Source organism: Myotis myotis, unplaced genomic scaffold (genome assembly GCF_014108235.1).
Source record: "Myotis myotis isolate mMyoMyo1 unplaced genomic scaffold, mMyoMyo1.p scaffold_m19_p_1, whole genome shotgun sequence".
Lineage (NCBI taxonomy): Eukaryota > Metazoa > Chordata > Mammalia > Chiroptera > Vespertilionidae > Myotis > Myotis myotis.
The window spans coordinates 144,795,823-144,867,911 of NW_023416313.1; the positions used below are offsets into that span (position 1 = coordinate 144,795,823).

Below are 72,089 nucleotides of genomic sequence, written 5' to 3' on the forward strand. Positions count from 1 at the left end.
ACTATATTATTCAGTATTAAAAGAAATGGGCTATCAAGCCATGGAAATACATGGATGAAACTTAAATGCACATAACTAAGTGAAAACATCCAACTGAAAGGCTGTATACTGTATGATTCCAACTATATGACATTCTGGAAAAGGCAAAAACATGGAGGCGGTAAAAGAATAAACAGTTGTTGAAGATTAGGGGAGAGGGAGGATTGAATAGACAGAACAAAGAGGATTTTTAGGGCAATGAATTTACTCTGTATGATATTATAATGGTGAATACATGTCATTATACATTGATCCAAACCTATAGACTATACAACACGAAGACTGAACCCTAATGTAAACCATGGGCCTTGGTGATAGTGATATGTTAGTGTAGTTTTGTCATTTCTAACAAATATACCAACTTGGGATGGGATTGTGATAGTTACTGGGAGAGGCTGGGTACATATGATGATATATGGGAAATCCCTGTACCTAAAGCTCAATTAATATACACACACACACACACATATATATACACACACATATATATACACACACACATATGTATATATATGTGCACACACACATATATATATGCACACACATACATATGTTTTCAAAAGCACATTTAAGTAATAAAAATTTGAATTGAGGTGCAACATAGGGTAGACAGTTTGGATTTTTAGGATAGATAGTTTTTTTTACAATAACACTGTATTCAAAATCATAAACATATACAGTTTTTAATTTATTCTTTGCAATGTTCAGTGCTAAAACAAATCCTTAAAAGAATTTTTGAGACCATAGACATCATTAAAATGGAGATAATTGATTTCATGTATTTAGATGGGTTCATTTCTAAAACTTTCATAATAAAGACCTTAAAGGAGTCAAAGTTGGAATATTACTATCCATTTAAATTAATTTCTGAAAAGCACAGGCCTTAAAGTTAAGCCAACCAGTTCACTTAGGAGTATTTCAACTAAATGCCAAAAACTTGAAAAGTTGGCATACTTCATATCAGGGGGAAAAAAACTATTTGAAACAGTATATTAGTTGGGATACTTTTGATTTCAAATGACAGAACAGAAAATCAAATTAATTCAAGGAAAATAAAAGAGATCAGGAGACTTGTACTGTTTCCTGCAAAGAACTGGGGTAAATCCAGATACTGAATTATGTCTCCCTGTTTGCTGGGGTCCAACCCCAGCAGGTCCAGGGGTCCCCAAAGGTGTGGACAGAGTCGGTGAAGAAGGAATGACACGGAGACAGCGTTCAGTTGATCAGCAGCCTAGCCAGGATCTCCAGCCAAGTTCTGTTCAGGATCTCCAGCCAGGTTCAGTCACCAGGTTCTAGTCAGGTTCTCTTGCCATGTTCTATCCAGGTTCTATAGCCGGGTTCTGTCTCTAGGTTCTTCAGCCAGGTCCTCTCGCCATGTTCTATCCAGGTTCTGTAGCCGGGTTCTGTCTCTAGGTTCTTCAGCCAGGTTCTCTCGCTAGGTTCTGTCTCTAGGTTCTGTCTCTTGGTTCTATCCAGGATCTTTTGCCATGTTCTCTCCAGTGAAGTTCTTCTGTCTCTAGGTTCTGTGTAGGTTCTGTGTCTAGGTTCTGTGTCCTGTTGTCTTGTTACATCTGTATTTATACCAGTTGATTCCAATCCTATCAATCTCTATTCCAAAGGTTAGGGCGTTTCTTATCTCCATTCCAGGGAGTAAAGATTATGTAGTTTAAGCATGATTGTTCGTAGTTAAAGTGATTAATTACCCACCTGGCACTTAGTTAAGGGGTTTTATTCCCTCCCTAACTTCAGGGGAAAATCCCTACCTGGGGAAACAACCTTTCTCAGAGACCTTGGTTAAAACACATAGTGCCAAGAAGGTGAGCAAACATATTAAAAACAGTATGCCATATATGCCAGGTCCCTTGAAACAGCAAGGATAGACCGGCTCCTGGCACCTGTTCTTCCTTCCTGTGTCCCTCACCTTAATGACTTCTTTTTCCCTCCCTCTCTCTCCCACTCTTTCGTTTGCTCTCCTCATCTTTGCTCATTTAGCATTTTTTTTCCTCATTTTTTCCTATTGAAGATTTGATCCTTCCAAGTAGTGAGAGATGGGTATGGCCTACAGTTGACTCTAGACTCACAAATCCTGGATCAGCTACACCCGAGATGAATAATTTCCAATAATTTCTACATAAAATCCCAATGAATTAATATGATTGACTTTACTAGCAACAGGTATCCATCTCTAGGCCACAATCTGTGGGGCCTCTGTTATAACCTCATTTACATAGAAGGGAAAGTGCCCCCAAATGAAGAGAGCAGATATATTGGAAAAGAATAGGGAGGAAAATTGAGAAGACAACAGTTTGACTAATACATTTAATTTAGCTAATTTTGATTAATATATTTACCAAAGAATAATGTTGTTTTAAAAGCAGAAGTCCCAGCATTAAAATGACATATCTATTGGGAAATCCAGAAGTTATTTCTGGAATCTGAAAATGAAAATGTAGAGTAGGTTAGCCAATCAAATGACACTGAGTACTCCAGGAAGCATTTTCTTGAAAACTAAATATGGCTGGCATTTTCCTTTACTATTAACTATACTCTCCTGTCAAGATGAGGTTCATTCTGCACTTGCCTGTTTAGATTTAAAAAGAAATTCTTTCACTTTGAGGCTATAATTAATCTGTACAGCTTTGAACGATTGGTTTACATGACAAGTGACCATGAGTTAAAATTCAAAGTATTAACAGTAAATTGTATTGTAAAAAGTCTTCATGTAAATAAAATAAGACAAAATGGTTTTATCTTATTTTGAGATGTAACCTAAAATTAAACATAGTGACCATTCATCCATTCCTTAGATAATTTAAGTTTCTATTTTTTTATTTAAAAAAAATTTATTATTGATTTCAGAGTGGAAGGGAGAGGAATAGAGAGATAGAAACAATGATGAGAAAGAATCATTGATTGGCTGTCTCTTGCACGCTAATGGGGATCAAGCCAGCAACCCAGGCATGTGCGCTGACCAAGAATGGAACCATGACTTCCTGGTTTCTAGGTCAACACTCAACCACTGAAGCACACCAGCTAATTTAGATTTTTAATTTTTTTTTCCACAATTGGATGTACTAGAGCAGTGGTTCTCAACCTTCCTAATGCCGCGACCCTTTAATACAGTTCCTCATGTTGTGGTGGCCCCAACCATAAAATTATTTTTGTTGCTAGTTCATAACTGTAATTTTGCTACTGTAAACAATATGTAATTATATATGTGTTTTCTGATGGTCTTAGGCGACTCCTCTGAAAGGGTCGTTCGACTCCCAAAGGGGTCGCAACCCACAGGTTGAGAACCGCTGTTAGAGGTTTGGAAGTTTGCCCATATCAATTAACATTCTTCACCTGTGTCGACATTTAAAAACTCAATATTATGGAAAATATTTAGATTTAACAAAAACCTCAAATTCTTTAGAGTGGCCCTTTTCAGATTGAGTTCTCTGGAGTCTTTTCTTTCATAAAAATGTTGACTGCAACAGGCTTCTGTTAGTGTCTGCTCTGTTCAATTACTAGTAGATCCCAGTGAACAAGAGAAGTTGTAAAGTAAAATTCAACTCAAATTCAATGATTTCCCAAAGATTTGAGGAACAGTGCTTATCCTAAATGTCTCCTGAATCCTAATTCATAATTCAGGAAAACAAATTGATCTTGTTCAGTTTCATTTCCATATACTAACTCAGTATAAGTATAAACTCAAGACAGCTCAGTGGCATCTTGGGTTCTAACTATGCTACCTCTAGCCCAGCTCACAAATATCCACCAATCTCTTTCCCTCCTGATGCTCCTGCAATGCATTAACTATTCACTTATTTACACTGTAATTAGGTTTGATAAACAGTTTGGTGAGGGAAAACTGCAGGTTTTAGAAGGCTAATGCCCCTTATTGTGTACAGTCTTTTCAGGTGTTCTTAATCACAATGGAATAAGAGAAATAAGACCAACTGCAATCAACTGGAAGGAAGCACACACTGAGAGACTGACTTGACCATGCATACACTGATTTGAATTCAGCAGCTCTTGGGTCTGGGATTATAAATAACATCTGAAGCAGTTTCCCTTCCAATATGAAGGAATACTTTTTTTCCATAAGCCCTTGACCTTGACCTTATTCTCCTAGGCCCCCAGAGATTTGTTTAATTTTTGGACACCTAATTGCCACTCTAAATACATTCTGCTCTCATCTGTCCCCAGTTCAACTACTTTTTTTTATTGAATGATTTTGAGAGAGAGAGAGAAGAAGGCAGAGATAAAGGAAGAGAGGGAGGGAGGGAGAGAGAGGGAGAGGGGGAGAGGGGGGAAGAGAGAGAGAGAGAGAGAGAGAGAGAGAGAGAGAGAGAGAGAGAGAGAGAGAGATCAATTTGTTGTTCCACTTTTTTATACATACTTGTATGTACCCTTATCAGAAATCAAACCTGCAACTTTGGTGTTTTGGGACAATGATCCAACCAACTGAGCTACCTAGCCAGGGATGCTCAACTCCTTTGGTTATCTGGATACAACTCCTAGATTCTAGGCTGGGCCTGCATTTCTATATTTTGACTCACTCTCCTTTTGACCAGCTTTCAACCTGACAATTTTTCTCATATGTGTGTTTATAACTACTTTCATTAAGTACTTTTGGGTTTCTAGCTTTTGTTCCCAGACACATTCCTGCTCTGGTGGCCTCTTGACTAAAATATTTCTCATACATCCCTGTCCGGGCGGCTCAGTTGGTTGGAGCATCATCCCATATACCAGAAGGTTTGGTTTCAATTCCTAGTCAGGACATGTACCTAGGTTGTGGATTTGATCCACGGTTGGAGAATGTACAGGAGGCAACCAATCGAAGTTTCTCTCTCACATCGATGTTTCTTTTTCTCTCTCCCTTTCTCTCTAAAATCAATTTCTCTCTAAACACACACACACCACATAGCCTCAGCTGAGGATTAAAAAAATGGAAAAAAAATCTATCTCATACAACTAATAACATCAGGGAGAATACGGGGAAGAAGGTATTCTTCAATTTAACATTCTCTTTCTGTAGAGAGTCTACAAATGATAACATAGCTAGACAATCAAGGGTTGGTTGTATAGAGGGGTTGATTAATTACACCTAATTATTCAGTTTTTTTTAATTATCTAAGACATTTCCATTTCTTCTTTTTTTTTCCACTACATACCTCTTACCATTTCACTAAATCAAAATATTAACATTTCTTAAGTGTCTAAGATTTAGAATTTGTGAATTTCAGTAATTTGTGCATCATTGTCCAATCAAGAGTCAACACTCTGAAGTTGTTACAAAATATTTATCATTCTAATACTGAGGTTTTAAAGGGTGGAGCAAGGAGAAAATGTATTGTCAATATTTTTTGAAATGTAGTGGGGCAGAGGACAATTTATTGACACCAGTAGCTAAAACATTTCCTTTTGGATAATTTGTACATTATCCACTCACCCAACTTTACCCATTACATGTGTTGTTTCTGGATGCAGTGACTATCTAAAATTCTGTGCAATAATCAAAAACATTTTCATCCTTTGCCATTTTAACATTTCACTGAACTGACAAGAATATACAGCATTGCAAAAAAGCCAAAAACAAAGAGGATATCATTTATACCTATGTTTTAGTCTTCTATCTTAAATCCATTCTTGTATCTTGAATCAGTTCTTTCTTACAGTTTAAGCTGCTTTGTTAGGAAGCACTTTTTCCAAGCTTCCTTTTTCAGTTGCTTTCCAAAGGTGCAAAAATAATCCTGTCACAACAGAGAAGAAGAGCTTATAAAGATGCTTTAAAAACCTTATCACCGGGAAACAGTGCACAGGGTATTGTATAATACAGTGTCTTAAAATACTTCTGCTTACCTCCTCATTGATGCTGCTACAATATTTACATAACACTGCTAACTAATTCTTCATTATGTAGGTTATTTATCCTTTGTCTTGGAGACTGTCTTCCCAGCACATTTAATAGCATCGAGTTGAGGCAGTGTTTTTATTTCTACCTACTGTTTAGCTGCAGTGTATATCTTCTCAGTTCTGGGGTTGCATTGGTGGGTCAGAATTCATGTTTACTGCTCCTTGGGGTAAGAAATGAAAGAGTAGGAGGAGAGATCTGTGGCAGGACAGAGTCTTGGCTAGCCATCAAAGAAAGTTGTTTATGTCTTCAGGAAGGGTTATTTCAGAACCAAAAAAATAAAAAAGAGAAAAAAATAAAATAAAGGACCTGTTTAGGTTCTGAGGGATAGTTGCCCTGGGAGCAAAAAGCAAAAGTAGAAACTAATATTTCAGAAATTACTTCAGTAGAAAGACATTTTTAGTGCAAGGTATCTCAGAAGCTAGTGAAAATTATTTGAAGCATTAAATATTTTCAAGACTGTTAAATACATTTTAAAACTCTAGGCTGGATGTTTTTGCTAACATTTCACGTGGAAGAGTTGATTCAAATCAGGAAAACAACCACCACCGCCATGTTTCCCTGTGGCCAGGGAACACTCCAAGGCAAACCGCACGTAGCACCCTTGGCTCTGCCTAGTACCGACCTGAAGGTCGATCCAGACGGACAAGGTCCTTGAGTTCCCTCTTCAACACTTCAACACTCTGTTAAGCCCGTTTTTCCCGTTAATCGTGCGCATGTGTCTACCATTATAGCAGTGCCTCGGGCCGAGATCACCTAGCTTCCAACACAGTTGTTGGTCCCATTCCACAAATAAGTCACTTCATCAAGCAGCAACCACCAATGTCTTGGCTCATACCCACACCCTAATCTCCTGGAGCTTAAACACACTGCTTCTCAGATACAATCCTCTTCTAGCAGCTAAGAAAGTAAAACCTAGAGGTCACTTCTAAGCTAGATTTTTTCCACATAATTTCTACCAAATCCCCCAAGCAGCCTAAAAGGTAGATATTTACAGTTACTGGGTTGCTGAACTGCCTTAGATTTGCTACAAAGTAAAAAAAAAAAAAATTCCAGCTTAACATTTTTTCTCCTCAGCTGAAATGATAAGCATCTAAAGTTTTAGAGGTTCTATAAACCTGTAGATTTTTCTTTTAAGTACTAAATCTGGCTGTGGATATGCACAGTAGCTATACACATTTCTCCCACCAAGTAAAATAATAAAATCAGTGTCATTCTGTCAAATAAATGCAGTTCTTCCGAAACTAAATCATACCATTGTGTAATGTGCAAATTACATCGAAATGGATCTAAATAGCTAAATATTAAAGTTGTGTGATAACTTAGGATATATGCTTACTAAAGCATAAAACCCTCCATTTCTTCTAAAAATAAAAAATATATTTATTGACTAATCAGTAGAAAGCAAAGTTGTTCTCAATGATTCTGTGAGTTGCATTTTTGAAGTATTTTTATTGATTTTTAGAGAGAGAGAGAGGAAGAGAGAGGGAGAGAGAGACAAAAACATCAATTATGAGAGAGAATCATTGATCGGGTGCTCCACACCCCCTACTGGGGATCGAGCCCTCAACCAGGGCATGCGCCCTTAACCCAGTGGTTCTCAACCTTACTAATGCCGCGACCCTTCCTCATGTTGTGGTGACCCCCAACCATAAAATTATTTTCTTTGCTACTTCATAACTGTAATTTTGCTACTGTTATGAATCGTAATGTAAATATCTGATATGCAGGATGTATTTTCATTGTTACAAATTGAACATAATTAAAGCATAGTGATTAATCACAAAAACAATATGTAATTACATGTGTTTTCCGATGGTCTTAGGCGACCCCTGTGAAAGGGTCATTCTACCCCCAAAGGGGTCGCGACCCACAGGTTGGGAACCGCTGCCTTAACCAAATCTAACCCAGGACCTTTCAGTCCGCAGGCTGACCCTCTCTCCACTGAGCCAAACCAGCTAGGGCTGTGAGTTGCATTTTATCATCCTCTTAGACTGAGGAGAACAACAGCCTGAAACAGTGCAAGTGACTTCCCAAGGTTACTTAATCCATGAATGAGCTCGTATTTAAGTCTCCTAACTGGCCCTGTGTTATTTCCACTCCATGATGCTGCAGCTCTTCATCTGAAAATGTAATCATAAAGACTACTACATTATTAAACTACAAGCATGTTTTCATTCTACTCTGTAAAGCTTACTAGTGCAAAATGCTGTCATCTGTTAAACTGTATAACCTTGGGCAGCGGTAGGGTAAGTTTTGATCTATTGAAATAGATCTGATTCAAAACCTAAATCAAAATATAGATCTAAGGATTTGAAAAGCAGAAGTACATTTTCAAGCTCATTGTAAGTTCTGTTTTCAGCAAGAGTGTTTTGAGATGATTTATAATGGAATTTTTAAAATTACTTATTATAATAAAAATACTTGATTATACTTAGTAACTGTACATAAGCATATTTTAAACTACTTTGAGTGAATGAACATGATTTAAAGCACTTTATGCCAATTTCTGCCTAATCTAGAAGACTTGTAACAGATGAATTAAGGAGATTTAATGAACTTCACAAGGACAAAACTTACAACAGAACACTTTCTTTAATGCTAAATTTTAACTCTTATATAACACTAGTTTGAAGTGTACATTAATAAGCTTTAAAATCTAAGTAGATTGACTATGTTTGGGGCTTTATGTTTTTGTCTATCCATAATGTAGAAGAGTATGACATTTTGTTGAACTATATATGTCATTTTTATGAACCTGTAAATAGCAGTTCTATTACACTATGTTTAGCAGATGTTAAATAATAATTTTGACTTAGTTCCACAATATACATGTAATACATACATGTGATACTAAGTTTAACTTCTGGACCAAAGAATGGTATACCAAATGTACTATTTGAATTGGGACATAACTGAATAACAACTAGTCTCTTTAAAATCAAATTAATGGCAGCTAATATTTCAGAGGTGCAGCCCTTTCAAGTATAGCATATTTATCTCTGAAGCTTTAGATTCTTATGTGATTTAAGTCATCCTATCTAATAAAAGAGAAACATGGTAATTGGTGTACGACCGAAACCCTTCCCATTGGCTAATCAGGGCAATATGCAAATTAACTGCCAGCCAAGATGGCGGCCAGCAGCCAGGAAGCTTGAAACTAACATGAGGCTTCCTTGCTTCAGTGACGGAGGACTCCAACGTTCCCCGCCTGCCGCTGCAGGCCTCTGAGCTGCAACTCTAAGCAACTATGTAACAAATATAGAAGCTAAACAAAACCCCAGAAAGCTGCTTTAGTCCACCGGGCTTCAGCCAGCAGGATTGCAACATTGTTAGCAAAGGCCAGAAACCTACTTTCAGCAGGGGAGGCCTAAGAGCTGGAGCCAAGCCTCAAAGCTAAAGCTGGACCAGAATTAAAAAAAAAAAGAAAAAAAGGAGAGGTTGGGAGCTTCAGTCACCCCCAGACTGAAAACAGCCCTCAGCCCCTCACCCAGACTGGCCAGGCACCCCAGTGGGGAACCCTACCCTGAAGGGTGTGTGACCAGCTGCAAACAGCCATCATTCCCTCACCCAGGCTGGCCAGGCACCCCAGTGGGGACCCCCATCCTGATCCAGGACACCCTTCAGGGCAAACCAGCCGGCACCCACCTGTGCACCAGGCCTCTACCCTGTATAGTAAAAGGGTAATATGCCTCCCAGCACCGGGATCAGCGGAGCCATGAGGCCTCCTGGCACCAGGATCAGCGTGACAGGGGGCAGCACCCAAACCCCCTGATCACCCTGCGGCTCTGTGGGTGACAGGGGGCGGGGCCACAACCTCCCTATCCACCCTGCTCTGTTCGTGACAGGGGAAGGTGCCCCAACCCCCTGATCAGCTCTGCTCTGTGCCTGATAGGGGGGAGCTCCCCAACCACCTGATCGACCCTGCTCTGTGTGTGACAGGGTGCGGTGCCCAACCCCGCCCCCCCCCCCCCACGGGCCCTGCTCTGTGTGTGATGGGGTAGAGCCATAACCTCCCCATTAGCCCTGCCCTGAGTGTGAGAGTGGCGGCGCCCCAACCCCCTGATCGGCCCTGCTCTGCGGATGATAGAGGGCGGTGCCCCAACCCTCTGATTGGCCCTGCTCTGTGCGTGACAGGGTACAGAGCCCCAACCCCCCTGATGGGCCCTGATCTGTGAGTGACAGGGGGCAGTGCCCCAACCCCCTGATTGGCCCTGCTCTGTGCATGACAGGGGGTGGCACCGCAACCTCCCCATCGACCCTGCCTTGAGTGTGACAGGGGGCGGTGCCCCAACCCCCCAATCGGCCCTACCCTGAGCGTGACTGAGGGTGGCATTGCAACCTCCCGAATTGCCCTGCTCTGTGCATGACAGGGGGCGGCGCCCCAACTCCCCAATAGGCCCTGCTCTGAGCCCAACCAGGGGCTGCACCTAGGGATTGGGCCTACCCTCTGCCACCCGGGAGCAGGCCTAAGCCAGCAGTTCGTTATCTCCCGAGGGGTCCCAGACTGCGAGAGGTCACAGGCCGGGCTGAGGGACCCCCTTCCCCCCCGAGTGCACAAATTTTTGTGCACCGGGCCTCTAGTAATATAAATAAAATACATTCTATCTTTTCTCTATTATTCTCCATGTGCATTTGCTGGTATTTTCTCTATCTTAAGCAACTTGCTATTGTTTACAAAAAAAAAAAGATTAAAGTAGGATAAAAAGAGAAAGAGGGAAAAGGCAAACTACCTGTAGATTTTTTTTAAACATAGGGTTATTCACTTCCCATATCTATCAATTACTCTAATTATCAGTATATTACTTAATCCTGGCGCCCCTCCATTTTATTTTCTTCATTCTCATAACTTTCATTTTGATTTCCTGAGCCAATCTAAGTTTCAGGCCCTCTGAAACTTATTTTAACCTTATTTAAAACTTATTTTTAGTTTAAAAATCCTCTTCAGCATTTTTGTATGCTAGCAACTTGGTTCAGACAGAGCCTATATTCCCTGCATAATCCAATAAAAACAGCTTATGTGTGTTTAAAGTGCTTTATATATCTTAATATTCTTACCAATACATTTGATCCTCTAAGTCAAGAAAATATTTGGAAAGTTTGTGCGTCTTACACAAGTGCCATTCCCTTAACTGCAGTCCTGACTCTAGAACTCTGTATCTTCTAACGGGAAGACCTGGAAGAAAAATATGTAGTGATATCTGGAGAAAAATCAATGTGTAGACTAAATTCTTGGGAAATGTGGGAAGACAAAAAGAAACAAATGTGAAAATGGCTTGGAATTAAAAACGTTCCTAAGGCTGGCTGCTGAATTTCAGAAGCAAATTCCTGAAGAGTTTAAAGACTTTCCTACTTCATGGACAAATCAGTCTCTAAATTTCTTGAGCCTTTACTTCTTATCTGTATAATGGAAATAATTGCTGATATATCTAAATACTCTTCAATGTGCCTCCATTTTTCTTAGTCTCCCAGGCCTTCTTAAGCTATATTACATCCTATGTAGTTATTCACTTTCATTGCCATCATATAAGTATTATTTCTTCACCATTTAGAATTTCCTAATTCCATTTCAATGGATAATGAGCCAAATCCAGTTGTACTTTAAACTGTAATCGAACTCTGCATTGTTGAAAAATTACATAAAATATGAAAAAACATGTGTTTATTTTTAAGGTGGCAAAAGACATGTGATGTGATTTCAATATAAAATGATTTTTTAATGAAGAAAGCTGAGGATGAAAATATTCAGAAATATATTGAAATTACACATTTGATAACAAAGATCTCACTCTGTCTTTGTCTCCTATTTTTCCATAATAACCCAGAAGTACAGAATTGATGACTATAATTCACATTTCATGACCACAGTAATCATTGGACTGTGAAAGGGACAAATGGTAGTTGAATTCATCTATAAAAAAGAACATGCACAAAAGAGAGGAGAAAGGGGTCTAACCAACGACAAATATTTAGGAGTGGCTAAGAAGTATGAGTGATTTTTTTAAAGACCAATAACCATAATATAGTGAGGTTTATAAAAAAAAATGCTAAAGACATGAAAAATAGAGTTTTGAAGATATTTCAGAGAAAATGAACATGTTGCTTCAGAGTAACATTTTTATAATACATGACAAAGAAACAGCTATACCACTCAACTTTATTTTATTTCCATTTTCTCTGTCAAGGGTAGCAAAAATAATATTGGTAAGAGGAAATTGAAGCTCAAGAAATGTGAGATTGTAAGAAAGCAATTCTCTCCCTAAATGACTTTACATATTTTGTCCCAGATGAATTATATCCCATGTTATCAAAGGAACTTTCAAATAAAATGTCTGTATCATTGAACTACTTCTTAAGGCATTTGAATAATCAGAAAGAAAACCAAAGTACTAGAGAAAGGAATAAATATTATAATTTCGTTTAAAATTAAAAATCAGAGGATTCTATAGATTCTGACTTTGAGAGTTTAATGCAATTCCAAGTTCTGTTCAGTGGGAAATAAAAAAAGTGCAATTTCCTCAGAATTGAAGTGCATCAGTAGATCCAAATGGGAAAGACCAAACCTAGGCAAATGAGGAATATTTCAACATCTTTGAAACTGTTAACCTAAAAGTAATTCATGTCTCTCCCAAAGGACACCAATTTATAAGTAAAATGGGATCACAGAAACAAAATAAAAAAGTTAGATACTGCTTTAAAGAAAACACACACACACACACACACACACACACACACCATTGAATTAAAGAAACAAGACTTCCTTTCTTCTATTAGAAAACTCTCCTTTTCCTTCCTCTCCTGCACTAAGTATAGTAGATAGCTCCTTCTATCGCAGGCTGCCCTTCTGGTGTGGGTTAATGTAGCTCACTACCTAGGCTATAGAGTTTTTTTATATTCTTTTTTTTTTTACCCAACCTCGTAGAATTTGATTTTCCATTTTTTATGTCTTTAGAAAAGACCAAAAGGTGCTTTATTTTCTCATTCACAGATATCTCTAGTGGGCTTAAGCTGCCAGCTCTCCATATGTATAAACATAGTGAGAGATATTCAAAGAAGCATGGCTCAGCAGACATTTGAAGATATTAGCTGGAATTCAAGATGCTATGCTTATGTATATAAATTTAAGAATCATCTGTATCAATAACTGAAGAATTAGAAGAGACACATTTAATTGAAAGGCAAAGACTGAATCTTAGAAAACTCCAGTGCGGCCCGAGTTTGTGGAGCTATTTGAGCCTTTCTATAGCTCAGCTCTTAGACCTTTCCAAAGGTCTCTACTGGCTCCATTTACATTTCCTTCTCTCTTTGCAGAAGCTACTACAGATTCAGCCTTCTCCACTTGGTAGTTTCCACCACCATCTCAGCTCTTAGGGTTCTGTTCATGTCAACTGTAGAGTACTTTCCAGAACTTTCTTTACTTATTTTGAACATAAGTTTATAGGCTCTTTATCTTTTCTCCTCAGGATCTGGTAATCACTATAGTAAACCACAAACATACACAGAAATACACACAACTGTACAAGGGCAGGCATACATATATGAGAACAAAAAATAAAAAGAAATACAAACTATTAAATATAATTTTTAATCTCTAATTCAACAGATAGGAGTAAATGGATGCTTGATTGTCTTCATTTAGCCCTATACTTTTATTTTTCCTGTAGATAAAGCCTATTATTCCTTTCTTCTTGCCTCATCCATTATCTTAATCTCTTTTTAGGAGATACATTTGAGAAGTCCTCTTATACTTAGCACAATATTTTTCAAACTCTTTTATCCACGACCCACAGTAAGAACTACATTTTATATCATTGTCTAGCAAACACATAGCTGAACATGTGTATATATGTTTGAAATAATTCCTATCTTTGCTGCAGCAAATATTTTCTATTCTACTTTTTTTATTTTCCTGTTGGTTTCTACCTACCAAACTAACCTCATGACTATCTGTTGAATCTAGAGTAGACCCATATTTTGAAAAATTCTGAGCCAAAGATTGCAATCATGCTTGGAAATAAAATACATGGAGAATGAAAGGCATTCCTTTTGTCTCAGGAGGGTCATCTGCATTTCCCTGGGCCTCCTGGCAGGCCTCATCCACAAGTCTGCTCTGCTGAGCATTTCCTCATATTTACTCATACTTTCAGCATTTCCCCATGTTTACTCATACTGAGTCTATGGGGAAAAGGTTGAATCTCTGGCAAGACCTATTCCTAATTACAAGGCTTCAGATGAAGCCACAGCGTAATAATATTTCCTTCATATCTTTTCTCAAATGCCACTTTTCTCTATGAGGTCTTCTGTGGCCATATCATGTAAAACCCAAACCGCTATAATCTTATTCTCCTTTGCTACTTGTTTTTCCTTAGCAATTGACTCTAATATCCTATACCAGGGGTCCTCAAACTTTTTAAAAAGGGGGCCAGTTCACTGTCCCTCAGACCGTTAGAGGGCCGGACTATAGTTTAAAAAAAAACTATGAACAAATTCCTTTGCACACTGCACATATCCTATTTTGAAGTAAAAAAACAAAACGGGAACAAATACAATATTTGTATTTGCATGTGGCCCACGGGCCGTAGTTTGAGGGCCCCTGTCCTATACATTTAAGATAACTATTTACTATCTCTCTCTCCACTGTAATGTTAACTCAAGAGAGAGATGCAAAGAAGAGTGCATTTTGGAGAAAAACTTACCAGAAGAGTAACAGCAAGGCAAACAGTTCTTCTGAGCTCTTATTATCCCAGAAGAAGTGTGGTTAGACCAAGTATGGCTGCACCGCATGCCCTTTCTCTTCAGGAGACAATTACTCCTTCCTATGAGGAGTAATTGAAGATTTCCAGGGAAGATTTTAAGGGAAAAGACATGATCAGACTTGCCTTTTAGAAAGTATGCTTTATTACTGTGTGGAGAAGTTGGTCAGACTAGCTAATATTAGCAGTTCCTCTTGTCACTCTCTCTATCTTCTGAGAAATTGGCTTAGGCCTTCTCTAGGTTAAGAAATTTGGCTGGTCAAGACCTCAATAAATCTTAGGCAGGTCAGGGAGACACTTGGCTCCATTAGCTGTAAGGAATGAGTGCTTGAGTGTTGCTTGATGCAGTTATTCTGTGCAAGGCAGAGAGAACAGAAATTACAATATGATTTTCCTACTTTATTCCAATTTTTTTAAATAGTAGTAGACAAATCAAGAAAAAACTCCTGTTCACCTTGTAATTCTAAGGAGCCTAACTGAAAATATTTGTTAGTTGGTATGATTTGCTGCTTATAAGATTGTAATAAAATATAATTCCTTTCTACAAGGATTCTAAAGAATGAAAACACAGTATAACATTTTCCTTTTCTTATATGGATTAGGAATTAGTAGAACCTTGAATTTCTTGAATCTTTTAATTTCTAGATCAGCACTATTCAATAGAGATATAATGTGAGACACAAGTATATATGTAATTAAAATATTTCATATAGTATATAAAAATAAAAAAGAAACAGGTGAAACAAATCAATAATATATTTTATGTACCCTAACATATCTAAAATGGTACAATTTCAACATGTAATCATTATAATTATTCATTGAGATATTTTACATCCTATTTCTTATAATAGTCTTCATAATGTGTATTTTGTACTTATAGCACACCTCAGTTCAGAGTAGCCACATCTCAAATGCTTAGTCTCATGTTCTTAGTAGTTATCATATTAGACAGCACAGTTCTAGATTGTTTTTGAGAAAAAACAATGAGAAACTGAGGTCAGAAAAGAATATTTACTGCTTAACTACTTGCAGCCCAACTGTACCAGTAATTTTACATTGATTTAAAATTTAATGCTTAGAAAAACATTTGAGGGCTCTGGCTGGTTTTTCTCAGTGGTTAGAGCATTGATCCATGGACCAAAGGGTTGTGAGTTTGATTCCTGGTCAAGAACATGTACCTTGGTTGCAGGTTCCCCAGCCCAGGTAGGGATGCATGCGGGAGGCAACCAATCAATGTGTCTCTCTCACATCTCTCTCCTTCTCTCTCTCTCTTTTTTTCTCTCTCTCTCTCCCTTCCCACTTCCTCCCTCCCCCCCCTTCCTTCCCTTCCACTCTCTCTAGAAATCAATGGGAAAAATATGTTTGAGTGAGGGTTAAAAAAAACAACAAAATATATACAAAAAACATCTGAGGTAGCTCTTAATATCCTCTATTTCAGATGAAAAAAATGCCACTCAGAGGTTTAACATACTTGTCAAAAGTCATCCAGGTAATGAGTCTATCTGGCTCAAGGTATTCTTTCTCCATCCCTCTTTTCTTCCTCAAGGCAGATGTCTTTACTAAATTTTTCATTATTTTTAAAAAATATATTTTTATTGATTTAAGAGAGAAAGGAAGAAGGAGAAATAGAAACATCAATAAAGAGAGAGAATCGTTGATCAGCTGCCTCCTGCATGCCCCCTACTGGGGACTGAGCCTGTAACCCAAACATGCGCCATTGACCAGAATCAAACCTGAGACCCTTCAGTCACAGGCCGACTCTCTGTCCACTGAGCCAAACTGGCTAAGGCCTAAATTTTTTCATTATTAATAAATGCATAAGCTATAGTAAATATCACTAAATGTCTTAATTATTAAAGGCATTAAAGTATGGAAAGAGGACTGTATTAATTTCCTTTATTTCAACGAAGATGCACATACTACCTTTTTTTTTTCACTAAAAATGTAATTTTGGACCCAGTGATTTGTATATTTCAAGACATGTTTTTCACATCGATCATAAATTTGGAATCTCTAAGATGATATCTAAAGCTGGTGCTTGTCAGCTTCTGTCATTTGTCAAATCAGTCTTTTCACAAACTGTGAATTTCTCGGTCTTGGTTGTGAAGGGCATGTGAATATGACAGTGTCGAGGTCTGACATGACTGAAGAAAATATGCTTGTTCTGATTTTCTGTGCATGAAAAAACTAATCCCACAATATGCAGGCCTATATTTACAAGCCATTGCAAATTGATGCTCTGCATAGTTTGGTCACAGCTAATTCTGACATAGTTGAATGTGAAATTGGCCGTGAAGTATTAGAAAGATTAAAAATAATAATTGTACTTATTTTGTTGTTTGAATTTGATACATACTACTAGTTGTATAACTGTTTTATTTTGATAACCTGCTACTGATTTAAAAGTTTTAAAGAGTTTATAAATTGTTTTTATGCTCTGATTGAAACAAAAAATTTTCTTTCAAAAAGATGAGTTCAGATACTATTGTTATAAAATAATATATTATAGAAACAAAGTTATTTTTGAAGTAGAGATTGATTTAGTCCTACAAAAAATAATGACATATGCATCATTATAGACAGGTAAAGATAATTTCATAAAAATATTCTATCAATATGAAAAAATTTATAAAGTTTTACTAAAATGCAGGACATATTTTAATTAGGGAATTAAAACAAATAAACACCAAAAAGAGAGATCTGTATTTTTGATAACGTAGTAAACCACTGACTAATGAATAATTCATACACTGATGCATATTGATGGACAGAAGTTTACTTTTTCTTAAAAACACTTCTGATTTTCCTTTGTTTTCTTTTTCAAATTTTGATAAATATTTTTGATGTATTGATATGAAGTTATCTGTCAATAGTGTCATTCATTTATAAGAATTCGGGACTCAATCGGAAGACCTGTAGCTGAGATGGTTTTTGGTTGTATACCAGTTTTTGTCATGAAATAAGACAACACAGAACTGGACATAAATATAAATGTTGGTTTTGTACAAAACCTGTGATTTTTCAAATCAAATCTTAACTAAACTCCAGTGTAGAAAAGAATTAAGAAATAATAGTGTTAACTTTAGTATAAACACACTTTGTAAATTTAAATTTAAAATAGGTTATAAAGTAAACATTCAACCTCAACATTTAATTTCTAAATACTGCTTTGCATTTAACTGAAAATCCTGATTCACATAGAAAATTCACTTCTAAATGTAATAGGTTTGAATAACATGACTTGCAATGACATGTTACACATGATCTTGATCCACAAAGTTGAAAAAAGCTTCATAGGAAATAATTTTAAAGTTGAATTATTACAAGTTAAAATATAATAGTGGTTAAGAAAGTATCATTTAAAGTTCTAAAGACCTAGAGCTAGAGTTCTTCCTCTCCCATTTAATTACTATTTGACCATGATTTCTTTAAATCTTCTCCCCCAGACATAAATTAGAAATACTAATCATACCTACCTCATCGGCTATTAAATGAGATAATATTTACAAATGACTTATCTTGAAGTATAACATATAATGAGAGCTGTGTTGATTTTGAAAGAGCCTGGATAAATGGGCTCTTAAACAAATTTAAATCTTCATAAGGAAATACTATGTTGTGCCATTTTTAAGAATTTAGGTAACATAATAATCTTGTTAAATTTTCCTTTAAAATCTCAAATTTTTTCTTTCAGTATCAACTGATTTACAAAGTAATAAGTGTTCTTATGTTCATGTGCATTACAACAACAAGCAAAAGGGAAACTCTAAAGTATTTCCTCGATTGTCCAGTTGAATTGTAAAGATGTTAGCTTGTAAACTAATTAGTCAAGTAAGTGGTATGTTCAACCTCATATTCGCCTTTTAGCTTTATTTTCAGACAATGTACTAATTGCATTTTCCTAGCTGCCTGATAATCTAATTGTTGCAACATAATAGAATGTCATTTAATAAGTACATTTTCAGCATCAGAATCAAATTGTGTTTGCATACATTTTTTATAACATTAAGCTGTTTCACTTATCCTACATTTGAATGCCTTATTTTTATGCTCACTTTGCTTCAAATGATTTTGTAACTTGGCAGAGATTGTAGAACACTTCAAAATCTCACCATATAAACACACTGAGGATTTCAGTAATTCTTATCGCCATGAAAATAATCTCCAACAAAAATAACTGCTCTTTAACTTTTCTTATTATTTTCTTGTCTATAAATTCTAGTGATTTTGTAGAAGAATTTCTGGCATAATGCTGTATTTTTCTATGTTTTTTGTTAATGTAGATGGCATTTGAATCATCTTATTAATATAATACATGTTATTTCATCTTAAACCAAATCAATCTCCTCACTAGATTATTTCCATTTTTTTATTACTTTTTACCAACAATTTTAGCTTTAAGAGTAATTTTAATATATTTGAAAAAAATAATGATTATAAATGTAAAAGTTATGCAAGAATAAATCCAAAATTTAAAATAAGTGCTAAAACTATTGTAATACTATGTGTATAGTCATAGTTCTCCAGAAATATGGAACCAATAAGATGATTTGATAGAAACAGAGATAGAGATAGATATAGAGATATAGAGATATAGATAGATAGATAGATATAGATTAGATAGATAGATATAGATAGATGATAGATAGATAGATAGATAGATAGATAGATAGATAGATAGATAGATAGATAGATAGATAGATTATAAAGAATTGGCTCACATGATTATGGAGAATGACAAATCCCACTATTTATGGGGTGAGTTGACAAGCTTGAGACCCAAGAGAACTAATATTATAGCTCTAGTCTAGTGGTGGGCAAACTTTTTGACTCGAGGGCCACAATGGGTTCTTAAACTGGACCAGAGGCCTGGAACAAAAGCATGGATGGAGTGTTTGTGTGAACTAATATAAATTCAAAGTAAACATCATTACATAAAAGGGTACGGTCTTTTTTTTTTTTAGTTTTATTCATTTCAAATGGGCCGGATCCGGCCCACAGGCCGTAGTTTGCCCACGGCTGCTCTAGTCTGAGGGCACACTAGCCTGTAGACACAGGAAGAGCCAATGTTTCCATTTGAGTCAGGCCTTCAACTGATTGAATGAAACCCACTCACATTATTGAGGGCAATCTGTTCTACTCACTCTGCCCATCTACATATATAAAAGGCTAATATGCTAAGTGTCCCTCTGCCCACCCAACTGGTTGCTATGACATGCACTGACCACCAGGGGGCAGACGCTCAATGCAGGAGCTGCCAAGCTGCAGTGACTTGGCAGCAGCAGTTCTCGGGTGACGAACCCAGAATCCAGAGAAGAAGGATCCCGATTCCTCGTGGGGCCTCGCGATTCCACCTTTGGCCATGGGTTATGTTGCTGGGGCACTGTGGGCCCCGAATCTGGTTTACTGCACACTTGCATTTGCATTCCATACCCTGTAGATCAGCAACTTTGAGGAGTGCCCTCTTGCACTCTGGGATCCCCCGGGGGATGTCAGAGAGCTGGTTTCACCCAATTCCCACAGGCCAAGCTGAGGGACCCCACCGGCTGGAGGGACCCTGCTCACTCAGGAGATGCCTGGGAGGGACCGCGGGAGGTTGGCTCCAGGGCATCCTACCCTGCCAGCCACTTTCTAATTAATTTCCTTTCAATGTGCACAAATCTGTGCACCGGGTCACTAATTTAAATATAATCTCATCCACAAACAGCCTTACAGAAAACCCAGGATGATTTTGATTAAATATCTGTGCACCCTTTGGCCCAGTTAAATTGACATAGATTAATAATCATACCATGTTTTATACAGAATTTGTTATATTGTTATTTGCCAGTCCACAACAAAATACTACCCGATTATTTGAGCCTGGATGAGTAGTTTTGACTGAGCCTCACCTGGCATTAAATTGAGTGCAAAAAAACATATGCACATGCTATATTCTCCCTTTCACAATGTACAACTCTTTGCATGCAGGGGTCTGAATCTTTTTTTGTAACAGTGCAACATTAAGTTATATTGCAATGATTCAATGAAAAGTTTCTAATATATGTGCAGACAACAGAACAAGCTTAATCTGATATATGCCAATAGAAGCAAGAAACAGACTATTGAATCTCAGAGGGAAGATGGGGGTGGGTGGGAAGAGATCAACCAAAAAACTTGTATGCATGTATGCATAACCCATGGACACAGACAATAGAGTGGTGGATGCCTGGGGTGGGGAGTAGGGGGCAGGGGTGGGCGAGAAGGGCTCAATGGGAGAAAAAAAGGGGACATATGTAATACTTTCAACAATGATTTTTTTAAAAAAAATGAGTTAACCTGGCAAAGCAAGTTAACTAATGGTCTCTGGTGTTTTAAATTCAGCAAATAATATCCTTGATATTTTGTGCTGCTTTTATTCATACTTATAGTTATTTTATACTAAATTTTTACTAACTTTTGCAGAATCTGAGTTCTCTTTGCACTAATCCTTAGCAGCGACACTTTGTTCATTTTTATGGGTCACAGATCATTACTTGAGAAAGCAGCATTCTGAACATTAATTCTTTTAAATTCACTGTAAAATATCCATGAAGCCATCTGGAATGAAGTTTTTTATATAATAAAAAGGAATAAAATAAATAAAAGACAACAGGAAATAAGCATATTCTAGATTCTGGAAGGACGTTCAACAATCCTCCATTGATAGCTCAGCATTAAAAATCAATGTCTGTCTGGATTCTTCTCCTTTATATGTATTTCCTGTTCTTCCTCCAGTAACAGGGTGTCTTAGTGTATTTGATAGAATCACTGTGCCAATTCAGCTGTCAGGCAAGAGGCCTCTCTGCCCACACCCTATACTGGCAAGCAAACTGCCTCAGGACATGGGTGCCTTTTGCAGCTTTAGTGTCCTTCCAAAGCACATCAACAAAAGCATTTTTTGGTCTCAGACCCTTTTAGAAACCTTAGAACACAAATCGTGTTCTTGTCTGCCTATCATATTGCTGGCCTTCGATTCCTAACCAGAGGAAATTCAACGAGACTTCCAACCTAGAAGGACTTAGTGCATTTTACTTAGAAACACATCAGTTTGACATCTAAACTCAGAGCAAGAGCCCTTAATCCCTGGGCACCTGGTATATGTATGCAAAATTTTACATGTACTAGAGGCCCAATGCACGAAGATTCATACAAGAATGGGCCTTTCTTCCCCTGGCTGCTGGCACCACCTTCGATCCAGCCAGAGCCGCCTTTCTGCCTTCCCACGCTGCCCAGAGGCCCAGAGCGGCTGAGGGTGTGCGGAATGCCTGCATCATCACCATGGCGATGACGCAAGCGCCCCGCCCCACCAGCAGTTGCTCAGTGCCTGCATATGCAAATTAACCTGCCATCTTTATTGGGTTAATTTGCATACTCACTCCTGATTGGCTGGTGGGTGTCACGAAGGTCAGTTTGCATCTTTCTCCTTTATTAGTGTAGATGTGCATGTTTACACATTTTCCTGGGTAGAGAATCAGTATGTACCATTCACGGAGTCTTAACTATATAGTATTCCTCATCCCAAATAAGTAAAGTCATTGAACCATTAGAGAGAACCAAAGTTAACCAATTTCCTTCTATATTAGGGTTCTCCAGAGAAATAGAATACACAACACACCAACACACACACACACACATACACACACACACACACACACACAATGAGGGAGAGATTTTAATATTGACTCATGCACATGTGGGAGTTAATAAGTCTGAAATTCACAGGGCAGGCTATCAGGCTTTAAATTCTGGCAAGAGCTGGTTTTACAATCTTGAGTCCAATGGTAGTCAGAAATCAGAGTCCTTTTTCTTTGAGGGAGCTCAGTCAGACTTGAAGTCTATTGATTTAAATGTTAATCACATCTAAAATAATATCTTCCCAATAACATGGAGACAGGTATTTGATCAAAAATTGGGTACCGTGCCTATCAGACATAAAATTAACTATCAGACCTCCTGTGCCTAAGGACAATTTTATGGTCACTCTTTTTTGATATTAGTGCCCTGACTCACAATAAATATTCAATAAATGTTAGCTTTGCATTTATACATTTCAGTCTGCGCTTTGACTTTATATCTGAGAGAGGCCACCTACCACACCTTGGCTAAAAGTACAATGGAGTGCAATCTCTTTATCCTATCCTCAAAAAACTTGCCCAAATATCTCTATCTCAAGAAGGATATCGTGTATACCAGGGGTCCTCAAACTTTTTAAACAGGGGGCCAGTTCACTGTCCCTCAGACTGTTGGAGGGCCGGACTATAGTTTAAAAAAAAAACTATGAACAAATTCCTATGCACACTGCACATATCTTATTTTGAAGTAAAAAAACAAAACGGGAACAAATACAATATTTGTATTTGCATGTGGCCCGCGGGTCATAGTTTGAGGACCCCTATTCTAAAGGATCACCTTACAGGCTGCAAATTAAAACTAACTTCATTCTACCTCACTTTAGCTCTTTCTTGACACTCATTTTTTTAATCTTCCCTTACTCCTCATGAAAAAGGTCACAGGTTTCCTTGTCAAAGACAACCCCAATAAATGGCCTTTTTCTTTCCCTCTCCTCTCCCCATCTAAGATCTGAGTTCTTAAACATGTGCTCTGAGGACATCAGCATCTGAAACGTCATTGACTTAAAGTTCTCTCTTCTGGTCTCCAGCTTGATACTACTGAATCAGAATTTCTGGGATGAGGCCTAGAATCTGAATTTTTAACCAAATTTTCTGGGTATGCATACCAAAGTTTGATGAAATACTATCCTTGACCTTCTCCATTAATAATTGCCTCTTTCACCAGCAGATTCAGAAATGTCCTCTTAACTTGCTCAAAAATTGGCTCTCATTCCCAAGTATCATCTACAAATTTCACTCAGAGGTTAGTTATAATCACCTAGATGGGCACTAAACTGGACTTTTCTCCACCCCTATTCTTCCTAACCTCTCTCTGCAGCATAATAGAATAGTCACATTAAAATGCATTAACTTCTGAAATTTAAGTTTATGAACACTTGGCCAAAGAGAAATGAAAGAAAATGATAACATAAGTAGGTGATTTATGTGCTGTTCCAGTCAATGAACCTCTGGCCCAAAACAGGCATTGGATGGGATTCTTGAACCCACCATCATCTCAGTAAGTCTCCATAGTATAAGCTATTTGCCCACTGAGTATGAATCCAGTATTGAAAACTCTGTCTTTTACATTCAACATGGTCTCTACATGAAATTAAACTGCCTTATGGTGCTGGAAAAGGAAGAAGGGAGGGAGAGAGGGAGGTAGGAGAGGAAGGAGGGAGAGGGGAGAGTAGAAGGTGTGGAGGGACTACTCCAATTTGGGGAAGAAAATAACTTGTGTTGAATTTTTATAAAAAAAATTGTGTGTTGATATCTCATATGGCACCTTATGATGGAATCTGTAAAATAGTTTTGACTTTACACCATTTTTCAACTTATGTCATGCATAAAGAATCTAACCCATGAATAAGATGAAAATTCATTGTATACTCTTTTGAATCATTTCCTTCCTTAGTTTGAACAATGTGTTCTCATCTGGTTTTTCTCTTATATCTTACTAGGGGCCCGGTGCACGAAGATTCGTGCACTGGGGGGGACGGTTGGGGGGAGGGTCCCTTAGCCCGACCTGCACCCTCTCCAATCGGGAGTTTCTGTCTCTCTTTGCAATCATATGAGCAAATTTTCTGAGACCCCCAACCCAGTTTGGTTTGTTGCTCACAGAATAATAGAGGCTTTTTTTTTTCTTTGCTTCATTGGTGGAGATTTCCTGGAAGTTTTAGGACATCTTCCCTTTAATTTTTCCTAGGCACTCTGTTTTACTTATGTCTATCACCTTTGCTTTCCCTCCATCCCCCACCGCAACAGTAACTTGCTCCAGGCTCACTTTGCTCTAGTGTTAGGAGATCCCTCTGCCACCAGAACTATGATTCCCAGCATTCCTGGTGCTCCCCGCGCTCTGGATTTCCACTTCCAGTCCTGGGGCTTCCATCAGAACTACTATTCTCAGAATTCCTGGTGTTCCCCGCACTGGGAGAGACCGAGGGAGCCATGGCCCCCCAAGGGAGCGACCGAGGGAGCGACTGAGGGAGCCACGTCCCCCAAAGCTGCCAGCTCTCCCACTTCTGCTCTCTGCCCAGTGCCTGTGTATGCAAATTAACCCGCCATCTTTGTTGGGTTAATTTGCATATTCACTCCTGATTGGCTGGTGAGTGTAGTGAAGGGATGGTCGATTTACATGTTTATCTTTTATTATATAGGATTGTTTCTTCTTGGATTTCCCTAACTGGTTCCTTTCCATAAAATTGAAGGCATTTTTAGGCCCTTTCTTTTTCCTACTGCCTTTACTTTCTCTGACTTTTTATACTAATGAGTCCCAGTTGTAGGACAGGAACATTGTTCAGTTTTTGAATTAAGTCTAGCCAAGAGCAAAAGTCTTCCAGTTGAACAAATCCTATGATTTATTAGATTTGAAATTGAGTCCTAGTTCCTAGTCATGGAACCTAGTGGCTTAGTCACAAATGTCAAGATCCAAAATCTGCTCCCCCAAGTTTCTTTGTTCCCTTTCAGATCCAATATTTTGGTACTTGGAGACAAACTGCCAGTGCCTACGTCACTTGGAAGTCACAGGAAGTCCCTATACCCTCCTTTACCAACTCTGTACACACAGTTAAGTTTCTGCCTTGACTTCCCATTCAGCAGGCTGACTGGTTGGTCTATGCTCGTAGACATTAGCAGCTTTCCTAATTTTAAGTTCTATCAAATAATGAAGCTGAAGAACTGACAAGTGGCTAATGAGATAAACCAAAGCCTAGAGATAAGAATTTCAGTGGATCCAGGTGTGGAGACTGTGGAGCTGAAAATAAAAGAAATTGAGAGGCAGGGAAATTCTTATCTTGCAGAAGTTTAGCCTTTCAGGCACTTTTCAATGCATAACTACCATCCACTATTAGACCAAGCTTTAACAGTAACTTTTATAATTTATGATATGCTCTGACTTTTATTCCAAAAAGCACACACATTTCTATGTTTGAAAATGTCAAGGAACCTCTATGAAACTAGTTCTAATCAGATCCTTGCCATTAGTGAAGTGTAAATTTAGCAGCATTCAAAGGATATGGCTTTAGGAACATGAAAGTTAATCTATCATGCTAAAAGATCATTGAAAACACTATTTTACAAGCCAAGTTTATGGCAGCTATATTAACTAAAATATATTTGCCAAGGAAATTTTTAAGAAGTATATCTTTATTTCTATTAGATGAAAGTGCATGCAAGTCTCTACTCAAACATAAGCAGGTAAAGTTACAGAATATTTCACAGTTGGAAAGGGCTTAATTATGAAGTTCAGCACTTTCATTTTATAGATGAAGGTACCTTGCAAAGACAGACTAAATAACATGTCTAACATCTGGTTATTGGTATTACCAACTCTAGAGCTCTTCTCCAGTGCTATGCTGTTTCGTTTATGCAACAGCTACTTACTGAGCACCTGCTCTGTGTACTGGAGCAGTGATAAATGGAGTGATGCTGTTCCCAAAGAGCTCACTGTAGAAAGGGAAACCCATACATGCAAATAATGTAATCCAAATCTCAACTACTTCAGCCTTAAGTTACCACACTTCCCTTAACATTTAAATGAATTCACTTAAGCTCCTATCATGTATATATTGGGAACTATACCCTTCTTTCGCATCTGTTGACTTTTCTGGAGGTTCATGTTTCTCCTAACTAACCTTTTGCTCCCATTTCTGCTTTTCATGAATTTCACTTGTGTTGCAGTGTTTGTGACCAAATCACTCTCATAGGGGAATACAGGTAATTTATCTCAGATTTTCAAAAGCACTCATAAATGGAAGACCCTCATGTTTAACGCAGCTTTCTAAGAAGTTGGCTGTAGTGAGGCATTAAATCAGAACTGTAGCTTTTGAGATCTTTTAGTTGCAATCAGAAAAGTACTCAAACTGTCCGAAAATATGCATTCAATCTATGCAAATAGACTGAACGGCAGAACAACCAAACAAGCAAGCAACCGGCCGCTATGACGTGCGCTGACCACTAATGGGCCCGTGTGGAACATGGTGGACATTGGCAGCAGGCGGCAGAGCATGAACATGGCAGGCGTCAGCTGTGGTGGGATGGTGGAGCAGGTGAGCCAGGGTGCCAGACCAAGGTGAGGTGCCAGTCGCTGTCATCAGGATGAGCCTCTGGTGGTTAATGAAAATTCTTTGCTCCCGTGCACCACGGTCCTGCCTGGCGCTCACATCTGCTGCTGGTGCCAGCCCTGGTTGCTCAGCACTGTCAGTGGGTGCGAGCAAGCGGTGGGTGCCGGCCCCAATCTCCCCTCAGGGCTCCTCTACCTCCCCCTGCTCTTGAGGGGCGATTGGGGCCAGCAGTTGCTTCTCGCACCCTCTGCCAGCAACAGCCACACTCACACCTGCTGCTGGCGCCAGCCCCAATTGCTCCACACCATCAGTGGGTGCGAGTGGGGGCCAGTGCCGTCAGCTCATGGGAGCAGCAGCAGCGGGAGCAGGGCTGCCAACAGAGAGGGGACGTGGGGCCGTGGCAGGAAAGACTCACAGGAGGGGCTGGCTGGGGGCACGGAGGATGGGCCTAGACCCACCTCTGTGCCCATTGCAGCCTCGCATCCCAGAGTTCCTTTCAAGGTGCACAAATGTGTGCACTGGGCCCCTAGTACACAGTTATTTGTCTAGGCATTGGTGAATTAGCAATCAAAAAGTCAAAAATCCCTGATTTCAGGGAGATAAATTGGAGGGAGGAGAGACATATAATAAGCAAGTAAATAAATAAATATGTATGTGCAGTGATCATACTAGAGATAAGATTATGGCAAGGAAGGGCACAAGGTATAGCACATCTTTTAGAGAGGGGAATCAATGAAAAACTCATTGAAATGTATCATTCAAAGAGAAACCTGAAGGAACTGAGGAAATGAGGCATGTGGGCATCTGAAAGAAGGGAGTTCTAGGCAGAAGGAACAGCAAATGTAGAGATGTTGAACGTGGCATGTTTGAAGAAAAGCAGGACGCTAGTGTCTGGGGAAGAGTGACATAGCAGAAAAGAAGTGTATATGAGGCTAGATGAGAACTGGGGTCCATATCATAGAGAGCTTTTTAGGCCAATGTAGGAACTTGAGCCTTTATTCATAGTGAACATTTATGACACTGGCATGGTCTGACATATTTACAGAAAAGCAGTGTTTACAGAACAGAGAAGAGGATGGCAAGAGTAGAAGTGAGGCATTTGGAAGGCTATAGTTATAATCCAGAAAAGAGGTAATTATGGTTCAGATCGGGGTGGTAGTAATGGAAATAATGAGAAGTGAGAATATCTACATACTTTGATGGAAAAGCTGACAAGATTTGTTAATGAATTTGATGGTGGTTGTAAGAGAAAGAACAACTGGGAGATATAGGTGTTATTTAATGAAATTAATAAGACTACAGGAGACATCTGCTTAGAAAGGGGGGAGGATTCAAGAACTTGGTTTTATTCAATTAATGAGATTTACTGGGTCACCTAACTAGAAAGACTTGAAGTTTGGCAGGCTTCAAGATCAGCTTACACGTCATTTGATCTTAGTGACTCAATCAAGTCTTCGAAGACTCCTCTTTGCTTTCCATTTTCCCATCACTGTTACTCACAGTCAAGTCTTTCCAAGGGTGGCTCCCTATACGGTCAAAGGATAACTGCCATCAGAAAGTGAAGTATATGTCTTCACATGCAGTAGGACAATCAGGATAATTCTCACAACCACAGACAAAAATGTCCTAAAAGTCTTGAGACTGCCAAAAGAATCTTTCCTAAGCCAACACTTGTGCCTCAGAAAATGTCAAGAAAAGCATTGAGTGGATTAAGCCAAGATTACTTTCAAACCAATCACTGTCTAAAACGGTATTGTGGGATTACCTGAGCGTTTAGCCCAATTTGCTGTTACAGGAGGAGGAAAGGTTATTCCAACCTAAACCAAATGGTTGCTACATAATCAGACAAGAGTGCAAGATGTTATAAAGACAGGCACAATGCCCACTACAAATGCACAGAAGACCAAATGACATAAAATTCAATACTAGATGCAACTATTTTTACAATTCCTATCCTGGGGAAATTTCACTGGTGGTTTCTATTGAGGTTCCCCAAGAGAAAAGGGATTTCATGTTGCATAAACCCCTTCCCCTCAAAATCTTTCTTATTATCTCCTCTTCATATTACTTCTCAGGCTCCCTTAATGCCTTTACCCAGTGAGTCCACCTGAATATTCAAAATTCATTTCACTTGTCAGTTCATTATGCAGAGAAATTAGCTTCAAGCCAGTTTTGTATATATAAAATTCATTGGCCTATAAAAGGAAGAAATGTTCACTCCAGATATGAACACCTTAGCAGAAGAGAACTTACAGACGTTTTGAAATTTTGTTTCTTTTCTTTAAACACATATAGTTTTTATTCTTTCCATATTAAGCTCTGTAAGTGAAGGGGAACGTACATGGATCTTTTTAAATATATTCAAATTGCCATTAGAAAACAGAAGCAACAAGACAGCTCAGATTATGTGTGTTTTTCTGATAATTTTTTTGTTTATTGTTTTAAAAAGACATTTTCCCATCTTTTACAATAATTATCCAGTGAGTCAGTAACTACAAATAAGCTATGTACAAAGTGCTTTAATAAAAGCTAAGTAGAATGAGCATCTAATTCTGCCCAGCATGGTGATAAGAACAGGTATTGAGTATCCTATAAAGAATTGAAGTTACAGTTTCTAAGAGACAAGCTGTATCCTATTGAAGTCAAAGTTTCTAAGAGACAAGCTGTATTCCAAAAAGTAGCTCTAACCATTATGGAGAAACACTTAACAGTGGTTCTCAACCTTCCTAATGCCGCGACCTTTTAATACAGTTCCTCATGTTGTGCTGACCCCCAACCATAAAATTATTTTCGTTGCTACTTCATAACTGTAATTTTGCTACTGTTATGAATCGTAATGTAAATATCTGATATGCAGGATATATTTTCATTGTTACAAATTGAACATAATTAAAGCATAGTGATTAATCACAAAAACAGTATGTAATTATATATGTGTTTTCCGATGGTCTTAGGCGACCCCTGTGAAAGGGTCGTTCGGCTCCCAAAGGGGTCGCGACCCACAGGTTGAGAACCACTGACTTAGGAGGAGGAAGAGTAAAACTAGATGCTATGCCATCAGTTAGGAAGCTACACTAGCCTGGTAAAGACAGGATGAGGGCCTGGCCCAAAGCAGTGACAGGTTGGAAAGAGGCCCCAGTTTACAGATAATTATGAAGTTGAATTATTATGTTGCCTCTCTAATATTTCATACAAAACTCACTGTAGCAATATGCGGGTGATAGCATAAAGACTGAACAACTAGTTAATTTTGCTACGTCCTTTGGGATTTTGTTAGTTTGGCAACATCTTTTTGTTCTTCCATTACCAACACCTGAGTTTTGCTTCCCATTAAATACAGTCTGGTTAAATCAATCAAGATGATTTGTTTCCCTCCATTTTCTTCCATTTAGACCAGTGGTTCTCAACCTTGGCTACACATTAGAATCACCTGGGAATCTTCAAAATCCTGATTTCTGGGCCTCATCCTCCGGAAATTCTGTTTCTTTGTTACTAATGTTGTGGCCCCACCCCATAACAAAGAAACAGAATTTCCGGAGGATGAGGCCCAGAAATCAGGATTTTAAAAAGATTCCCAGGTGATTCTAATGTGCAGCCAAGGTTGAGAACCACTGCTCTAGACCAATGAGATAGATCTTCTCTGGAATTTGTGATGGGGCTGGGGGTAGCATCTATTGGCCTGATGAGACTATGCTTCTCTTTTAGATTTTTCAGGTTTCCTTTTAAGTAAGCTAACCTTATATCTCCCTATATTCTTCTTAGAAATTATTCTCTGTCTCTGTTAGCTAGGGCAGACTTCTATTCCTTAAAAGGAAATTAAATAATATGAAAGTAAGATAAAAACAAATGAGTGAAGACATAACAGGGCCAAGATACAAATCCAGGTCTCTTAATACTCAGTCTAATGGCTTTTGTAACATGTCACGATCCCTACAAATATTGAACAAGAGAAAATGTTCTTCAAACATAAGAAATATATAGTATCTAATAGAAATGTGTTCTTCAACACTCAAATAAATTATAAAGTAAAAAAGGATATAGTAAGGCTTAGATCCCATGGGACAATGGCAAAGAACAAATTGGATATTGTGAATCCTAGGACATTATGATAATACAACTACCTTAGCCATGTCTGCGGATTATATGAAAATACTGAGCAAATCTAATTTAGTCCTGGGGGTCTAGCAGTGATGGATCACATGCCAAATTCTGGATCTTATCATCAAAATAATCTTGGAATTTCTGAACATTCATTGCTACTGCTGCTGCTGCTGCAAAATTTCATTTTATGGTTTGTGAGTGAAAAAACTTCCATCAAGACTTTAAATTGGTGCTTTTGCAAATAATAAAAAGCCTAGTTGGGTAAATTTAAAATCATCTTCTAGGTTCACTAAATGTGTAATAATAAAATTTAATGGAACCAGCAAGCTCTTTTCTGCTCAGTTTGCCCCCAAGTTTAGGTGATGGCCAGGCTCCTGTGACTGTACCTCAATCTTTCTAGATTATGGGGATGAAGGAACTGTCTAATTTATCCACTAAGGAATCAAGCTAAAATTTACAATACATGAACTAGGTTGGGGTGTGAGCAGATTTTAAGAGAAACAAACCAACATATTGAAAAATCCTGGAAACTGACACACATCAGTGCTGAAAACATTGGAAGATTGCCAGAAAGTATTTTGGCAGAAGATAGTCAAGTTTAGAAGAGCTAACTTTAGAATGAGGAAAGACAGTTAACTGGAGTAAAAGCAAAAACAAAGGTGAGTAAGGGGAGGGGGGGATGTAAAGGAATAATCAGAGTCTAATTCAAGAGGAAACATCGACAATCCCTTTGTTTTAATGAAAAAAAGAGCACCCCCCCCCAAAAAAAGTAAAAGTTTCCTTTTCTACTTACTGAAGAATTACTGAAAATGAAAATCCATTGTAACTAAGCAACAACACTGACAATTTATCTAATTTAGTATGTGGTCTAATCAACAGGACAAAATAAGAATTTTGGGAAATAAATGCATTTTCCTTGACCCTGACCAAATATATCTGAAAACTACCAGCCATATGTTCTCCAAGCCCCCTTGATGGAGGTGGCTTTTTTTCCTCATAAAGGCATTTTATTTAGATTCCAAATAATCCAAAGCAGAGAAAAGAAGCAACAAGTTATTCCGTCCTTTTACAAGCTGGGCCCCCAAGTCTCTGGCTCCAGCCAGAGGAGCAGGGGACCAGGCCAGGGTCCAGGAACCGGAGGCCACCATGCACCCCTCCCCACCTGGGGCCCTCCTCTCCGAAGCAGAGGAAAAACCCAGAACTAATACAGGAAAAGAAAGCGAGACATAAAAGGAAGCAATCCAAGGAGACAGGCAGCACAAACCTTGGGCGAGATAGTCTCCGGTCAGGAGGTGCCCCATTGGCGCACAGGGTCCGGCCTGGTGAGGTGAAACTTGCAAATCTGTGCCTCTGGGGACTTAGTGTCAGGCCTCCAAGTGGCCACCGTTTTCCTCTTAGTCCCCGAAGCAGTTGTCGTCCTGGGCCCCAGCATCGACTTCACCGTGTTCTCCTCGCAATGGACACGGGAGAGGTCTGAGCGCCCAAACGTGGTCTGCACGGCCGGCCAGCGCGGGCGGCTTCACGCCCATCAGGCTCTGTGTCCGCGTCCCAGCACCTGCTTCGGGTGAGGCCTGCGAACTCCCCGCGAGCCTTTGCTCTCTTTCCACTTTTCTGTGTATCAGGAAGGCAGGTGGGAAGGTGCTGGGTTCCTTCACGAGGGAGATGAAGCGCAGGCGGATAGTCCTGAGGTTCCGGGTGGCGTTCCTGCTCTGCGTGCAGCTCCGGGCTCTGGGGTGGAGGCTGGAGCATGGCCACGGGGTGTGGGATGGAGGCGCACACGTGCCCAAAACTGAGCGGTCGGTGGGAACTGCAGGCGTGCCTTGAAGTAGCCACCATCCTAGGAGGTTTTGGGGGACCGAAGATGGCCACCTCCCCATTGTACTCTGTCCACCAGAGTCACCTAGAAACTCTCCACTGATTCGTCCTGCAGCCCCTGGAGCTGGAGCAGCAGCGCCTGCTGCAAGCTGGGCACTAGCCGTCTGAGCAGGAAGCTGCTTATCTTCGCAATGCAGATGGCAGGAGGGCACAACAATATTTCTAGATGTATTCTTTAAGTATACAGTTAATTTATTTGAGACATTGTTTATGAATTGAGTTACAGAATAAATAATGTGAGAGGAGGTTGTGCATTAATTGTGAAAAGTATTTCACAGAAGATAGCATTTAATATAATGGAGTAACCTAAAAGTTTAAAAAGATGAAGATAAAGGAACTTCCTTGATAACCAACGGGAAAGTAATTTCAGTTCCTATATACTGAGTTTATTTCCCTCCTATAAAAGATTATTTTGTTTGTGTTTTTGCTTATCTGGATAACAATCCGTGGCAGAGGTGTAATATGTTATAAATATGGCTTCACGGTCTTTGCCTTTCATTTAAAAAAAAACAACACATTATTATTTTTATGTGCTATGGGAAGTTACTTTAATAATTAAACTATGTAAATGTGCTATATTATCTAGCTTGTATTATAGGTGCATTCAAGTACAAGTAAAAGTTTTAATTATCAAAATTGGAGAATAAAAGTAACTTCTACACCAGATATGTTTAAAAAATTGTTAGTTTACAAACCTAAATTAACATGTTTCTTTCTTTAAACATTTTTTAAATTAAATTTATTGGGGTGACACTGTTCGACATGACCATATAGGTTTCAGGTGTGGGTTTCTGTTACATGGTCTGTATATTGCACTGTGTGCCCACCACCCAAAGTCAATTCTCCTGTCACCATATTTTAGGACCCCCTTCCCTCTGGCAACCACCTCACTGCTGTTTGGGTTCACGAGTTTCAGTTTTATATTCCACATATAAGTGAAATCATATGGTTCTTAGCTTTAGCTGACTGACTTGTTTCACTTAGCACAATGTTCTCAAGGTCCATCCATGTTGTTGCAAATGGCAGTATTTCATCCTTTCTTATGGCTGAGTAGTATTCCATTCTTCTTCATCCAGTCCTCTATCACAGGGCACTTCGGTTGTCTCCATGTCTTGGGCACCATGAGTACTGCTGCAATGAACATAGGGGTGCATATATCTTCGTGAATACATGATTTTGAGTTTTTTGGCCATATACCCAGGAGCTGGATTACTGGGTCATATTTTTAATTTTTTGAGGTATTGCCAGATTGCTTTCCATAGAGATTGTACCAGATTACATTCCCACCAGCAATGAATGTAGGCTTCCCTTTTCCCATAGCCTCGCCAACACGTGTAATTGCTTGTCTTATTGATAATGGCCACTCTAACAGGTGTGAGGTGGTATCTCGTTGTAGTTTTGATTTGCGTTTTCCTAATACAAATTAGAGAAATCTGATTTACTCGTGAGATTGAACATCTTTTCATATATCCGTTGATTGTTCGGAAGTCTTCTTGGGAGAGGTGGATTTTCAGGTCCTCTGCCCAGTTTTCATTGGGTTGTTTGTTTGTTTTGGTGTTGAGTTTTATGAGTTCTGTATATAACTTGGAAATTAAACCTTTGTTGGAGCTACTGTTTGCAAATATCATCTCCCCTGGGTTGGCTACCTCTTTGTTTTGTTGTCAGCTTCTTTTGTTGTGCGGAAGCTTTTTCGTTTTACATAGTCCTTTACTTCCCTTGCCTTTGGGGTCAAGTTCATAAAATGTTCTCTACGGCCAAGGTCCATAAGTTTGGCATTTATATTTTCTACCATGTAACTTATTGTTTCGGGTCTTATACTTCGGTCTTTGATCCATTTTGGATTAATTTTTGTACAGGGGGACAAACTGTGATCCAGTTTTATTCGTTTGCATGTGGCTTTCTAGTTTTCCCAGCACCATTTATTGAAGAGACTATATTTACTCCATTGTGTGTTTCTCACTCCTTTGTTGAAAATTATCTGTCCATATACATGTGGTTTTATTTCTGGGCTCTCTATTCTGTTCCATTGATTTGTGTGTCCGTTTCCCTGCCAATACCATGCTATTATAATTATTGTAGCTTTGTAGTATAATTTGAAGTCAGGTAGCATGATACCTCCTGCTTCGTTCTTTTTTCTCACGATTGTTTTGCCTATTCAGGGTCTTTTATGGTTCCATATAAATATGCTGATTTCTCATTCTATTTCTTTAAAAAAATGACATTGGGCCAAATGTCTTTAAACATTTAGACTCCTTATGAACTATTTCTAAATGTATTTAAGCTTTGCTTCAACCATAAATATTTTGAAATGTTAATCTTTCTAAATCATTCCTCTGTTCTCAAATAACCTCCAGCACTGCTGTATTGTATACTAGTATATGAATCTCAACACAATATTTAATAATTGCCATCATCTGTGTACGCAGATGTCAACTATTAGAAAAATGGTGTAACTATAATTTACTATCTCTACCAACTATATTTTCTACAAGATATTGATGACCAATGCATTGGGTCTATTTGCATTGCATAAAAGGATCAAATTGGTTAGTTCCTCTGCAATTTTTATTTTTTTCATTGTTTGGAGAGTGACATCTACTTAATATAGCATTGTTTTAGCAGTTACACCAATTTCTAACCTGAATGGAAAATGTGAAATAATGAAACACACATTCCTAGACTTAATTGAGCCTTTCTTATTATAAAATATTATAATGATTACATTATTTCAATGACTCAAAACTAAATAAAGATGTTTAACACAAAATATTTAAATAAATATCAACACCTGAGTATAAGATACCTATAAGCTATATTAGAGCTTAGCTCATTGATGGCAAACCTTTTGAGCTCGGCGTGTCAGCATTTTGAAAACCCCTAACTTAACTCTGGTGCCGTGTCACATATAGAAATGTTTTGATATTTGCAACCATAGTAAAACAAAGATTTATATTTTTGATATTTATTTTATGTATTTAAATGCCATTTAACAAAGAAAAATCAACCAAAAAAATGAGTTCGTGTGTCACCTCTGACACACATGTCATAGGTTCGCCATCACTGCCCTTAGCTCAACAATGAATTTATTGGTGAGGACACTTGTGTTAGGGATTACTTTTGGTCTATTATCATTCCAATCATTGAATTTATAAAGTAAAAACCTTTCACTAACTATAGGCCCTTATCAGAAAAAAACTTTTGCTTTTTCCTCAATTTTTCTAATGAGCCCTATAATAACTCCACTGAATGACAGTTTTCCAAGAGCTAAACAGAATATAGCATTTTTATAAAATATGTTTTTAAATTGATTTTTGAGAGGAAGCGAGAGGGAGCAAGAGAAAGAAGCACTGATGTGAGACTGAAATTCAATTGGCTGCCTTCTGCACTCCCTCATCAGGGATCCAGCCCAGAACCCAGGGCCCAGGAATCAAACAGGCAACCTTTTGGTACATGGGACAATGCTCAACCAACTAAGGCACATTGGGCAGGCTTCCATCCCTTAAACTCCCTCAATTTCTAATTATTTAATGTCTAATTTACATTGAGAGGATCTTCTTTTCTAAAATCTATGGTTATACAACCAGATTATCTTAAAAGTCCTTAACTGAGGCTTCTAACTTTATCCCTTCATAACATTAGAATTATTCCAGTTAGGAAGGATAATTCATAATAAAGATATACAGATAAATACTCCAATAATTTGAGGTCTCAAGAGCTGAACAATTCTGTTTGGGAAAGGGACCTAGTTTTTAACAACTCTATGCAATTCACTTACCATCTCTTGTTTTTATTTTCCTTCTTTATACAAAAATTGAACAAGATGTTCCTTTGGGTTATTTTAAGCTGTTATATTTCATTCTATTCTCAAGAGTAAAATTCTTGAATTCATGAAGGTATGACTTTCCTAACTTTGCATGGATTATAAACTTATTATGTGTCAGACTTCATGATAGACATTCTTTTTCAAAGTAGAGTTTATTTTTTTAGGGTAGTTTTAGATTTTCAGAAAAAAAATTTAGGTGATAAAAGAGTTCATTTATGCCCTGCATTGCAGTATCTTCTTTGTTTATATCTGACATTAGTATGGATCATGAACTCACTTAAGTCCATACTTTATTTAAGTTTTCTTTAGTCACCTTACATAGCTAACCTTTGAACAAAACAGGTTTGAACTTCATGGGCACACTTATACATGCATTTTTTTCAATAATTACATGTGTGGGAAGCAGCTACAGTGTTTTGGACAGGCTCAAGCCTTGGACTGTTGAGAGGGTACAATCGTCGCATTGCCATGTGCAAGTCCCAGCTTGGAGGGCAGAGCCCTCCCAGCACAATTATAGCCAACAGCTGTAGTTGTAAGCTTGAACCTATGGTCCAAACACATGGCCCCATGTGCCTGAGTGATGTAGGCTTGATAGAGTTCAGGTGCATGTAGTTGAGTAGGATTGAAACCCATGAGAATGTTGTAAACATCTTGATCACGCCCTTATTCTGCCTGGTGGCATCTGCTATAAAATAAAGACATGGCTTGTGGGCGTTGTCATTGTCTCTCAGAGAAGCAGCCTCCCACCGAGACCCAGCTTTCATTCTCTTGTCTTTTCTAAGCCTTTCAGCCGCCCCCACTCAGGTTCACCCTTGGCAATGCTGGCGCGGCACATACATGCAGTTCTGTAAATGTATTTTCTCTTTGTTATTATGTTCTTTATTAATATTCACTTTTCTCTAGTCTCCTTTTATTTCAAGAACAGAGTATACAGCCCATGTAACATAAAATATGTGATAATTGACTGTTGATGTTATCATTAAGGCTTCCAGTCAACAGCAAGCTATTAGTAGTTAAGCTTTGGGAGAGTAGTTAAGATTGGGGTTATGGGTTTTAGGGAGGAAAACCATGAAGATAAAACTATTTCATCACATCATATTAAGGATACATCATCAACTTATTTCTAACCTAATATTAATGTTGACCTGGCTGAGGTAGTGCTTGTCAGGTTTTCTCATTGCTCATTTTCTCCCCTTTCCATGTTGTTTTTTTAAAAGGAAGAAAATCACTATACATACCTCACACTTAAGGAGTTGGAAATGTTCCCCTTCCAAAAAGACAGTGTACCTGGATAAATTATTTGTAATTCTTCTACAAGATTTGTCTTGTCTCCCCAAGTTATTTATTTATTCATTCATTCATTCATTCATTCAATTATTTATTTATATCAGCATGGACTCATGGGCATTTATTTTATACTTTGGATTATAACCCATCCTTTATTTTGTTGCTCAAAACTGTCCAGGTTTGGCCATTTCTAATTCTTTCATTTGGCTCTGTTAACCCTTCAACATACCTGGTCAGTGGAGAATTTTGTTTTATTTTGTTTTGAGCACTTCCTAACTTAGACATTTCAGGCTGCTATAACAAAATACCATAAATTAGGTAGTTTACAGATTTAAAAAAAATACTTTTTTATCTTTAAAATGGAAGTCCAAGATCAGGGTACCAGCATGGTTGGATTCTGGTGAAACCCTCTTCTGGGTTATTGACAATTGACTTATCATATTATCCTCTAATGGCAGAAATACCTAATACTGCTCAAAAGCCACAATTCCAAATACTATGACACTGAGGATTAGATTTCAATATATAAATTTAGGTGGTAGGTACAAAGTTTAATCCATAACATTCCCTTACTTTCTAGCACCACATAATGATCCAGACCCACCTTACATAATTCCTGACCCGGTCCTAGAATCAATGATTTATCCAAGAAGCCCTGGTTCCTTTTGTTGGAGAAGGGGATTAGAAACCAAAATCTGGGTGCTAGATATACTTGTTGCTACTGGAGTGTTATTGAATCTAGGATTTCTCAGTTGACAGTAAGAACTATATTTGGCTATACTTCCCTGTGTACAATATATTTCTATATGTAATCATCTATTTCTATAGTAAGCTAAACATGAATTCATAGTGATGTCTCCAGCTCTGATCCTTTACCATACAGATCATTGCAGCTCTTCCCCTTGCTTATCTCTAACCTCTACACTTTATTTAGTTGTTCAATTCAAACACACACATAAACACACACACACACACACACACACACACACACACATTTTAGTTGTTCAGTTCAATTCACTCCCCCCCCACACACACGCACACATATTTATATATAAACACTGTTAACTCTTACCCCTATAGGGAACAGCTTCGTCAACTAAAGTACAGTGTTCAGGCACAGTTCTTTTTGCCTTAAGCATCATAGGCTCCACTGTTTTCCAAATTTATTTATATAAGCAGCTGTCTCTCTAATTTCTTCATTGAGGATTTTTTCATACAGTTGTAATATTGACAGATTCTTTTGTCACAATTTGGATTCTCCAATATGCTAATATATTTTAATATTTGCATACATTCGGGTTTACTCTTTGTGCTAAAAGTTTATAGTTTTTTTTTATAAATGCACATTATTTATTCACTATTACAATATCACACAGGATAGTATCACCCCCTCAAATAAACTGTTTTTAACTTATTAGCGGCTTCTTCCCTCTTCCTGAACTCCTGGTAATAACTAGACTTTTTTTAAATGTCTCTATTAGTTTTAACTTTCCCGGAATGTCATATAATTTGAATTATATAACCTTTCCAGTCTGTCTTCTTTCACATAGAAGTATGCATTTAAGGATGCTTTGTGTCTTTTTGTGGGGTGATAACTTATTTATTTTACCACTGAATGATATTTCATTGTATGAATGTACCACAATTTGTTTATCCATTCACTGATGAAGGATATCTTTGTTGTTTCTAGTTTGGTAAGATGTCCAGATCCTTTGCTCATTTTTTAAATGGGTTATTTGTCTTTTTATTGTTGAGTTTTAGGAATTATTGGTATATTTTGGATACCAGTTCTTTACCTGATATTTAGGGCAAGAGAGAGTGGGTGGTGCAATTCACAGGGATAAGCCTCACAAAGCAAAGCAGACCAGAGGATGGGTCTGAGTGGGGGATATTGCTGGCAAACAGGCTCCAAAAGAGCGAACAACCATCATGGATTGTTGTCATGCCAGTGCATACGATCTCTTTTTAAATTACAAAGCAATGAAGCTAACAGAATAAAAAGGTTAAAATTTAATTTTGAAAACTTCTTGAGCACTAATTCTACTATTTTGCTATTTTTTCCTAAATTCAAACTTATCCTATAGGCACCAAAATTTACATGGAATATGTAAACTTAGAAACTGACGTAATGTAAACATTACCTAAATCTATAAACTTTATTTCAAAATCAATTTGCATAATATGTAAACAAACAGGCTTTCAGTCAAAGTTTAATCAAGTTATTAAATATTAATATAAAACTGACATGTCTTCTAATTTGTGTAACTGCTACTGATCAAAAAAACCTTTAATTACTTTGTGATTTCAAACCTCATTTGTCTTCTTCAAGTAACTGGAAAATATTCTATAGATAAAAATTATAAAAGTCAATTTATGAAATGTACACTTACTTTTAAGCTTATCTCAAATAGAGAAAATACATTTTCAACCAATTATCTCTAAAGTTATTTAAACTCTTTCAAAAATTTATGTTAATCTTATTTAAGATTTTAAATACACTTAAAGATACTTCAATATTATTTGGCAAAAAATACTAGTATTTAAAATATTTAAACATTTCTAATAATATTTTCTGATATAAGTATGTCATAGTTTTGCCTTAAGATAAGGTAACCATAAAATTGTCATCCAAAGAAGTATAGTTTTAAGAATAAAAAGGGACAACAATAAAAATCATAATGATAATAATAATGAGACAATGTACATAAGCCTAGACCAAGAGTTAAATGTAACCTTAATTTTAAAAATGAGTAAAGCATTACCAAAATTACTCAAAAGTTTTCTAAATACCTAACATTAACTAGCACAAATATAAAAATCTATCATTTAGGGTAGATACCTAATAAACAATTTATTTACCAAACTGCTGATACTCACTTGATCTTATTAATAAAGGGTGAGAAACTAAATATAAGAGCATTTTTTATATTATGAAATTATTAAAAAATATATTGAAAATCTGTTAAAGGTTTTCCTGCTCCAAAATGATCACCTGACAAGTTTCCTACAAAGCTACAGTTAAACATTAGTTGCTTTTGTTTAAGGCCACATTTTCCACAGTCTGTTCAAAGCATGTCAGATTGTCAAATATTACTGGTTATGTCACAGTCTCCGGAAAATGTCCTACTTGGGGGTTAAGACCTTCTGATAGGGACATTTAATGATTGTTTTTCCTTTTTTGGAAAGTAAATGAGATTAATAGGCCTTACCTCTTGCCTGTTGTTTATAAGCAGGGGTAAGCCAAAGTGCCTCTTTCCAGAGATAAGATATGTATCTGCAAGAAGGAAGGAGAAAGAGAGTATTGTCTAAAAGATGGCCCCTTAAAACTCCTGTATTTAGAAATCATGTCTGTTTGATTGTTATAAAAGCAGGGGGATTTTTTCTTTTCTTTTTTTTTCTTTTTTTTTAAATAAGACAAAGCATTGCTGAACTTCACCACAGATGCACAATAACCTCGGGCTATCGAGATGGGGAAAATGGGCTTGGCCAATTTGGCTCAGAAGATAAGAGTGTCAGCCCATGGACTGAAGAGTCCCCTGGTTGGGGCCCGTGTGGGAGGCAACTAATCAACGTGTCTCTCTCACGTTGATGTCTCTCTCTCTCTCTCTCTCTCTCTCTCTCTCTCTCTCTCTCTGTCTTTCCCCCTCCATTCCACCTTCTCTAAAACTCCATGGAAAAAATATCCTCAGGTGCGGAATAACAAACAAACAAAAAAATGGGGAAACTATTACTAGTGAATAGTATCCAGAGGAAGTAGCTACTGAGGATATTTGCCAGGCAGGCATGGTCCTCAGTGGGGGAGCACAATTTGTACCTAGCATGGAGAGAACTGGTAAATGTTTTGGTAAACTATTGCTGAATAGCACAGCACCCCAAACTTAGTGGTTTAAAACAACTTTTTTACTATTGTTCATTTTTCCATAGTCTGAGTTCAGCTGGGTTGTTCTTCTGACCCACATGGTGTCAGGAAGGACAGTAGTTATCTGGAAGTTCAGCTAGGCTGTATGGTCAAAGATAGCTCATTCACATAGTTTCCAGCTGGTACTGTCTATTGGCATGAGACTCAGCAGGGTTCATGAACCATAGTGTTCTCCATGTCGCCTTTCTCCATAGATTTGTCTTTTCCCAGCATCGCTACTGGATTCTGAGGGGCAGCAGGAGGTAGAACCTACTTGTTGGATTCTCCAGAAGATCTGAGAAGTTTGTGGTACAAGTTGTTTATTAGGAATCAACACCTAAGGGGGAAGAAAGGTAAAAAATATAAGATTGGGTAATGGAAAGGCAAAAATCAAACTGTGATGCAGCTGACTTTCTTGCAGACATCACACATCAGGACAAAATGTCCAGACCTTTATACTCTTTTTTTATTTAGTCCTCAGGAAGGGCATGACCTCAGATAAACCACATTTCTACAGATGCTGAAGGAGCCAATACCTGGCATCTATCTGCTGTGCTGTCTTCATTATACACTGCTGAATAGCAAGTTCTTCCCTGAAGTCTGATCTGAGTAGCTCATCTTATATCTATCACATTTCCAATCACCTTATAGCCTGAGTATGTAAGTGCCAAAACTGCAGTCTCCCCAATTCCATGGCCATTTGACTGATCAGAGTTAGTAACAAAAGCAGGTCATATTCAAAGAAAGGGGAGATAAACTCCATATTTTATATTAGGAGTTGCATGCATATCCATCTAGAGGAGGAATTTGGAAAGGCACTCCAGCTTCTGCCCTCAGGCTGTAACAATTCACATACAAAGTACACTCACCACCTCCCAAGACCCCCCAAAATTTCCATCCCTTTATGGGATCAGCTCATATCCAAAGCTCTTATCATCTATATCAGAGCCAGAGGTAGATGGGGTGGGTTTCTGAAGTTCCTCAGGAATACCTGTGAACTAAAAAATAAATCACACCAAAGAAACCATCATCTGTCCCACACACACCCAACATACAATACTGATAAAAGGGCATGGCAGCCACAATGGAATCTTCCAGTATAAAAGGGTAAAACAGAAGACCCATAGCAATTCTGTAGTCTAGCCGGGAGGTTACCATTATCTCTGTCTCAAGGGAAAGAATTTTTCCTGATTAGGGACAACTTATGCTCCCTGAGAATGATTGCCATGGCTCGGCCTCCTGTTTCATCCTTCCTCTTCCGTAAGAAGTGGAATGTGTTTGCAGCTAAGTATTTTTCTCAGCTTGTATCCTGCTCATTGGAGATAAGAAACACAGAGGTCTTTTTCATTTAGAACTATCTCTGTCTCTTTTAGTTCAAACTGTTAAAATTTCTGTTAAAAATTCTGTCCTTCCTATGTAGCTATACTATATTTTTAAGACAGACTTTTTAAGACTCACTTCTCTCTACTTTGGCCTTAGAAACAGTGCTGTGGGGACAATATCATTAAGATTCCTGAAATCCCTCTTTTCTAGCCAAAAGGGCCTAAAAGGTACTTTCTTAAGATTCTTAGAAACTCTATTGTCTAGTTGAGGTCAACAAGGCAAGCCTTTAAGAATCTTAAAAGCCCTATTGTCTAGCTGAGAGGGTCTATGTGACAAATCCTAATCTTTCTAAAGGTTGAACAAAGTCTTTCCACCTCACACTTGAACTGATCTTCATGCTGTGGCTGTTTTTCTGGCAGAACTCTGGATTTGCTCTTTACCACAAAGCTTTAATTTACTCTGAAAATTTTTTGTGTGCTGAAAGAGTTGAATATGAGAATAATTTATGTTTCAACCAGGAAATCCTTATTCGAAATATTTCTTCTAGATCAGAAGTTGGTCAACTATGACCCAGAAGTCAAATCCACATTGTCACCTGCTCTTGTCAATTTTTTTTTAATTGGAGCACAGCCACATTTTTTCACTTACTAGGTGTACCAGTTAATAATGAGGATGTTTTTCAATAGTTGGAGTTACACATATGTTGATCTATATGTGCAGTTTGATATGCTTGCTATTTTGTTGTATTGACAGCAAGCTTCAAAACTTCATGTGTCAAATCTGCTGAAGGTGTTAACATCATAGATATTTTTACGCTTAAAAATGTCGAATTTCATGCCAAAAAAAGAGCATTTGCGGGAAGTTTTAATTCATTACTTTATTTTGAAGAAAAAGTTATTGTATATTTCGGGAAGCTTATAGTGAACGTGCTCCATCTCAAGATACTTATGAATGCTGGTTTAAATGCTTTAAAAGTGATGATTTCTATGTGAAAGACAAAGAACGTCCAGGTCAACCGAAATAGTTTGAAGACTAACAATTATAAGCATTATTGGATGAAGATGCGTGTCAAACTCAAAAACAACTTGCAGAAAGATTAAATGTTGCTCAGAGAACAATTTCCATTCTTTTACAAGCAATGGGAAAGATTTTAAAGGAAGGAAAATGGGTGCCACATCAAATGAACGAAAGACAAATGGAAAACCGAAAAGTCATCAGTAAAATGTTGCTTCGATGTCATGAAAGAAAAGTCTTTTTTGCATTGAATTGTGACTGGCGATAAAAAATTTGATTTATTTTGAGAATTCCAGATGCACAAAATCATGGGTTGATCCAGGTCAACCATCAATATCGACTGCAAGGTGTTATAGTTACAATTGTATTAGCCATAGGACCCCCCAAATTTGAATATTGTAAACTGTGTGAAGTGACATAAACAAACTCTGTACTTTCCCGAGTGAACGCCCAAACTTGTACCCTTAGAACACTGGTTCTCAACCGTGGCTGCACATTAGAATCACCTGGGAATCTTTTTAAAATCCTGATTTCTGGGCCTCATCCTTCGGAAATTCTGTTTGTTACTAATGTTGTAGCCCCACCCCATTACAAAGAAACAGAATTTCCGGAGGATGAGGCCCAGAAATCAGGATTTTAAAAAGATTCCCAGGTGATTCTAATGTGCAGCCAAGGTTGAGAACCACTGCACTAGAGACTGGTAATAAACCCCTGAGTGATTGCATACTAACTATTTGTCTCTGTGTTATGTTTATGACTGGGCTCGGCTGCCTCACACCTTAAGTTCCCAGAGGGACGCCATTATTGCTGACTCTGGGACACCTGCGCTTGTCCCAAGGCCGAGGCAATAAGTAATTATAGAATATTGGGGTCAACTGGGACACAAGGCCAAATTACTTCAGAAAGAGGACAATGCTTTACGTTTGGTGGGATCAGGAAGGTGTGTATATCAGCTTCTAAAACCAGGTGAAACCGTTAATACTGTTCGCTACCAACAACAGATAATCAATTTGAACCAAGCTTTGATCGTGAAATGACCAGTATAGGCCAGAAGACATGGTAAAGTAATTTTGCTTCAAGATAACGCACCACCACACAACCAGTTAAAGACACGTTAAAAGATCTTGCCTGGGAAGTGTTAACCCACCCGCCGTGTTCACCAGACCTTGCTCCTTCAGATTACCACTTGTTCTGATCAATGGCACACGCACTTTCTGAGCAGCTCTTCAAAATGTACAAAGAAGTAGAAAATTGGGTCTCTGAATGGTTTGCCTCGAAACAAGAAAAGTTCTATTGGGACGGTATCCACAAATTACCTGAAAGATGGGGGAAATATGTAGCTAGCAATGGACATTACTTTGAATAAAGCACTTTTGATGTTTCTCTTGAAATTATCATGTTTTCTTTGATTACAAAACCCATCATTAGTAACTAGTACACCTAGTATATATTTTCTATGCCTGCTTTTGCACTACAACTGCAGAGTTGCTATAGACACTATAGAGCCTGTAATTAGTAAAATATTTATTATCTGGCTTAATATAGAAAATGTTTGCTGACCTGTACTCTAGATACTGCTTGCAAATTGAATAGTTCCTTCTTTAGTTCATTTCACCCTACTATGATCATGTACACTGAAATAAACCAGTTGACACATAAACATTCTGCCTAGAAACTTCCTTAGCCAAATACACAAGTTCATATATTATCTTTTATATTGCCACAAGTTACTGAACTTTCCGAACATTCTCCCTGTACATAATTGGACAAAAACTCACCTCTTCTCCAGGCTCAACAATTTTCTCACTGTCTTACCAGCCTCCATTGGCGGTCTCCTTGAGGCTCTTGTGACCTGCACCCACTGCCTGGTTCCAAAGCCAAGGCTACATGTTTTAGGGTTTTGTTACAGTAGCACCTCATTTTGGGGTAACACATTTCTGTTTTGGTTATCTATTGCTGCAAAACAAGCCATTACAAAATTTAAAGTTTTAAAATGACAATTATTTTATTACCTTTAGTGATTTTATATGCTAATTTGGGTTAGAGGCCTTCTTCTGCTCTTCATGTCAGCTGGGGCTGTGATCATCTGGTGGCTCAATTGAATTTACAGAGAGGAAAGGAGAGGGATAGAGAGTTAGAAACACCGATGAGAGAGAAACATCAATCAGCTGCCTCCTGCATACCCCCTACTGGGGATGTGCCCAAACCAAAGTACATGCCCTTGACTGGAATCGAACCCGGGACCTCTCAGTCCACAGGCCGATGCTCTACCCACTGAGCCAAACCAGTCAGGGCTGAATTTAAATGGCTAAGATGGCTGCATTAGTTATTCATTGCTGTGTAAAATATTATTTCAAAACTTAGTAGGTTAAAACAATAAAAATTTATTACCTCACAGCTTTTCTAGATTAAGAATCTGGGAGCAGCTTAACTGATTGGTTTTGGCTCAGGGTGTCTCCTGAGGTTGCAGTCAAGCTGTCTACTAAATTGAAGTCATCTGAAGTCTAGTAAATCTACTTCGTGTGTTTTTAGGCAGGCCTCAGTTCCTCACCACAGAGGCATCCCCTTAGGCCGCCTGATTGTCCTCATGAAATGGCAGCTGGCCTCCTGAGTGAGTGACCTGAGAAAGGGCCATCGAGATGAAAACTACAGTGCAATTTATAACCTTTGAAGGGACTAACATCACTTCTGTGGTACTCAGTTGGTCATACAAACCAGCACTAGTACTGTATGGGAGCGGACTTCACAAAGATAGGAATAACAGAAAACTACCTTTATTGGGTGTCATATTGGAGACTTGCTGGCTACCATGAAACTCAGTCACGTGGCTGCTGATTAGTACTTGATGTAGTGAGTGCCTCTGCTTTCATATTTGCGACTCTTCCTTCTACCTGGGCTTCTCACTGCATAGAGGCTGATTTCCAAGAGGCAGCGAGTAGACGCTTCCAGTGCTCTTTGACCAGGGCTTAGAAATCCCAGAATGGCCTTCTGCTATATTCTAAGGGTGTCCTAAAATTCACGCAAGATTTGAATTTTACGCCATTTGTGCCGTAAAGTGTTGCCAATGAAGAAAAAAGATAGCGTGACAGCTGACAGTTCAGGGTTATTAAAAATGGAGCGGTACACAAAAGAACAACGTGTTTTCATTGTTGAGCAATATTTTAAAAATAATGAAGGTTCGGCAGCTACGGTTCGCAATTTTCGTGCAAAATATGGTCGGAATAGTGATTTAACTTCATCAACTGTGAAGAGATTATTTAAAAAATTTAGGGAGACTGGATCAATTAGTGATCTTAAACACTCTGGCCGTCCTTCAACAAGTCATTCAACACAAAACATCGAAGTAGTTCATTAGAGTGTTGCTGAGAGTCCAGGGACATCAATTTGGCACCGTGGTCAAGAATTGGACATTTCGAGAAGCTCTCTACAGCATATTCTCACGAAAGATTTGCATCTTCATGCTTACAAAGTTCAGTTGACTCAAGAACTGAAGCCTACTGACCATGCACAGCGAATAGAGTTCGTTGAATGGATTATGGAACAACAACAAAATTCAGCCACATTTATGCAAAACAGTCATGGAAAATTTCAACAAAAGATTGCATATGTGCCAGCAAAGACGTGGAAGCCATTTACCCGATATGCTATTCCATACATAACCCTATACTGTATCTTTTATGAATCAATAAAAAATTTACAATTTTTAATTATAAACTTGTGTTTTCTATCAAAATTACTTCTTGAATGAATTTTGGGACACACTTTATTTGGCGAAGCTAATCAAAGGCCATCCCACAATCAAGGGAAGCAGAAGTAAGCTCCATCCCTTGATGTGAAGTGTGGCATGTATTAACAAGGAAGGGAGGAATCGCTGGGGGATACCTTTGAAGACTAGCTAACGTAGGAAATGAATACCCAATTTTATTTCCCTTCTGTCTTCCACCCTATTGCAGGAGCTTCCCATTGGACTATTTTATCCAGAAGTCAGAGAGCAAGGATGTCCATTGAACCAGTCCCTAGAGGTCAGCCTCCTGGGCCACAAAGAGTATTTTGAAGGAGGATTTTGAAAATAAAACTAGAAGGGCAAAGAGAAAATCACCATCACAGTTTTGAAATATAGGTAGTCCCAGAGAAATTTTATTTTTCAATAATTATATAATTAAATAAAAACTTTTAAATATTTATAAAAGGAGCTTAACAGGATGGTTTTTGTAACCACTTCCTTCCTTTATGGCCTGGCCAAGTAAAGTTATAGAATTCCTTCATTTTGAAAATGTAACTATGTGTGCTACAAAATTTGGGAATCACATTAGTCTAGCAGACTATTGATATTACCATTTTTAGCTGAGAAGAGTTTTGAATAGAAATATAATGCTCTTAGTATGAACCCGTAGACATTTATGTTAACACAGCTAGAACAGCCACATTTTATCTTTTCCTTTATGATTACTAGCTTATTTTGGGTTCAGATTTACATTCCAGGTCCTTGCTAGCAAAGCCTAATCTGTGTTTCAGCCTGCCAAGTCCTAACCTACAGTTTCTCTCAGAGTGTCCCTGTAACTATATGTCTGCCTTTGACTGGGGTCCAGTTTGAACACAGATAGAGGAATTTCCATGACATTAATGTGGCCACTTTCTAGTACTACTACTAGAGTGCTTCCACCCATCAGATCATAGCCCATAGATAATGCTGCTAGCTCAGATCCCCCCTGATACTCTTCTATTGCCTCAGACATTACATCTGTGGTCACCCACATTGGAGTCAGCCCTCTAACTCCTGTTTCATTCAGGCCTGACTTAATCTCCTTTCTTTAATGTTCTGCCTTTGAAGAAAGCACTGTACTAGACCTTGTGCACTTCAATAAATGGAAAACTGGTATTTTAGCTGTGCTTTTGGCAGTGACAGTATTTTTTTATGACCATTTGAAAAACGAATGTTATATGGATGGTTACCTGTCATCTTCAAAGTTAACACCAGAGCTAGCAACATGGCATTTTGACATTCAGTGCTAACATCCTAAGTAAGAAATTTGTATTTTTATACTCTGTTCAAAACACTTTACCTATGGATTTGTATGCCCCTGACAGATTTTTCATAATGCAAAAAGCACTATTAAAGTGTTTTCACAGTTTGGTATATGTTTGAACTTGCAGCTTTCAAAAGACTATATATTTTCTATCATTTTTTTAAATATCTTCCATTAAGCTAAATGTTTCATATCATCGCTATAGCCAAGCCAGGGATGATCTAGATTGCCAATATTCCCTTACTCATTCAAGAACTTTCATTAGTCAGAAGCTAAGATGTGTTTTCAGTGGAAATGTCATATTTTAATACAGGATATGGTACAATTTCAGGTACAAGGTGTTTTGAAAACATTAATCTTCAAGTAAACTGGTATTATCACTGTTATTCCATAAACATAAAAATGAAAAAGAGCTAATAAGCAAATCGCCCAACATCTTGCAAAAATAAAAGTAGAATTAGAATATCATCAATTTCATATCCATCTGTGTCACTGGACAATAAAATCAGGCTTTTCTGGCTTTGTTTCATTAATTTTCTCTGCTCTATAGGATTTCATTGTATAAATATACTACAGTTTATTTATTCTTTTATATTTGATAGATTTTTTAAATTTTTTTTTATTACTACCCTAATGTTCTTGCAAAGCATTCTTGTAAATGGCTTCTTTGTGCACAGTCAATAGAGCAAAGGCTAACTAGTGGAATGGCTGGCTAATAAATCCATGCATGTTCAACTCAGTAATACTGTAGCAATCATAATGTGCTGGAACAACTTCCAAAATCTTAGTGTTTAAAACATCAAAGGTTTATTTCTTGCTTGTATTATGTTTTCATCTTAGATTGGGGTTGGGTAGGGAGAGTCTCTTCCACATTCTTCGTTGGGGAATGTTACCAGTTACCATGGAAGAGGGGGAAAACTTGGTTAATCATTCACAGCTCTTAAATCTTCCCCTTTGGAAATGATAAAGGTCATGTAGCCACGCAACTTCAAGGGGATAGTGCAATTATAACATTGAGAAGAAAAATCTCTGAAAGCCTGAATGTCTACTAATGATGACTACAAACTATTTTCAAAGTGATTGCTCCAATTTACACATCTACAAGAGAGGATGAGAGTTTCATTTCTTCATATCCTGCCAAGTCTGATATTGTTAGCTATTAGGACTTTTTAAATCTGATGAATATGACCCATCTCACTGGGGTTTTAATTTGCTTCTTCCTGATTAGTAATGAGACTAAGTATCTTGTCATAACTATATAAGTGTTTTGTACTCATACAAAATTCTTCTTTTGTAACATTTCTCTTGTTATTTTATCATTTTTCATTTAAGTAGTTCACATTTTTAAAAATAATGATTTGGAGGAGCATTTACATGTTCTAGTTTAATTCTGTGGCTTGTTTTTTTCACACTATTTAAGGTGTTCTTTGATGAAAAGATTTTTTTAATGTAGTAAAATTTATTAATCCTTTATTGTTTTTATATATTTATTTGTTTAGTTTCTTAATACTCACCTAAAGATATTTTTTCCACTGCCTTTTAAAGGTAGTGGAAGGGAGTGAGAGGGAGAGAGAGAAAGAGAGAGAGAAACATCAATGTGAGAGAGACACATGATCTGGTTGCCTCCTGCAAGCACCCCAGCGGAGGGCAGGGAACAAACCCACAACCCAGGTCTGTACCCTTGACCAGAAATTGAATCTGCAACCCTTTGCTCTAACCACTTAGTAACACTAGCCAGGGCTGGTTTTTATTTTTTATGTCTTATTTAAGAAATCTTTTCCTATCTGAAGAAATATACTCTCCTATATAGTTTTCTAAATGTTCTATAGTTTGACTTTCATGTTGATGTCTGTGGATAATGTGACATAGAGTTCCATATTTGCTTTTTTAAAATTTTTAAAAATTTTAATTTATTGTTTAAGATATTACAAATAGTAGTACATATGTCTCCTTCCCACCCCCCTCCTTTCCCCCTGACCCCCCCCCCACACTCCCCCCCTCCCCGCTTCCCCTACCCCCGGCGCTTGCCCTCGCCCCCCCCCCCCCCCCCACACACACACACCGCCCCCAGTGTCTTCTGTCTGTTGGTTGTGCTTATATGCATTCAAGTCCTTCGGTTGATCTCTTATGTATAGCTCTATACCCGTCAGGGTAGGTTATTGGTGGCTCTCAGCCAGGGGAGCATATTTTGATGCCTAGAGGACATTTGAAAATGTCTAGAGCAGGAGTGGGCAAACTTTTTGACTCGAGGGCCACAATGGGTTCTTAAACTGGACCGGAGGGCCGGAACAAAAGCATGGATGGAGTGTTTGTGTGAACTAATATAAATTCAAAGTAAACATCATTACATAAAAGGGTACGGTCTTTTTTTTTTTTTTTAGTTTTATTCATTTCAAACGGGCCGGATCCGGCGGGCCGTAGTTTGCCCACGGCTGGTCTAGAGACACTTATATTTGTCACAATGGGAAATAGGGTGCTTCTGGCATCAAGTGGGTAGAGGCCAGTGATGCTGATAAACACATCCTGCAATTCACAGACACATCCCAACCCACACACACATCAAAGAATATCCATCTCATTATCCACAGTGCTGAGGTTGGGAAAATCTGGATGAGCTTGTCCCGTGGTAGGAAACAAACCCCCAAGTCTTTTGACAATAAAGGTTATTTCTCCCTTACCTTCATGTGAATTGAGAACTGACTGACACTTTGCTCCCCTACATAGATCATTGCCAATCTCACAGCAGAGGCGACCAGGAATGCAAGTGTAGCATGTATGTGTGACACCAGAGGCGTCACACATCTCTTACTCTCACATTTTTTTGGGCCAAAATCAATGATCTAAGTTTCCACTTTAAGGAGCTGGGAAATAAAACAAAATAAACCCAAACTAAATACAAGAAAGGAGATAATAAAGATAAGAATGAAATCAATGAAATAGAAAAATGTCAGGCATTCAGTGGCTATGTGTGGCTTAGTGATTACTGTGTGGGACAGCACAGGTAGAACATCCCTGCCTTCACAGAAAATGTTATTGCAGAGTACTGTACTAGACAATCTGTTGGGATATAGAAAATCTAAGTGATATATATTAATCTTATTTTCTTAATTGCATTAAAAACACTACATCTAAGAACTGCAGAAAGCCTTTTTTTTTAAGTGTACATGAAATGTTCTCCAATACTATATGCTGGTTCACTAAACAAGTCTCAATAGATTTCAAAACTATTAAAATCTTACAAATACCTCTACTCACAACATTAGTAAATTGGAAATCAATCAAAAATCTAAAAGTTGAGAAACACAGTCTAAATAAATATATAAATAAAAAATTAAAAAACACATATTTAAAGAACTCAAAGGTCAAAGAAAAAAATCGCACAGGAATTTACTTTCAACTGAGTGGTAATTAAAATATAACATATCAAAATAAAGTTAATAAAGTGCAGGTAATGAAGTGCTCACCGTAAAATTGGTAATTTTAAATATTTGTTTTAGCAAAGTGAAAGGTCTAAAAATCAATAGTTTGAATTTCTACTTTAGGAGCTAGGAAATAAAGCAAACTCAATATAAGAAAGCAAAGGATAAAGATAAGAATGAAACTTGATGAAACATTAAAATAGTTCAACAATATAAAAGATAAATCAAAAGCTATAATTTTAAAGATCAATAAAATTGGTAAATCTGTAAATAGACATGTAAGAAAGACACAAATTATCAATATCAACAATGAAAGAGGGAACACCTCCATGGATCCTAAAGGCATTAACAGCACAGTAAGCACAGATTATAAACAATTTCATGTCAATAAATTGAACAACATAAACACCATAGGCAAACTCCTTCAAAGATTCAATTCCAAATATAACATATTAAAATTTCAAAATGAATAGCTGTAGATTTCCCAAAAATTAATTAATAATCTTTCTACAGAGAAACGTCCAGGCTTAAATAGCTTTACAGATGAATTCTGTCAACCATTTAAGAAAGAAAGAATACCAATCATACGTAGACTCAGAACATAGAAAAACTAAGCAATACTTGCTAACACATTTAAAAGGCCAGTTTCATCCTAATACTAGACATTACAAAAACTGAAAATTAAAGACAAATAAAATTTATGAATGTAAACACAAACATCTTGCTATTTGCAAATAATATACATATAAATTATTCATATACATATACTTGAGGCCCAGTGCACTAATTTGTGCCCAGGTGGGGTCCCTTGTCCTGGCCAGCAATTGAGGCCGATTGGGGCTGGCCAGCCGGGGGGGAAGTACTGCAAGAGGTTGGCCAGCTGCAGGAGGTTGGCTGTGAGAGTGCACTGATCACCATGGGGCAGCTCCTGCGTTGTGCATCTGCCCCTGGTGGTCAGTGCACATCCTAGCTACCAGCCGGTCATCCCATCGTAATGGTCACTTAGGCTTTTATATATATAGATATTAATATGTCTATGTATTCAATCTAGTAATAACTTCCTTCTTTTCTAGTCATACTTAGCTCACCTATAGTTGTGACTAAGATGAAGTTAGTAGAGACTTTGAGGCACTCAATTGTTAGTTGTGCCTCTGTGGGTATCTGGCAAATGGGGTGAAAAAGGGAGGCACTAGAGGAAGAAGGGGAAAAGACACAATAAGGTGGATATAATAAATAGGGAGGAGAAGGACCCAAGTAGCACACAGAGGAAAGCAATGGACATTTTGTTGACTCCTTTAATATGTAATCAATTCACCTTTTCCTCACAGGTGAAGTGAAACTATGGGACTATTTAGGGTCAAGATTTGACTCTAACGTCCTGGGAGTTGTGTACTTATGGTTAGCCAATTTATTTTTTAGGGGAATACTAGTGAGTAGGACCTTCCAGTGGTTTTATTGTCCTTTTTTTTTTTAAAGGCTCTTGTTGTCATACACTTTAATTAATAGTGGTATATAACTACTAATACATGGTTTACTGATCAGAAAATCTGACTCCTGAGTAGTTTTCATTACAGGAATGTCAAAAATATATTAGCAAATAATTCACATGCGAATATATTGATATTTCTGAGATTTCACATATATTGACAGTACCTGCTATTTATGAAATGTAAATTGTGTATTAAGTACATATTTTAAAAACCACTTATTTTAAATCTTTATTGTTGAAAGTGTCACATAGATCCTTCTTTTTCTCCCATTAACCTCTTCCAGCCAACTCCTGTCCCTCCACCCCAGACCCTCACCACCCCATTATCTGTGTCAATGAGTTATGCATACTTATATGCTTACAAGTTCATTGGTTGATCTCTTCCCACCACCCTCCCCTGCCTTCCCTCTAAGGTTCAACAGTCTGTTCATGTTTCTATGTCTCTGGGTCTGTTTGTGATCATCAGTTTATTTGGTTAATTAGATTCCACATGTAAGTGAGATCATGTGGTACTTATCTTTCTCTAAGTGGCTTATTTCACTCAGCATAATGCTCTCCAGATCCATCCATGCTGTTGCAAATGGTAAGAGTGCTTTCTGTTTTATTGCCATATAGTATTCCATTAAAAAAAACAACTGTGGTACAGTTACACAGTAAAAACACTTAAAACCTCATCCTGCTTTAACTACAAGCCTAGTATCTTTGAATAGAGTTTCTTATCCTATATGAGATATAGAACAACATAGTAAGTAATACTAAATCTATCAGTTCAGCAAATGGGAAGGTTTGTATAGATTTAGCTTTCAGACATTAAAAAGCAATAATTTAAAAATAAAGAAGACGGCATTATAATGCAGCCGGCTTAAATGTAGCATACATCTTGCAACTTTGACTCCTCTTGACTAGTTTGTTTGCATCTGTCTTCATTAAAGTGGATGTATATGCCCAAGCCTCTAAGTTCTCATGGACTATGGATAAAATTTTAGTTAATTAAATAGTAGCAGCGATTCATTTAAAATATTTATCAGACACATATTCTGATCATATATTTTCCTGAGAAATGAAAGTGCAACGATGACTTAGCCAGACATAAGTCCTGGTACCTTGGATTTCATGATTTCAAGATGCCATAGTGAAGTGATTTTCATATTTGCACTTCTGGTTGAGGACATCTCAAGATGTCTCATTGTCTCCAGCATCACCACCAAATTCTCAAAGCAGAATACAAAACAAACAATGAAACCAGAAAAGCTATTATGTCAGTGGGCCTATTCTGGAGCTTGGGAAATATGTGTTATAATATCAAACAAAATATATTTTGCAACTTTGGGGTAATGCAACTCACTAATCCTTAAGGGCTCTATCTTTATTTTCTTATAACTACACATCCATGGGTATAACACATTGTTTCCTGTTCTGCCATCTATCTCAGACTTCCTAGTGGAAAGAGCACAAGTAAGGTGGAGGCATCAAAATAATGTCCTGCTTCAATCAATTCCAGTTTTCTCTTTCTGAGTTATTATAATAATTTTAAGAAGGGAGAAAAATAGAAAGGAAAAAACTAATTGCTACTTTTAAAGTAAAATTTTACTAAACTTTTAAGTATTTTCATCTTGTGCTAATTGGTCATTGAACAATATTTTGTAAACTGTGCCTCCTAGTATTTTACACAAAAGCTGGTGTTCTGAATACATTTGATTTGAATTTTTGAGCTTTTAAATATTTTTACCATTTCAAATCCATGTTCAGTAAATGTATCATTCACTAAATTTTAATACATTGATGACCAGCATTGCTTGCATTTGTGTTGTCATGTTAAGCTTTTTAGATTTTGCTTTAGTGAAAATTTTTTTCTGGGATTTTTGAATTATAAAATTGTAAACTTATAAATTTATAAAATTATGAATTTCATGTTATAAAGAGAATTATAAAACTGGCAAGAAATGTGTATTTAAAAAATCTATTGTTATCAGTTGGAATTTGTCTTTGTAAATCAGAATTTTCTTGATCCTATGCCATCAAAATAAAGAAATAAATTAGACACTAGAGCTGATATTTACAACTTCTAAATTCAAGTCTTTATGTCATAAAATGATTTAATTTTTCACCATAAATAATTTTTTATAATTTAACTTTATTGTTGAAAGTTCACCATAATTAATTTTAAAATAAATGTTGCAAGTTTAATTCATATAGTAAACTTATATTTCTTTTCTTCCATTTCATAAAGATATTTATTTATTTATTCCTCACCTGAGGACATGTTTATTGATTTTAGAGAGAGAGGAAGAGAGAGCAAGAGAGTGAGAGAGAGAGAGAAACATCATAGTGAGAGAAACATTGATTAGTTGTCTCCTGACACTCCCCGACCTGGGATAGAACCTGTAACCTGCCTATGTCCCCTGACTGAGAATCAAACAGGCAACCTTTTGGTGTATGGGACTACACTAGAGTCACTGAGCACCTGGTCAGGGCGAAATATTTTTCATTTTTATTGGAAAAAAGAATTCCACTGAAAATCACAACCTATATTACATATGTGTGTCTAGCTTAGCTTTTGTTTTCAGTGTTCAGATGTCTGAACAGTTTTTCTTGTGTCAGATGGATTATCTGAAGAACAATAACTACTATTTAATGATACTTACAAGGTCATAATGAAGACAATATCCACTTAATTGGTATTCAAACTCAAATGGAAAAATTATACAACTATTTATTTTTTTTTTGTATTTTTCTGTGATGAATACATAACTCAATGTTTTTCTTTGGACATTATGCCAGTCAAAGATTGCCTGACATTCAGTCACTTCAGAAGGCTTGAGGAAAACCATTCTAATTTTGGATGATAAGAAATACAAATCGTTGTTATAAATTCAGAAAAAAAGTTTGTGTTCATTCAATATTAGTAGTCTGAACAAAGAAGTGTAAACATATTGGCTGACATCCCAGGCAAGTAACGTAGTGGGTGAAGTGCTCCAGAATAAGTGTGAGTTCTGGAAACCATGGCAAAGCCCTTAGCCCATGCTCTGCCTAAAGGAGCAACTGCTATTTAGCTTTGGCTGATTATTGCTACACATGAATGTGAGATCAGGTTTACCATATTATGTGATTTTTTTCAAAAGGTCACTAGAAAACCTTAAAAAAAAAAGAAAACAAACATAAGATCTATCTATTTTTAAATGTTGGCTCTCAAAATGGAATTATAGTACTGGCAAAATAAAATAAGGTAGTCAGTTTGTAATCTCTTAACTATATAATTCAAGTTCAATTGTTTCAAATAGTTTCATTTTGTGTGGATCACAAGGACATCCTATATAATAAAAGGCTAATATGCAAATTGACCATACAGCAGAACGACTGGTTGCTATGACGCACACTGACCACCAGGGGCAGACGCTCAACACAGGAGCTGCCCCCTGGTGGTTAGTGCATACCCACAGGGGGAGCCAGAAGTCAGGCTCCCGCCTCTGCGGCAGTGCTAAGGATGACCAACTTCCAGCTTAGGCCCAAGGGGAGCAGGCCTAAGCCATCAGTCAGACATCCCTTGAGAGCTCCCAAATTGTGAGAGGGCACAGGCTGGGCTGAGGGACACCCCCCCCCCCCCAACTGCACAAATTCTGTGCACTGGGCCTCTAGTATCTATAATAATAATCTATAATAATAAAAGGGTAATATGCTAATTAAAACGGACAGCTGAAAAACCTCTGGACATCATTCCGGGTGACCTTCTGGATGAAGCCGGGGCTGCGAGGGCCGAGCCCCTTGCATGAATTTCGTGCATCAGGCCTCTAGTATATTATAAAAGAATACATTCACATTTAAAACTATGTGGAGAATTCAGGCTCACACATAATATGTAAAATTACTTAAGCATTTATAAATTTTAAAATATTTATTGCAGTACATTGTATTCTTCTTCCTTTGGCTTTTAATAACGTATTAAAAATCTGTAATGGAATATTCTAAAAAAATAGATTTAAGCTTAACTATTTCACTCTTTAGAAATAATTTAAAAAGTTATTTCCTTGATTCCTTAACCATGTCGCATAGTCTTTCAAATTACACTTACAGAAATCCAGAACTATAAGTTTTCTTGAAAATATCTAATAAAATCCTTTATGTTATGGATGAATAAAGTTGAGAAAGTAAAAGTGTTTATCTAATATCACAGAGATACTTAACAGCAGAGACTCCAAATAGCATAAATTTAAGAAGTAACATTTATTATTCCAAGATGAAATATGAAGACTGAGAAGCAAAAAGAACATACATAGTAAATTAAAATATAATTGATATAGATGCAGACATATCTGAGTCAATTTACTAACTAAATACTTTACTCTTATTTTTAATGGACATTCACTAATATATTTGCAGTTGGTAAACAGTTTTCAAGGATACCTTTGAGTGAAAGAATCCTGGATGAGTACCATTTGTATCTGGGGGAATTTCAAAGAGGCTGTGTCAGTGGACAGAGCTGGTGTTCTGAGCATCAACAGTCATTAAACTCACAATCTCTCATTCATCTTTACTTGCAAATAAGCTGAGAATTCAGAGATTTTTTTTTTTATTGACACAAAATAGGAATTTAGTGGGCAGTTCAATAGGGAAAAGTGTTCAGAAACTAACTGTAAAAGATGAGAACTTCGCTCCTGTCAGAAGAGCTGCCAATTCAGACAGGTTCTGACAGGGAATTATGGCATTTTCTATCAGAACCACAGAGCAGCTTGAGAGATCAGGACTGGTTATTAATGGAGCCAGTATAATTGCTCCATGCTTTATATGTTCTAAACAAAGCAAATCATATTCAATATCTTCACTCTCCAGACTTATAAAAATTATATATTTTTTTGTATTTAATAGAGGGGCTATTTTCCTCTCCAGAAATATCCAAGGATCTGGAGGAAATGTAATTGGTACCTGTGGGGACGTGGGCTGGTCTTTACTTTATGGCAATAATTATTTCCTTATGCTCCATGATGCTATTGTGGTTCATCTCCTGCTATATGTTGGGCACTGATCCACTGACAGGCTCAATAAGCCTAACATGGTGATGTCACTTAATAAGTGTACAAAGATCTATATAGCACCACCTTAAAGACTGTAATGCTAAGTGATTCGTCTTGAACAGCATCACTCAGCTATTCCCCACTTATGGAGCTACATGCAATGGGCTCATATTTCTAACTCTCCCAGTTTCTCAGGTAGTGTTACTTCCTTATTCCCAACTCTCAGTACTTCTCTCTTCTTCTTCTGGACGAATCTCTCTAGCTTCAAAAACTCTTGGGTAGAGCTTTTCTTGTAGTTACCTAGCAGTTGTATTGGGGACCTGAAACACCAACAACTTTAATGTCCCTGCTTAAGGCAGAAACTTCAGATTCAGAATACTAAGGCTTGGTTACCTTTTGAGTGGAAAAAAGTCTCTCATTTTTAGAGTATTATATATGTTGAAATGATACAAAGCATATAATAGCTCAATAAACTCCTAACACACAAATTCTGGCAAAAGAACTCAGTTACACCTAAGGTAGAATTACCAGTAACTTCACATCCAATGAGTAAAAATGATTAAGACAAAGAACAAGTCAAATAGATGAATGATAAAGACACGTGATCATGGGGCCGGGGTGGGGTGGAAGGTTGTGTTAATGAAATAAGCAACTGCAATCTTAGGACCAATAAAGGGGATATGGGAGCATGTCTTGGTTCACAGGGTTAGCATAAAGAATAAAAGTGACATAGTTTTGGACTGGAGTGGGGACAGAGAGCTGGGAATAAACCTGAAAATGAAACTGAGAAACTTAATTTTTAAAAGGAAATGTAACACACTTTTTCTTGCATGATATTTGACAATAATTAAAAGCTAAACAAAAGCATAATGTGGTGTGTGTGGTATATGTGTGTGTATAATATTTATTCTTTTATCATTGTAGAACAGCCAGATAAATACAACAAACATGTTCTTGTTGAATACCTAGGTTACATACTTTACGTTCAATGAGAACGTGCTTATTATATTTTTAGGATAATGTTTCTGAGATTCACCCATGTTGGAGCATGTATAAGTACTTCACTTCTTTTTATGGCTAAATACTATTCTATTGTATGACTATTCCACATTTTGTAATCCCTTCATTAGTTGACGAAGATTTTGATTGCTTCCACTTTTTAGCTATTGTGACTAATGCTACTAGTAGTATTCATGTAAAAGTGTTTGCTCAAAATCATTTTCAGTTCTTTTGGGCAAGTACCCAATTCTTAGGAGTGAAATTTCTGGGTCACATGGAATTCTATCTTTAGCTTTTTGAGGAACCACCAGATAGGGTAGCTAAAATCCTCAGAGTACTGAGAGAAAAGAGCTCCACAGCAAGAGACCTTTGGAAATCTGAAAGGGTCCTCTTGGGACTTTAGCTAAGTACTCAGCAGCACATGCACTGGAGGAAACTACATAAGGATTAGAGGTAATAGTGACTGGTACTCAGAAGGACAGAGCTGGGAATAGTTCCCATTCCTTCTACCCAGAGTGGAAAATTTCATAATTCACTCTGAATCAGCTAGAGTACAAAGAGGGTTTTGCCTCAATTGTGGGGTAAGATTAGCCCTAAATTAAACAGTGATCTGGCCCCACCTTATAAAGCTTAAAAGCAAGACCCCAAAATTTCACACTATATCCATTAACCACATTCACGAAAAAAGTTCAGAACATTTATAGAAACCTGCATACAAGTAAAATTAACAATACCTGACATCCTATAAAAATAGTAGACATGCAGAAAGGCAAGACAATATGATTCCTATTGAAGAGAAAAAGTAAACAATTAAAACCATATCAGAAATGACATAATATAATCAATAAACAAAGACATGGTATTAAAGTAATTGTTGTAACTGCCTTCTATATGTTCAAGAATCTACATAATTTATTATGTGAATTCTTGGAATATATTAAAAAAGGCAACTCCTAAAGATGAAAACTACAATGTCTAAGATGGGAAATCTACTAAATTGTTACTTGATCTGTGTAAGCAGAAAATTCTAAGTGACCAGAAGTCTGACTTGAATCACCAAAATAAAGGCTCATGGCCCCTCAATCAAATTCTGGACCTGCGTCAATTCAAAAATCCAAGAAGGAGACTTTGAGAAAGGACTCTGGTATATTATGAATTTTATAGTGTGTGACAATGAGCTCATGCTCATAGAATTTAAGGTCTTATGTCCTCCATCATTCTGAAGCAGCTGGTTAGATTGGACTGTAGATTGTTCTTCTAAAACTCAGTTATGGTTCCAGCTAGGTCAAAATAACTTGAGAAACTGGGGCAATGTCTTCAAGGATGTGGCCCATGCTCTAAATCAGCTTTAACATATGGTGCTGTTTTTCACATAACCATAAATCCAAAGGCTGGAAACGGAAGTGGCTCCTCTCACTATTGCTCCTAATGAACTTGTTTTGTTTTATTTTTCAAGTACATTTTACATACAATATTATTTTGTATTATTTTCAGGTGTACAGCATAGTGGTCAGACAGTCTTATACTCTACCATGTGTCCCCTCCCATAAGTTTAGCACCCACTGGGCACTGTACATAGCTATTACAATATTATTGACTATTTTCCCTATGCTATATTTACATCCCCATCACTATTTTGTAATTGTTGATTTGTACTTCTTAATCCCTTCACCGTTTTCACCCAGTTCCCCAATACCCCTCCCCTCTGTCAATAGTCTGTTCTCTGTATCTAGGAGTTTGTTTCTATTTTGTTCATTTATTTTGCTTTTTAGATTCCACATATAAGTGAAATTATATGGTATTTGTCTTTCTCTGTCTTATTTCGCTTCGCATATTACCATCCAGAAATCCAAAACATGAATTCAAAAATATATATGCATTCCTCTGTCACTGAAGCATCATTTACAATAGCCAAGATATAGAAGCAACCTAAGTGCCCCTAGTAATCTTGACCAGCAAAATGTTTCTTTCCCATCTGCATGATTTTAGGCTATTTGGGTCTAGCGATCTTAGTTTCAAAGCAAGGAATGCATCCATCAGGGGACACCATAAAGATTCCATTGAACTGAAATTTGAGGCTGCCATTTGGCCACTTTGGCCTCTGGAGCCCCTGAATCAACAGGAAAAGAAAGGGGTAACTATGCCAGCTGCAGTGGTTGATCCTATCGAGAAAAAATAGGTGCTATTACACCATGGGGGTCAAGAGGATTAAGTCTGAAATACAGGAGATCCCTTAGGGCTTCTCTTTGTATTCCCATGTCCTTTGATTAAAGTCAATGGAAAACTAAAACGCAATTCAGGTAGGATTTCTAATAGCTAAAATCCTTCAGCAATTAAGTTTTGCATAATTCTACTTGGCTAAGAACCACAACCAGCTGAAGTGCTTGCTGAAGACAAAGGAAATATGAAAAAGGTAGTGGAAGATGAAAATGAAAGAGGGTAGTAGAAGAGTGGAAGAAGTACCAGGTATGATGATGTGACCATTGCAGAAATGAAGACTGTAATCATTATGTGTGCTTCTTTATTATTCTGATGTGACTTTCTATATGCATCAATTTTTCCATTACCTACCTCACCCTCTTATTATGTAACATAAAGCATGTTAATAACAGTTAATTTTATATTTCAGTATTTAATTAACAGGCTATCACAGGATTTTATGTCCTCCCCTGGGGAAGGGGTTAGCATGTTTTCCATTTTACGTGGGATAGCTCATTCTGTTATGTCATTATGGTAGAAGTATAATTTTGTTATTATCTTTATTTGGTAATTATGCTTTAAGGAGATGTGTATGGTGTCGGTTGACAAAATGTGGCTGTGATGACATTCTGATAGGTCAGCTTAGCTGGGTCCAACTACATTTCTCAGAATTCCTTGTTTAGTGTGTTTCTTGTTAGAGTGGTCTGCAAGGGATAGTCTCTTGTGAGAGCAGGAGGACAGAAGGGAGACAGCAGCCATTTTGTAGCATGCACACAACTTCTATTTATTCAAACTATAGTCTAGATCTCCCTGTCTAGGGATTTATGGGATGTAATTAAAGTTCCAATTTTGAATTCAAAAGGGAGATTACCCTGGGTGGGCCTGACTTAACCAGGGAGTAGTCATCAAAGCAAATAGGTCTCTCTGAAAACTGGAGACTTCAAACACAGTTGGTCTGCAATTGCTTTCCCTTCCCCCTATATCTTTTCCTCCTGACTGCCCATCTGTAGATTTTGGGCTTGCTTAGCCAGAACATATAATTATGTAAGCTAATTCCCTTAATACTACTATCACTATATATCTATATCTAAATGTGTGTGAATATTTATGTATATATACATTTTTAAAATATATATCTTACTGGTCTGCTTCTCTGACTGAAACCTAATTGATAGACATTAAAAGAGATTTAAGAGACATATCAACCAGTTGCAATGTATTTATTTGGGTAGAGGTTTAAACAAAATGTGAAAAAAAGAACCTTTATATGACCATTGGGGAAATTTAAACTCAGATTGGATAATGACAGTATTAAGGAGTTTTTGTCAATTATTTTCAATATAATAATGGCATTTGGGGTAGTTTTTTAAAGACTGTATATTTTAAAAATAAAAATATTATGATAGAATTTTATTCAAAATTGTCCTCAAGATTATTCAAGAGTTTATTGTTTTGAAGGTAGGGTTCATTATATTATTTTATCTTCTTTTGAATACATTTGAAATTTTTCCATAATGAGAGAGTAAATTAATTTTTAAAAGCCCACAAATACTTAATCTTGAGAAGAAAAGGTTAAACAAAAGCAAATTATACACTTACTAATTTTTCTACCCCCACTACAGACATTAGGAAGAGCTGCTATACCCAGCTTCTCCTTGTCGCCCTCTTTTTATCACACATGCAGACATACAAAACCCCTTTCTACATCATATGCACATAAATATCCATATGTGAAATGTAGGTAAGTTCTATAACATCTCAATTATATGAAAGAACACATGAATAATTTACATGATGTAAATTAGACAATTCTGACCAATTATAGAAATGTTTCTACATAGTGAAACCAAAAGATTAAATAAAATCTAGATATGAGTTTGGTAATACAATTATTTTAATATACAGGGATGTCAATTTCTTCTTGCACTTATAAACACAAGTAACATTATTTTTTTTTCACAAGTAACATTATTATAGGACAAACAGAACTTATTATTTGACTTATAATAAACAATGGAAACAGCAAACTACATTAGAAATATTGACCAGAAACATGAAAAGCTTGTCTAGAAGTCTTAAGAAGTACTATGGTTTATTTGAACAGCAGGAAGTAAACACATAAGAAATCTCAATAACCGCAAAATGTAAGCAATTCCTTGTTGCTATCTGTGGATCCAATTTTTTGAAAAATATATTTTATTGCCAAAACTGGTTTGGCTCAGTGGATAGAGCGTCGGCCTGCAGACTGAAAGGTCCCAGGTTTGATTCCGGTCAAGGGCATGTACCTGGGTTGCGGGCATATCCCCAGTAGGAGATGTGCAGCAGGCAGCTGATCGATGTTTCTCTCTCATCGATGTTTCTAACTCTCTATCTCTCTCCCTTCCTCTCTGTAAAAAATCAATAAAATATATATATATATAAAAAGGAAAAATATATTTTATTGATTTTGGAGAGAGAGGAAGGGAGAGAGAAAGAGGTAGAAACATCAGTGAGAGAAGAACATTAATCAGCTAACTCCTGCATGCCCCCTACTGGGGATTGAGCCCAAAACTTGGACATGTGCCCTGACATGGAATCCAACAGGTGACTTCTTGGTGACCTCGTGGGACAATGCTCAATCCACTGAGCCATACCAGCTGGGCTCCAATGGTTTGTTATATGAAGTTGTGTTTCATATAACATTTATAATGTCTCATTTATTATTTCTTCAATTCACTTCATTTTGCTACATATAGTACTTCCTAAACAAGAGTCATCCTATCAAAACAATCATTTCCATGTTAAAATGTGAAATGATACATTTTAAAATTCTAGCCTACTACTTTCTACCTTTGTACTTCATCTCTGGTCTTAGCTCTAGCTAAGATAAGCATAGGGAGGGAATAAAACACCGTAGAGAGTAGAGGATGTGGGGGATGTTCTAATTTATTATGCCACAGTGTAATATGAGATTGAACTCTGATAAACATTTCTACTATTACACACTGGGAAATTACCACATAAAAGAGATTTTATGTTTTATAATTTTCAGGCTAAAAAAAAAAAGTCAAAGCTCTTGAGTATTAGTAGGGTGAACAATATAATTTATTGTCCAAATTGGGACAATTTTGAGGGTATTTGTAATTGCTCTGGGACATCAACATAAGTCAGGACCATCTTAGGCAGATGGAGATTCAGGGTCACTCTAAGCATTATAAAAATAAAGCATGTGTAATTAAAAGTATTTTATGAATGCAACAGTAAGTAATTTAAACTTAGTCCATATAACATGAATACTATTCAGTTATTGCTTGAATGGCATGGCTAAGTGGTTAAGGCTCAACCTATGAATCAGGACATCTTAGTTCGATTCCCATCATGGCACATGCCTGGGTTGTGGGCTCCATCTTAATAGGGGTCGTGCAGGAAGCAGCCAATCAATTATTCTCTTACATCATTAATGCTTCTCTCTCTCTCCCTTCCCCTCTGAAATTAATAAAAATATATTTTAGAAAAACATAGTCAATTTTTGCTTCTTTAGTTTACTTTCATAGTTTTCTTTTTTTATTTATCTTAACATGTTTATCACTTACTGTATTTATATCAGCAATTTTTCATATCAAAGTAGGTTAAAAGATGAAATTGTCACATTTGAATTGTGGTTCCCAGAATATTTTCAACTGAAGATTTTAATGAATCATTTTAAAATGCAAAATGATAGAGAATATAGTAAATATACTATTTACAATATAAAAATTGTTTTCCTTGGTATATTTTTTTCATTGTGACTGAATACATACATCTTTAGAATGTGTATTTTTAAGTGATTTAAAAATACATGTTAAGGCACACAATTTGTACTTTTATTTTTGACACTTTTCTTTTAAGATTCTATGAATTATAGTAAACCTAAAAAAATTAATTTTTAGAAACATACAGAGCATCCATCAACTCTCCCATATTATAGATGAGGAAAGTGAAATAGCAGGGAAATGACTTATTGTAGGTCACAAAGTAGATAGGCCAGAACTAGATCATTAAACTTTTTATTTTGAAACTAGAGGCTCAGTGTACAAAATTCATACACCAGAGGTGGGGGGGTGTCCCTCAGCCCAGCCTGCACCTCTCACAATCTGGGACCCTTCGGAGGATGTCCCAGTGTCCAACTACCAGTTTAGGCCCGATCCCACACTGGCAGTCAGACATCCCTCTCATAATCTGGGACCACTGGCTCCTAACCCCTCACCTGCCTGCCTGCCTGCCTGATTGCTCCTAACTACTCTGTCTGCCTGACTGACCACCCCTAACCTCTCACCTGCCTGCCTATTGCCCCTAACTGTTTACCTGCCTGCCTGATCGCCTCTAACTGCCTCTGCTTCAGCCCCCGCCACCACAGTTTCATCCAGAAGGATGTCTGGAATGACGTCTGGAAGGTCGTTAGGCTGTCTGGTCTAATTAGCATATTACACTTTTATTATTATAGCTAAGGCTAGACTTAAAGAAGAGTTGCAAGGATAGACGTTCCCCTTTACCTCCAACTTCCCCTAATATTAACTTTTTACATAACCATGTACCAATTGTCACAAAGTTCTTTTTATTGCACTATGGGAAGTTAGTTTAGTTTTATTGTCTTTAAGGCAAAGGGCAACAAATGCATTTCATAATATTTAGATAAATGCTAGAAAAAATAATGATCTATTAGAAACCAAGAAAATGTACTTGATGCCAAAGAATTAGGATTCTCCCTAACATATCTCTTTATTAGGATGATGTATTTGCAACTGGAATATTAAGGTACGGGCATTTTTTTGAAATACAGTGGGGCCTTGACTTACGAGTTTAATTCATTCCGTGATGGAGCTCGTAACTCAAATTACTCCTATGTCAAATCAAAAAGTGAACGAGTGAAACACGTGATGCTGGGCTGATGTTGTGGCGTTCACTGTGAAGTTCGCTGCGCCAACTAGCGGTGGGGTATCTGAAGCTGGCTCGTAACCCGAATTTTAGCTGGCAACTCAAAGCAAAAAATCGGCCCAGAGATGGCTCGTATCTCGAAAAACTTGTTAGTCAGGACACTCGTAAGTCAAGGCCCCACTGTAATGCTAATAACACATTTATATTTCTACACAAATTAGTGTGAGCTTTCATAGACTTTTTCATAAATATAGACACCATCAGTGAATTTATATTATTTAATACAGAAAAATAAAAGCTATTTGAATTTTTGAGAAGATAAAAGTTCAATAAATCATTTTTCTGTAAGAAGTGCAATCTTAGAAAAGTATTTATAATCAATACATCTATTTATAGAATTTGTTATATAAGACCTGGGATGTGAGATTAGGTGATACACTCTTTTGGTACATGTTTGCTTCTATTTTCCTTGTGCTACATTGAATAAAAAACCAACCCGAATTATTTACATTGACTTTTCATGTCTTGTATGTTAAAAAATTAAAAATGTGTTTAAAAAACACACACAAATAATTCAGGCTTTTTACAATCAATGCTTGGTTACAATGTTGGATTGTGATAATTATAAAACCATAGGTTACTTTTGTTTGTGTTGTTAGTCTTTAATCTTTCCAAATTCTTTCATATTTATCTGCTCTTTCCAATACTTTGCAGAAAGACTGCTTTTCCTTTTCCCTAAATTCATGTTGATACTTACAACCAACTGCTAGCGCCCTACCCATTACTCCTTGACCTTCCCTTTCTGAGCACACTGATTTTCCGTAGTGATGGGGATGTTCCACGTGGGTGTGTTAGCTCCCCAGCATTTATAGCCTGTACACGGGCAGAACAGACTTGTCTCCAGAGCAAGTCCTCACAAAAAGCAGCAGTGCTGGGCTGGAAGACTAGCTAGCATGCATTGAATTAATGTACCCTCGAATAGACTCCACCAAGGACTGAAGAGTTGGTGTCTATATACCCATTTTTTTTCACCCCTTATTCTGAGGCTACTGTTTTAAATGGTTTTCCGGGAATCCCAATGAGATTAAGCTGTCTGCTCATGGTGATACTTGCTTGGTAATTCACCCTTCATTGCCTTTCTTTCATTCTCTGTCTCACTTCCCCAAGTCCCTACTGTGTTTCCTGAAATCACTTCTAAAATAAACTACTTGCACTTGAGTCCTTAACTCAGGTTCTAATTCTGGTAGAACACAAACTCAGAAAATATTTTCCCAAAGCATAGGCTGAAGAAAAACTGAAGTAGAGGGAATATTTAGGTTCTTTAGTAACAGGACTGTTTGTAGGAAAGCGGGAGCATGAAGACAAAGAAATGGGTTTAGGAATATTTGTGGATATTGACTATTTGTGCTTTCTCTAAAAAGCTGATCACTATTACTAAAAATGGATTATCTTACATGCAGGTTATTCAGACCAAAACTTAGGAAGAAAAAGAACCCCTACTGAAGGCTGATAAAGAATATTTTCTATCACAGTTGCTTATGTTTATAATTCATCAACTAATTAGCAAGAAAAAGCACACAAGTTCTCTTGTGTCTTAATTTGTTAGAAAATATTCAATTTGCAGTGCTGCAGCCCTGGCTGGATCACTCAGTTGGTTGGAGTGTTGCCATATGCACCAAATGGTTGAGGGTTTGATTCCTGTCGGGTCACTATCATCTATCTTTCATGACTGAAAAGCACCAGAAATCCCAATGACTCCTGGATGCTCCTTCCAATAAAGAATGCTAGGTTGCAGGTTGGGGAAGCGTATGGGAGGCAGCTAATTGATGTTTCTCTCTCACATTGATGTTTCTCTGTCTCTCTTTCCCTTCGTCTCTCTCTCAAAATCAATAGAAACAGCATATCCTCAGGTGAGGATTAAAAGAGAAATGCAGTGCTGCTTTCTTGGGTAATTAAAAAATAAAACATTTCATTTCAGAAAATTAAAAGGTCAAACTTCTATTATATTTTTGAAAAGTTTATTTGTAGCATAAGAAGGATAGTATAATAATTATTAATAAACTGGGAGCTGCTTTTTTATTTCTTCAGTTTTATTGCTGATAAAAAATGCAGAAAACAACGGATATCGATGTTTATATAACTAGAATGATAGAGGTATAAGTGTGAAATGAAGAAGTATAATTTAAAAAACAAACAAAACAAAACATGCTAGAGAATGGAGGCTTAATTAGAATGTAATCTCTGATAAGCTTCATCGACCAAATCAGCTCATAGGTGACTGATCCTTAGTGTCCAGGTATTAAGATAGTCTCTGCAATTGCTAGCATATCCTAGCTAGGTTACCATTAAGCCTACTATGCATATTAAAAATCATATCTTCTGCTTCTGGGCCCCAAGGAGTGGTGGGTAGTATTTAAATATTTAGTCTGAAAAAGTGAATAAGAGAAGGGTGAGATAAATACCATAAAAAGACACTACAATGACTTTCAGTAAGCTTATGTCTGTAAGGCGATTTAACTTACACATGGCAATAACAAATATTTTCTGAACTATTTTAGAAATATTTTATTTTTAGAAATTTGTTAACAGATTTTCAAATTCTAAGTCAGTCTTTCTCCAAAATTACATTTTACTGAATATTTTGCCCAAGCTTTAATGTAATACAGCTTTGAAATATCTTTATCTTTAATTATCTCTCTCCCCCTTCTTTTACTGTCTTAAAACAATCTAGTACTAAATCCCAGCCCTAATTTTTCTTTAAAAAACATCCTTACATATTTTTGTACACTTCACAGAACACTTTGATTGCACAATGTTTGGCATCAGCCTGTTTCTATCTTGACTACCACATACTCATTTCAAACCCTGTTTTTATTCTCACCACAACTCCGCTTTCTTATACCCAGTTCTGTGTATAAATCTTCCTTATTTTTGGTCCTAAAAGCTATGGTGTCATTTCCTATTACATCATATTCAAAATTCTGGACTTTGGTTCACAGACGTTTACCAATATCCACTAACTTACCTTCTTTCCCTTTCTTTCAGCTCTCCACGAATCTTCTTCCCTGTCTTGAGGCAAACGTTTTTTTGTTTTTTTTCATACACCAGATGAACTTTTATTCTCAAACTAAATGTCATTCTCTTCCGTGTTCAGCAAGTCATCTATCTTTCAGCTGAAAAGGACCAGAAATTCCAATGGCTCCTAGATGCTCCTTCCAATACAGAATGCTAGGAATGGAGTTAGTAGTATTCATTTCCATTCCCTTCCTTAGCTAGCAGGAATTATATTTTACGCTATTCACTTTGATTACTGCTTCAGATATGCAGGCATTTGGGGTGAGAATACCACAGCATTATGGGGGAGTCCTTTCCTATGCCTGCTTAATCCTAAAGCCATCTTTCAGGTTGAAGTGCTGTAGTGGAAAATACAGAGGAGCATCTTTGTTCTAGAAATCTAGTGAGTGCTTATACCTTTTTACATCTTATAATTCATTGCTATGTACATTATCTCATTTGACTCGTAAGAATTGTGAGAGCTAGGGGCGCAGCCCCTGTTTTAAGTGCGAGGGAACATGAAGCTCTAGGGTACTGCAATACTCAAGGGGACCGACTTTGGAATCAGGAAGAACTGAGTTTGAATTATCATTACAATGTTTATACCTGTGTGCCTTTGGGGAAACTATTAATATCTCTAAACCTAAAATCCTCCCCAAAAGAGGACAGTCATCACTGCATGATACACTACCTGTAAAGAGCATCGCATGTAAAGTGGATCACTTGGCGCATGGCAAGTACTTAGTAAGTAGAAGCACGTTACCGGATTTGCCCAAGACACACTTTCAGAACATGCCTGCAAGGAACTGAAACCAAGATTTTGGACTCCAGACCTCATGCTTTGCCACTACCCCTGCTTCCTAACACACTGATTTAATTAAACTACTAACCTGATAGATGACCTTGGGCACAATACTTCATTGAGTCCGTTTACTCATCTGTAAACTGAGTCTTTTCAGACTTTCAGGGTCTATTCCAGATAAATTAGATCCCCCCCCCCCCCCCCCCCGTAGGCTGAAGTTCAAGGGCGTAATATATCCAAGATCTGTAAAACCGTAAGCTGTGCACATTGCAATGAATTTTTTTTTCCTATATGCATATTTCGATCAATATTTAATTTTCTGGACACACTCAGCTGTTGCCTGTCTTTAGTCTGCGTACCAGCGACTCGTGAAGGAAAGACCCATGCTTAGCTTTATTTATTTATACCCAGGCTTGTTCCCGAAAGGATTTAAGGCGGCGAGTGACACTAGGCATTCCCTAAGGATGTCACACCGTGCGAGTCATAAATACTCTTTTGACTAATCACCGGCAGAAAAATCTCCGATGAGCGAGATGTTCACGAATGTCTTCCCCCCTTACTCTTAAAAGTAAAAACCAGTGCACTTCGCTACAAGTTCTGGGAGCATCCAGTGCAGGCTCCAACCTCAGCCTTGACACGGTCCCACCAGCGGTGGACGGGTCACTCCAATGCCCTTCTCCAACTCGCCCCGGTGCTCGCCGCGCCGGTCCCGGCGGGACGGAGATCCCACCCCGCCCCTCCACTCGCTCTCGCCCCCAAGTTCCCTGATTGGAAAGGGGCCTGGAGAGCCCGGCTCCCGTTCCCGCTTTATTGGCTGGCCCCGCTGTCAGTAATGCCGGCTTCCCGCCTTCCAGCCTAGCGCGTTGCTCGGACCCCTCGGTTTGGGCGACAAGCCGCTTACGTTTGCCTGAGCCGTGTTGCCGGGGCCCCGCCACCTTTCACCCCCGCCCTTCCCACGGGAGCGCCCCCGCCACGGCGCGCGCCCCCGCG

At 37.5% G+C, this 72,089-nt stretch overlaps 2 long non-coding RNA genes across 2 annotated transcripts; both read right to left on the reverse strand.

The window, feature by feature from the left end:
• Positions 1 to 5,462: 5,462 nt before the first annotated feature.
• On the reverse strand, positions 5,463 to 11,110 carry LOC118663603. The gene is made up of 3 exons (XR_004970100.1): positions 10,997 to 11,110; positions 5,887 to 6,185; positions 5,463 to 5,777 (listed from the first exon to the last, which is right to left on the reverse strand). It is a non-coding gene; the product is annotated as an uncharacterized LOC118663603 (long non-coding RNA).
• Positions 11,111 to 41,195: 30,085 nt separating this feature from the next.
• LOC118663642 lies at positions 41,196 to 46,924 on the reverse strand. Its single transcript, XR_004970111.1, has 3 exons — positions 46,221 to 46,924; positions 42,146 to 42,208; positions 41,196 to 41,247 (listed from the first exon to the last, which is right to left on the reverse strand). It is a non-coding gene; the product is annotated as an uncharacterized LOC118663642 (long non-coding RNA).
• Between the last annotated feature and the right edge of the window lie 25,165 nt (positions 46,925 to 72,089).